General features: G+C 39.2%; 1 protein-coding gene and 1 long non-coding RNA gene across 2 annotated transcripts; one reads left to right on the forward strand and one right to left on the reverse strand.

The window, feature by feature from the left end:
* Positions 1-371: 371 nt before the first annotated feature.
* LOC127451666 (cdc42 effector protein 4-like) lies at positions 372-34,146 on the forward strand. Its single transcript, XM_051716517.1, has 2 exons — positions 372-590; positions 31,881-34,146. The coding sequence occupies exon 2, from the start codon at positions 32,067-32,069 to the stop codon at positions 33,075-33,077; it is 1,011 nt and encodes a 336-aa protein (XP_051572477.1). The 5' UTR covers positions 372-590; positions 31,881-32,066; the 3' UTR covers positions 33,078-34,146.
* A 1,331-nt stretch (positions 34,147-35,477) lies between these two features.
* Positions 35,478-37,685, reverse strand: LOC127451668 (uncharacterized). Its single transcript, XR_007899125.1, has 3 exons — positions 37,609-37,685; positions 36,969-37,073; positions 35,478-36,197 (listed from the first exon to the last, which is right to left on the reverse strand). It is a non-coding gene; the product is annotated as an uncharacterized LOC127451668 (long non-coding RNA).
* Between the last annotated feature and the right edge of the window lie 34,404 nt (positions 37,686-72,089).

The raw sequence follows: 72,089 nt of genomic DNA on the forward strand, positions 1-72,089 counted from the left end.
GCGTGGTTACTTCAAAAGGGGGCGTCACTTCTACGGTTAGGGAAGGGGTTAGTTAGGGTTCCCGCCTTTGATGAGAAGGATATAGTTGCAGGCAGAGCTCCAAAAAGGGGTGGGAGCTCCAAAGCACCAGCAAAGATATAGGGAGCCCCTTACCCTTTCCCTAATCGTGAGTGAAACTGACGTTGGCTCAACCTCCTTTTGGAGTAACCCCGCCCTCTTTTGGAGATTCCGCCCCCATTTGGAAGTCTCCGGCCTGAAGCTACTTGTAATAAGTGTACTGTCTCTTTAAGCGCAGCGTGCAGAGGGCGTGTTTAACAAACAAATGAGGCGGAGTTGAATGAATGATTGCACTGAGCGGCCGGTGCGTTTGCAGCAGAGCTAGAAACAGGAAGGATGCGAATGGCTGTCTATGGACTCGTTTGCCGTGTGCATTGTCGCAACTGAGAAATATACGTCTTTTTTAAAGAACCATCACAGAGGAGCACGGGAAAAATGTTTACATGTAAGAGCACAAACTGCAAGCCTTTTTAAAACCACCCGGGAGATACACTCACCAGCTTCCCAGTGCATGGATCACAGGATTTAATACAGTAAGTTTTAAATTCACTCTACGGAGACAGGAATATTATAATAGTACTAGTACTTCATAAAACCAGTATGAATGCTACTCATTTAAGTGCTTTTGTTACATATGTGGGATGTAAATCCATTTGATCCTTCATGATGCATTGCTAGTATTGGGTTAGGTAGGTAACCCAGCAATCTTTTGTTTAACTCGCTGAGGATAACATATTAGATGGTAGTACTACACCTTCACCAGACTTCCATCAGTCTTCAAACACATGGTATAAAAGGGAGTGTCACTGTCTCTCCATGGAAAGCTGCTCATCATCTTGAAAATATATGTTTCTGTTCCCAACAATGAATCAAATAATGCAAAACTGTCATAACCCTGCATTATACATGCATATGCATTCAGATGTGTCCATTCAGCTAACAAAAGTGCTTCCATGCAGTGCATTAATTGTTTATTTATATGAAGATCCATCGTGAAGCTCCACATGCTCCGCTGGATCATTGTTCTTTCTCTGTTTATCTGTCGCGCGTTCCGCTTTTACGTTTTGAAGTAAAATGGTTTTAAATTTTTATATGCACCCTCTTGTTCCCGATGAAGAGGTCAGATTTGTAGCCACAGCCCATTATAACTGTAATGAAATATTGTCGTAGTAAGTGTCGCAACCATCATTTACATCATACGAAGTCTTTGTTATGGCTTTAGAATGCATTGTGTTTGTGAATTGGTTTGAGAGACTAGGAATGTCAGATTCATCACAAAGTGAATGGGAATAGTGCTCATGGCAATGGATGAGTGAGGTGAACTTGAATGCCCAGACCTTCTTTGTAAGACCAAAGTGAGTCTCAGGAGGCTTCAACATATGAAATATGCATTAAGGGGTTGAAACTTGTGAACAATTGTCAACAAAACCATAAGATAATGATAGCATTACTTTTGAACTGAAGTTTGGGGTCATATTTATGACACAATGTGAATTTGTATCCTTTACTTACCATGCCTCTTACAAAAATGTTCCAAGGAAACCATAATTTCTGCCCAAATACAATAGTTAGGCCTACTACAACCGTGGTACAATGAAACTTGTCGTAAGATCCCATAATAACAACTATGGTATTTTAATGGAAACTGTGTTTACTGTTGTAAAAGTTTTGTAGGGGATCTAATCACCATATAAAATCATCATATGGAGCTCCTTGTGTGTGTCCACATGTGTATCAGTTGACAGATGCTCTCCTGTTTGTTTAGTTCAGCACCTGCTGGTCATCCTGGTACTCAGTTGAATGTGTTTTCCCATTTTCCACTTCATTACTCCCCCCACAGTAAACAGACCACCAGGAGCAGATGTGGAAGTTTATGTACTTACTACTCTGAAATGTTTTCTTTCTGGTTTTGTTTTACTTGATTTATTTCCACGTACCCTAAATTTGATGATGATAAGACAGCACGTCATTCAGTTAACTAAACTGTTAGGAGAAAGTTATCCCTCTTTGACTAGCATTTTTTAAATTGATGTAATTGTTTTGATGTTAAAATACATTTTCCTATGAGAGTTTGTGCACAGAAAACTACAAGTTAGCCTTTCGGTGGTTGAGGTTTCCCAAGAAGTGTAAACTCTGTGGCTTTGTGGTAGTTTTAACACTGCCGTTTGTTTGAGCAGCCTGACAAGCTTGATATAGCAACATTGGCTTAACCAATGGCATCAGTTTTGGGCGTGACTACCTATTTATTCAACCAATGGTAGATAGATGGATTGTTTGGGTAACCTGTTTGAAAATAATAATAATTTTTACAATTACATTTGGCGACGCTAGTGGTGTAGAAAATTACCCACTTCACCAATAAGGACCGTGTCAAAATTATCTGTAGTGTGTGACCGCCAGTTTTTGCCTATGAAAGACAGCGTTATTGTCTGTAATGTGTATTAGTTTTCAAATTTGCACTAGGGCTGTCAGCAGGGCTTTTTTAAATATAAAAAAATCAAAAAATTGGATTAAATTCTCATTTTAAAGACGTAATTCAGGGGGCCTGGGTAGCTCAGCGAGTAAAGACGCTGACTACCACCCCTGGAGTCGTGAGTTCGAATCCAGGGCATGCTGAGTGACTCCAGCCAGGTCTCCTAAGTAATCAAATTGGCCCGGTTGCTAGGGAGGGTACAGTCACTTGGGGTAACCTCCTCGCGGTCGCTCTAATGTGATTTGCACTCAGTGGGGTGCGTGGTGAGTCGTGTGTGGATGCCACGGAGAATATAGTGAAGCCTCCACACTCGCTATGTCTCTGTGGTAATGCGCTCAACAAGCCGGATGCACGGATTGAGGCGAGTCACTACGCCACCACGAGGACTTGGAGCACATTGTGAATTGGGCATTCCAAATTGAGGAAAAAAAAAAGATGTAATTTCAGGCAGGTGAAAAGTTAGCTGCAAGACATCTGATTTTTAAATCCAATGTTTTCTCTTCCACAAGATGGTGCATTGAATCAAAATGAACCAAATGGCACCGTGTTATAGCTTTTAGCTATTATTTATTGCAAAGAACATACCTGGCTTTAAACTAAAATGCCTGAAATGATAAAGTCAAAAGATTTATCCAGTTCATATTTTCAAATCTTATGTAAAAAAGTAAAATGAGGTAAGAATATGTCAACTTAATGTTGCACTGTAGCCTATACCGGTGCCATAGTAGCAGCACTGACACAAGCTTCATAATACCAGCGGTACCACAGTGTTTTTATTAGATAGAGTTGTATGTAGGTACCTAATGCTTATACAGCAAGACGCTAATTAGAGAGAGAGACACAATGGCCGAAGACCTCCACCCAAGAGGCGGTTCACTCCGAACATGTATGCTAGACGGACGCCTTTGACCGTTGCGCTGCCTCTCTCTATTTTTCCAGTCTTTCGTGCAGGAGTGCTGCGTTTTATTAGATACTGTGTCAGGTAAGGAAATTCAACCTTTTAAACGCTTCTCTAAACACCCGCGTTCTGTTTTATTTGTTGCACTGCATCTGTTTTAGCCCAAGAATGTGATTGGCCTGAAAGGCCTGTAAGTCATTGTCAGTGCTTGGCACACATCTAAAATTTAAATTTTAGCATTTGAATGTGCATTTTTATCTTAAATTTGACGAATATTCGAGTTTTAATTTGACAGCCTAATTTGCACTCTGTGGAATGGTATGCCAAGAACCTCTTTACAACAGCTGCCATTACAACATTTCAACAGCTGCCTTGGGCCTTTTTCAAAAGTGTCTTAATTAGGAGATTTTTTTAATGTATTTTTTTTATCAGCCTCTAGAGCTTTTACTGCATGTATATTGTTGCTTCAGTGTAGGACATGCCTTATTAACAAGTATATTTTAATAAATTCATAGATAAAATGTATAGAACTATATTTTCCTTGTTCACAGCTCTCTGTTATGGGATTATTTTTAATGGATTGATGTCTAGAGCAGTGGTTCTGAATTGGTTTTGGCTTCAGGACCCAGATTTGACATTGGACGTCAAGTTGAGACCCAACTCCAAAATTGTTTTGGGACCCAAGTACCAAAATTGTTTAACTTACAAAATTGAATTTTAATGGTTTCTTGCTCTTGACAGCCAATAATTCACTGCACAGAACACATTGTGGTTGGCACAAACCATGACTTGTTGCATGTGAATCTGTATTTAATGTAGTCTGGGTCGTATTTTCCTTTAACTTGCATAGTTTTTAAGGATGAGGACATGTCGCACAACTGGTCCATGTTGGCATCTTATTGATTTTGCCAGCCTCTACCAAGACAGATGAGTTTGGCCAAAACACCATAGAGTTTGATTTAATGCACATACTTTGAAGCCAACAGTATGGGAAGCAAATTATCCTCCTTTTTTAATAGTTGATACTTTGGTATCCTAACATAGCACAGTTATATGGTTAGTTGCATTTTATTATTTTTATTTAGCATTGTTTTGTTCTGCTGTTATCACTTGTCTTATCAGAACAGATCATGACCCATCAGTTAAGAACCCCTGCTCTAGAAGAGTATTTTTTGTTAGGATGTAATTAATTTCTGTTTATTTCATTGTGGGAAAATAAGAACAGCTGGTGTTAAATGGTTGATAATAGCTCAAGTAATAGCACAGAAGACCACACTGTTTTGTTTTTTTTTACAGTGGTATGAATTTATTTATTTTTTAGAGAGTGCTTTGCTAAAGCATGTCACCAGCCTCAACCTCAGAGGTTATGCATGTGTGTGGCTAAATGTGTGTCCAGCCTTTTTATGTTCCAGGAAATAACACATAAACAGCATTTTACCCCAGAACAGAGCACAGGAAGTAATTGTCAAGCGCTATAGTCTAAAAAATGGCTGAAAGAGAGTCAGTGTGTAGCATCAGACAAATACAAATGCTAACAAAATAGGATTAGTCAGAAATATTGCACATTGAGGTCTCAACTAAGATTTATTTAACATTAAACATTAAGCAGGGTAAAAGCAATGGGAATTCAACCTTGTACAAACCCAAACACCTTTGATCCACTGCCAATTTACCAACCACCTTAAACTCTATGTAACCTCTGTCAGAACAAACACTGAAACATTTGACTCCTACTTACGGTATAAACAGTTGTGCATGCTAATGCAAGTGCCACAATTAATGCAGCTTATACTTGTGGTTTAGGGATTTGAACAAACCCCTAAATCCATGGAATATCATTCAGTTTGATGGTAGAACAAGGTACATAGTGTGTCTGTTGCGAAAACTGTATGGCTACTTGCTATCAAGAGGCAATTAAATTATTTTTATTCTTATTTCCAAGGAAAACTTCAAATTTAGTTTCTTTGTATAAGACATTGTTAGCATATCTTTGTCTGTTTTGGTCACACATAGTCTTCTTTTGTTCCATGACGCATCAACACTAAGGCAAAAAAAGCTCAGATAACCTTCATGAGTGTCAACTTGGCATTTCAGCAATTTAGCATGATGCCTTTCGTGGATCTCATCACTGGCAACATTCCGGACATGTTTGTGACTGCGGACTGTGTTTTTTAAAGAAACTTTGTGGTCCATCTTTTTCATGGCCCTGCAGGTACATCACACACCTTGTGAAGTTGAGAGTCTGAAAGTGGTTGTAATGTTCACAGTGGGGTAATTGTGAGGCAGGTTATTGTCAAACCTGTATTTAGATGGAATAGACTCTTAAAGGTGGTGTAATGTGATTTCGATGCTAAAATATTTGATTTTCACAGCTTAATAATACTGAGAGAAACCATAAGACATTACTTAGTTGATTTATTCGAAAAGTGAAGCTCTGTGGTGCTATCAAAAAACTGCTCTGTTTGTTTGAATTCGTTAAATTTTCTTCCAAACAGATGAGTTTTTTAGTTTTTTTTCTCCCCAATTTGGAATGGCCAATTCCCAGTGCGCTCTAAGTGCTCGTGGTGGCGTAGTGACTTGCCTCAATCCGGGTGGCGGATGACGAATCTCAGTTGCCTCCGTGTCTGAGACGTCAACCTGCGCATCTTATCACTACGACAGCGCGTGTGGAGGCTTCATGCTATTCCCCGCGGCATCCATGCACAACTGACCACATGCCCCACCGAGAGCAAACCACATTATAGTGACCACCAGGAGGTTACCCCATGTGACCCTACCCTCCCTAGCAACCAGGCCAATTTGGTTGCTTAGGAGACCTGACTGGAGTCACTCAGCATGCCCTGGATTCAAACTCATGACTCTAGGGGTGGTAGTCGGCATCAATACTCACTGAGCTACCCAGGCCCCCACAGATGAGGGTTTTAAGTTTAAAGCTCTTGAGTTTTAAATGAATAAAACTGACCACCCTACCCTTAAACCTAACTGATGATAGTGTCATTAAAAGCAAATGTTGGATGAAAAACACAATTGCTGAAGCAACCACATTATTTTGTGAAGTATAGGTCTCTGCGGAACAATCATTTGCATATCCCAATCTATGGGCATTTTCAAACCAGGATGCGTGTTTTTCAACTATCCAATGAAAGTAGGCAATCTCAATGTAGTAATCAGTGTACATTCCATACCAGGATGATCATTTCTTTACTAGGTAGGAAATCTCAAAAGTTGTGTAAAGCAGTTGAAAAACACCCATCCAGGTTTGAAAACGCTCACTGATTGGGAATCGTCCATTTTTGTTCTGCAGAGACACTTGTCAACTCGCATAGTCTTTAGGACTCGTCCTTTGCATCGCAAGTGCAACACTCCATCAACAATAGGATCGGGCTTGGACAAGCTTATAAATGTAGTTGGTTATTTAATGAAAACATTAAATATATCACCTTACAAGTCATGCACTAGTAAAAGTGTTTAGATGTCATAAGATAGCTTTATGTGAGGAACAGGGTAAAAAGTAAGTGTTTTATAAAGTGATAATCTGACATTTTACTCGTGGTTTGTGTCAAAGGAAGTAGAAGTCATAGCTGTTTTAGACCATCTCGTGTTCATTTCACCAGGAAACAAGATGTAGAAACGTGATTCAACCATCTGCTATATACAGACCACTTTACAATCCAATCAATTTCTGAAGGACAAAATCAAGTCCTTTCCTACATTTTTTTTTTTCTCGATGAACATCCTGTTTCACTTGGAAATGAATAACTTTATGGAAATAAAATGGTTTGCGAATGCTGTGTGATGTTGACTTTAATTCTAGATTTACAGTTGTTTTAAAAGTTGTGTTGATGCAACTTGGTTGATAATTGATAATGCTAACAGTTGCAAAGAACCTAAACAGGCAGGTTTATTTTGATGAATTATAGACATGAAGTTCTAGTAGCTCATCATGAGTGTCACTTGAAAAGCAGTAACAGTCATGGTCACAGTGGCAGACTGCTGTTTATTTGTTTAGTGTGCTGGGGAATTGAGTTTGTGGTGTGTTTATGCTCCTACGGAAGGGCAGGGAGTTGATTTCTGTTGGGATGGGAGGGTGTGGACGCTCTACACTTCCTGTCCAAAACCCTCATCTACAAACTCTCTTTCACTGTGTCTTTGAACCAGGAATTAATGTGTCATTCTTCTAGACCAATTAATGCACTGTTTTTAAAAGAATGGTTTATGGTAGGTCAAGACCTATACATTTTCCACTAACTGCTCCTAGGGAAATTCAAATGGGATCCTCCTTAACATTTTGCAACTTAACTGAATAGTAAGTGACTATTAAAGATCACCCAAGCTTAACAGATCTGTGTATATAGAAACACACCTATTCTCTCTAAATACAAACACACCCTGGCTTTAATGGCAATTAAAACAAATCAAGTTAAATTTTCTGCCTGTGACTCCTGTTATTCTTTGCCACTAGAATAAGCCTTGGGCGGCATGCCAACAGTCCGTTCATTGACTGTCAGATGTATATTTAAAGTTGCACTCAGTCATTTTTTCCTCATTAAAAATTTTTAACTCCTAAAGACATGAATTGTAATTTTGCAGTGTGTAGGAAATCATGAGCACTTACATGAAATGAAGACTCCAGTCATATCAGTAACCTTATAAAAGCTGTTTTAGTCTACATGGAGAGGGTCAGCACATGGGGACTGCCATGTTAGAATAACATGACTAGCCGAATACTACTCGCTTAATCTCAGTAACCGTCCTATTATTTGACACTTTTACTCATTGATTAAAGTAATCATGGCTGACTGTGAATAGTACATTTCTACATTGGCATCTGTAACTGAAAACTATTGATTTTCAATGATGCTGCATCCAAGCCGCTAGGTGTCAGTGTAAGTCCAAAGCCCCTTTCACACAGAGATCCCAGTATTAATCCTGGGAAAAGTTGTTCTGGCAACTGTTCTGGGACTGCAAAATTTGTTCATTCACACTGCATGAGCTTTCCCGTCATCTGTGCTCACATTCACACACATCCCGGGACAATCGTAAAGTCCAAAGTGACATCACAATGTGATGTCTAATGTAAAGCGTTTACGGATGACCGCGTCTTTTCTCTCGAAAAGCCTGCATATTTTATCAACTTATAAACAAATAAATTGCATACGGTACAACTAAAGTGATGGTTAATTTAATCATCTATGTGGATGGCGAGTATCTCCCTGGTCCCTGTATGAGATTTGCCAATTTTATTGATTTTATTCCAACAATTAGGCCATCTTTTATAAATGGCTCATAAGATCATTTTTGTTTTGTTCGATGTTAATTGTTTTTGTGTTATTGGCTGCTGTCTACCAACTGAAATGCCTCCCAAGGACAATAAAGATTGAAAGTGAAAGTGATAGGCTAACTGACAAAAAATCACATAAGTGAGGTGCATTGCAGTATTATTAATATTAAATAATAGACTCATAATTTTTTCAAAAAACGAATCATTTTCAGTGACACTGCCCTTCAACAGTTAAGTTGTGCATTCGATTCAGTAATCGCGTTTGTAATTTATTTTGATTCTCAACAGGCCTACCTTCCTAGCTTAAACCGACAAGGTAAAACTATACTTTTTTTTCTTCAGACATTAGCATATATTACAATCAATAATGATTATTAACTTGCCGTTTATTTGTTGTTTTTCTTTTTTCTTTTAGACTAAAACTGCCATTTTTTTTCTGTATGGCTTAAGCACTTTTTAAACTTTACAAATAAAGCGTATTAGTAATATACACATTGTATGATAACTGTTGCACTGTGATTAAGCATTGAGACAAATGTATCGCGGCAAATGTCATCTTTTCGATCATGATAACACTTATTACATTTAGGTCTTGTGGCTATATTTTTGAAACAATGTGTTAACATTTACAGATTGGCCCCATTCACTTCCATTGCAATTGCCTCACTGTAACTGCAATTTTTGCTTTTTTTAAATTAACTAGGGACAAGTTAAAATATTTGTTGCGAAAATAAACAGTATGCCACAAATGCTGACAATTGAGCTTAACTTGCAACCCGATCTCACGTAAATACGTACATATTTTTACGAGTAGGCTATTTCGTATGATTTAATATGATTTTGTTTGTATGAATTCGTATGATTTCATCACGTGCAAATGCCCGGATGTGTAATGCGGAAGAAAGCGTGAGTTCCGCGTGCAAGGTGTCACGGACATACTTATTAATATTATGCTCTTACACAAACCCCTTATCTAAACTTATCCAATCAGTAGAGTGTGTAAACATGATTGGAAGCTGTTGTGTTTGACAGAAGCAAGTAACTGTCGCGTATTAGATGAAAACGATGTCCAGCGACGTCACTGGCTGTAGTGAAAGTTGTACAAATTTATACAAGTGCAGTCGCACGATATCATACGAATTAGCCAAATGTAAAAAAAAAAAAAAAAAAAAATACGAATCCTTACGATTTCATTGTGAGTGTGTGGTGCAACATGTATTGAACCCAGAATATTCATTTACACTTTGTGCACTTGAAAACGGCTCGCCCAACCACACAATTGCCCCAAACCAATGTTACAGTTGTCCCTGTCTACTCCACAGAGTAGCGATTTCTTACATATTAAATTGCAAGCAAAAACCAAGTACTTGATTCAAAGGTACCAGTACTGGGATCCTAAATGCTATACTAAAAAAAGCTATGCAACAACTGCATAATTACAGCAAAACTATGTATTTTGGGGCCGATTTTCATTGTACTACATTGCTTACTTTTCTGGACATTGTATTTTTTGTTTCTTGTACAAAGAAAAATAAACCCATCTACAGGATTATTCACACACTTGTTTAACACACAATTCACTGTTATCAGAGGGGAATAATCAGGTCAGCATATCTATATTCATTTGGCTCCAAAGCAAAATATTTTAAAAGTTGCATGTTTACGGAGGACAACCCACTGACAGTGCTACCAAAACACCAGTTACAAGACAGACACAGGGCTCACAAAAAATGGAAAATGGTAAAATACCTGCACTGAAAAAAATGTATTAAAATAAAACAACAAGAATGAACAGTTTACAACAACCATGATTAATTAACAGAAATACAGATTAGTTCATGCTTTTCTAAATCTGTTGACTGAACATCCAACCAACATGAAAAATATTTCAGTGAACATTATTCTCTTTTGACTGGTCTTGTCCACACTGCAACTTATTCTAGCGAAGACCCACCCACTTAGACAGGAAGTGCCATCTGATGGACATGTGAAGTGACCAACCACAGATTATACCACAATTACAGACAGAAAAAAAAAAATAATAATTGTACGACTGTCCCTGTAAACGGTTATACAGAAAACACGCAAGTGATCGGATTTTCTGTCTGTTCAAAAGTAATAAGTACTGATCATTTAACAGGTATGATTCTGTAAAAACAAAGTGGAATATAAAAGTTCTGCTCGTGAATATCTAGTTAACTTGCTACTAAGTGGCTTAAACAAACATTTGAAGATCTGATGCACGTAAACTGGCAAACTTTTTCAAATCTGATGATTAGTTCTCTCAAAAGTGCTCACTGTATCAATCTGGTAAACACAACAGACTTACTGACGGTTTTTAAAAAAAAAAGCCAATCAGAATTGAGCTTGCCAGATCATGAAAGTGCTCTAGTTTTCTGTTAAAGATGCACTCAGTAACTGGGCTTTGATCCCGGGATATCAGTGGGATCAATGCCAGGGAGCCTTCTGTGTGAACGCAAGCCGGTGCCGGAAAGCCCGAAAATTTGATCCCAGGATCAGACCCTAATAACATTGCCGGGGTCAATCCTGGGACGTGTCTGTGTGAACAAAAGCAGAGCCGATACCCTGAAGGGTGTGTGTTGTAGTGATGATGTATTTATCATGCGAAGGAGAACGTTTGTGTGCACAATAAAGATTAAACAGTTTCATGGTGTATCGCAGTTTGAAAAACATACGGCTGTCATAAACTGTTGCCATTTATTTTTCATTCACGGCATTGTGTGACTCAGGATTTATTTTCTGATTACTAATATTTTTTTTTTTTAATATACAAGAAATTAACATTTCCATTGTAAATATTAGTTAAATAAAAAAAAACAATCAGATACATTTACAGCTTCACCAACCTGACGTGATAAAATAAATTAATTTTTCATTCAGAGCGCAGCACACTGAATGTCAGAACTTTATTTCCCCCTCATATATAGTGCGGTTTAAGTCCATGGAGTAGGACTATTTTGGGTATTTAAAAAATTATAATGATGTTTGCCCAGTTTGTAAATTGTGACTGACAAAAAAGTGCTGTCTAAAGCAGGGAACACTCCAAACCTGAAGTGTATTCATTGTCAAGCGTCAAAATTACTGCTATATTATACATAACTAGTTAATAAATGACTTTTATAGGGGTCTGGGTAGCTCAGCGAGTACTGACGCTGACTACCACCCCTAGAGTCACGAGTTCGAATCCAGGGCGTGCTGAGTGACTCCAGCCAGGTCTCCTAAGCAACCAAATTGGCCCGGTTGCAAGGGAGGGTAGAGTCGCATGGGGTAACCTCCTCGTGGTCGTGATTAGTGGTTCTCGCTCTCAATGGGGCGTGTGGTAAGTTGTGCGTGGATTGCGGAGAGTAGCATGAGCCTCCTCATGCTGTGAGTGTCTGCGGTGTCATGCACAGTGAGCCACGTGATAAGATGCGCGGATTGACTGTCTCAGAAGCGGAGGCAACTGAGACTTGTCCTCCACCACCCGGACTGAGGTGAGTAACTGCGCCACCACGAGGACCACTAAGTAGTGGGAATTGGGCATTCCAAATTGGGAGAAAAAAGAATATTTTAGATTATCTTATATTTATTTATCAGATACAGTTGTTAGAGGGAGATTTTACACTGTTACAATGTGCCCCACACCTGTTAGTGTGCCACGCAAGGCAAGTTGTAATATTTCACTTTCCTTTTTTCCAGGCAGACGGGGAAAAAAGTACACGGTGTATTCATAAAACAAGACCACAGACCAAGATTTGTCCCAGACAATGTGAAAAAATAAAAAATACTTTGAACCCCAAATGTATTTACACAAACTTAAGAAAACCAAAAAGAGTTAGTTAGTTTGTGCCCCGCTCTCCCCTACAACCTCCGTGAACATCATTCCACAGAATTTGAGAAGATGAAAATCTGTAGTGAAAATACGGTAGGTATAGTCTAAAGACCCCCTTACATAAGCAACACAACCAGATATAGTTTATTCCAGTTTTAAAAGACTCAATTGCTTTTTAGGTGACTAACTCGCCATAGTGCTTGCAACCTTCTGACAGGCCAACTGTTTGTTCTTACACTTATATTTTTTTTAACCCTATAAAGGGCAAGAACATAACGATACAGAAAATGTATTTATTGCTATTTACCAACACATTAGGTTCAAAATAATACATTTCAGTTTTTCTCCAAAAACAGAATTTCTTTTCAATTTTACAGCTTGTATAAATCATGATCAAAAAGATGACATTTGCCGCGATACATTTGTCTCAATGCTTAATCACAGTGCAACAGTTATCATACAATGTGTATATTACTAATACATTTTATTTGTAAAGTTTAAAAAGTGCTTAAGCCATACAGAAAAAAAATGGCAGTTTTAGTCTAAAAGAAAAAAAGAAAAACAACAAATAAACGGCAAGTTAATAATCATTATTGATTGTAATATATGCTAATGTCTGAAGAAAAAAAAAAAGTATAGTTTTACCTTGTCGGTGTAAGCTAGGAAGGTAGGCCTGTTGAGAATCAAAATAAATTACAAACGTGATTACTGAATCGAATGCACAACTTAACTGTTGCAAAAAAAAACAAAAGTTCAGTTTCCCGCTGCAGATGATGTTTGGACCACTCAACATGTTTGGCAGACATGGGACAATGGTAATCCATATATAGATTCAGAATTTATAATGTATAATTTTATTTTAACATGGTTGACAGTGATTGGATGATGCTGGCTATCACTTTGAATCAGAATGAATTATACTAATTTCTGATGTAATATCGGTAACGTCTCAAAAACATGAATTACCAACACTCCTAAAAACATAAACAATTTGATGGAAAAACAATCTGACTTTCTGTAGCTTGGTATTTAAAATTTCACAACTTAGTCCTGCTGTCCACATACTGTATGTGGACATCGATTTAAAAAAAACAACAACTGTTTGCTCTAGAACTATTTACTTGTTTATTAGGTGCTACTAGTTACAAATCAAAATGGGAACTGGAAAATGCACGCAGCAGTCACGCTTGGGTCTCCGGAGGTTAACATTATGCAACAAATGCTGTTGATAGAGCTTAACTTCTATTGAACCTGGAACATTCCTTTAAATACTGGTACATGTATAAACACGGTTTAAAACTATTTGTGCTACAGTAACTAAAACACAGTCAGAGGTAGTCAAAAATGCATGTGACCACAGTTGCATTTGAGTGTAAATGCTAATGTGTTCTGATGCATCCCAGATAACAGCAAAGGACCACCTACTCGCCAAACACCCTGTCAAACAAGAGTATTAAACTAAGCTAAAGCTATACTTAAAAAAAAAAAAAAAAAAAAAAAAAAAAAAAGGAAGAGCCCATAAATTGGCTGTATGTGCAAAAAACATTACAGAACATCTTTAGTATTAAAGATATCAACATACAGTACATTAAAAAAGAACATTTGCTATGGTTAAGTGTCTGCTAAATGAATAAATGTTTGAAAGCCTCATCCTTACTATTGTTATGCTTGTTAAGCTCTGTGTAAGAGGCGTAACATTTCAGCCAGTGGCCTTTTGTAAGCAAATGCTGATAACACCTTGGAGTGGGGGTTGTCATTCTGAGGTGTTGCGTAATGTGTGAGGGAAGGAAGAGAGGTTAAGGAGGGACCGCGTTGTGAAGATAATCTTATCTCAGGTGAATTATATTTACCTGACCATCCCCTTATTCTTTCTGCACACAATTTAAAATCTCCACAAACAATGGCAAGTTTAGCATTATCTCAGGTCAGTTTGAGCAGCAGTACTAGATTAGCTGGCTTTCCAGAGCATGGTTAATTTGGTTTGTGGGGTTATCAGCTTCTATGAGAAAGAATGGGCTGAGAAGATGCTGTAGGTGCTTAATCACTCTGCCTTGGTGAGGGAGCATTATGGATAATTGAATGTCAATGTCTCAATGTCCGCTCTCCAAATCAAATGTTACGCCTATTTCTAGAAACACAAATGTATAGTTTTTCCTGAGTGGTTGGCCCTTATCAATATCCGTACCAACGCCCGCCACCCCACTTGTGAAATGTGTTTTCATCCAGGCCACTATAAGCCATTAAGACTGCACAACCTTTTGATAGGATTGTATGTCTATCCTTCACAACCTTTGCATTTTTGTCAAATTCAATTTTGTCTACCCTAAGGTCCATTGTCAGTTGGATTGTATCTTGCATAAAAACATATGACATTTCTATATTGCATTATAGCACTCGAGCGCTTCTTTCGTTTCGCTTTTGGTGTGAATGGACCTTTCGACAGCAATTAGTTTTGCTTTTTTGTTTCGTCCTTCATGGGAATAGACACTACAGTGCACAAAAACAGGCATTTAAAAAAATTCAGGTTGTGATGTTACATCCAATCTAGCGTAAGTGATGACGTTTGACTCTTACCGATAATTCTATATGACTGTCCTTTTTATGTCATTGTATTTTTTATGCATGACAACATAAATTTAACATGTCTAATGAAAGTGGTGATGCACCATGTTCGCACCAAGTACCATAATCTTCTATTGTAATGGACAAATATGTAACCCTCTCATAATACGTCATTTTGGGAAAAAAAATTGGTATGAATATATTCTTGTTTCAAAGTAAAAAGAGACATTGTTTTGATTTAATAGTTCTTGCATTAAAGGGATAAAGGGTTTAAGTACAATTAGCTACTTTACAAGCGCTTAAAAACTGTCTTAATGTCCCCTGCTGTTTAAAGAGCTCTAGTAATGTAACCTGGTTTTCACCATATGGGTCTCCCTTTGTGTTGCCCTGAGGTCATTGAGACCCCCATTCAGGTCAGTGGTTCCTAACAGACCCAGCCAGATGGATCTGTCTCAGCTGGGAACACACACTTCATCACATCACATCACATTGCTGGTTTGAGTGCTGACCACTGACTGATTTATTTCCAATAGGAACCACTTATCAAGAGTAGAAATCTATTCACTCAATAACTGAACAATGTGCGTGTGACTTACAGTTAATTCCATTTGCCACTGCAAGGTGATGCGAGGTAATGACTCTTTCAAGTTCCTGCCTTTTCCCAGTGTAATAACATCATAATTTAATTAAAGCAAGACTTTTTTGTTTAGTTTTTGCTGCCAGTAGTGCTGTTCTTTTTTTAAGCCAGATTTAAGGGCTCTGGGATTGAATAGAATGCATGTGATTATTATTTATGGTCGAGACATATAATTCAAGAGCACGGCTCACATGGTTCTGGGGGCCTCTGCTTGGCTTAGCAAAGAAAAACTTCCACAGATCAACAGTAGATCATTCACTGTCTGAGTGCTAGGATGCACTCAGCACTTTTGTGTGATTCACAGAGAGATGCTTGTTCACAAAGAGCGAGCTTTCTGTTGATCCGCCGCAAGGACCAAATATTTTTGAAGTGCATGTGACATGCGAGTGTGCTTCAGCCTTAAACGTCTTGTTTTAATGTCATGATGGCGTCATTAACTGACAATAATTCACCCATTCTTCATGTCTAACATGTTATTTCTGTGCAACTAGTGGCACCAAATAATATTACAATATTTTGGCTGACTGGGCTGGACATTAAGAACATTGGCTCAACCTAAGTGGTCATGTTTTACCGTATACTATAATGTTTGGGGGACAAAAAGCATCTTTCCCCAGTGACAGCCATCTAAAAGTAGCTGCGTATGCTGATGAAATTCATATTTGTTGCAAGCGACATATAAATCACAAATATTTAATTATTACAGTAGATGTTTTGAAAGACACAGATTTTTCGGAGGACTCTTAAAAGTGTGAAATGGATTTATATTTTCCCGTGTCTACTGCCTTTGACATCACAGCTCAGGAATAGGCCCTTGTGAAGGGCTTGGGACTGTACACATTCTTGTTTTGCTGTTACCCAATCAGCATTGTCCAGAAGAATGGGAATGCTAATGGATATAGCTTTCTCTCTGTACTATCACAGACCTCCTTGGTGAAACCATTGGGTGAGTTTGGGGTAGGACTACATTTTTGAAAGAACAATGTACGAAACTTCTTTGAAAAAGAAATTTTTTGTTATTCTGTTTAGTGGCGCAGAAATAAACCCTTTCGCTTACGGTGTATGCAACAACATTTCTGAGATGCACTATTTCCAAGCAGTCTCTGGCTTATGACTTGTTGAAGTCAAAATCAGGATTTTCGAGTCCCATCAGACATTGTTGTTGAAACTGGAGCCACCCCAAGAGCATTGTGTGTGCGACTGTTGTGCGTATATTTTTCTATGAGATTTGCTAAGCCTCTTAAACTCACACAGGGTTCAAAGGTTAGTATGTATAGGGTCATAGGGCTGTAGAAGTGGAACAGGGGATAGCGGGAGAGAGGGAGGTGTGTTTAGTCTGTAAAGTGTGCTTCGTGCATGCAAACTGGGGCAGAGGAAGTCTAGCTGCTCTCCATGAACTGTGTCGCTAACATTGATGTTGTGAGAGGGTATTTGGAAAGTCGCTAACCCCCTCTGAGGCCTTTAGTTTCCCACACTGCCTTCCCATGCTTCATAGTTGTACATGGCTATAAATAAAGCTACACTCCTTCAGGCACATTGGATAAACGGGTCCAGAGATGCACATGGACCGTTATTAACCAAGGTCATTAACCTTTGCCAAAAATGCTTTAATGGAGCATAGTAGAGTGCTTGAGAGGCTGATTTAGATAACGATGTCTGAGATATTACATTTTGTCTCTGCAGAGGGGTTAGGCCAACACTTTACACAAGTATGCAAACGCAGACTCAAAACCTTGGGCATCATTTGCATTCTTGCATTACTGTAATGGTAGGTTGATGTTCTTCAAGCCCCTAATTCCAGACCTAGTTTAACATGAAAAAAAATCTGATTGGTTTAGAGGAATAGAAATATAGGAAGGTTGTTCCAGGACCAATACAAATGGTAATTCAGGAAAACGTTCTACTTGGCAAAATTTCATTGACCATTTAGAAGATCTAAGTTGCTGTGCAAGATTCTCTGAAACTGTTGCTCTGTCATGACCTGATAGAGAAAACTGAGCATAGACACAGACCGTTTACACCCAGGCCAGAAAAATACTTTACGCCAGTACGTGCACTATTGTATGCAGATGCGAGCACTTGGCCAACGCATTGTCAACGCACGGTTTGGTTGAACGTACTTGATGTACATTTTGTGGTACTGTGGCAGTAACAAAACCTCAATACTCAATGGGGCGATAGAGTTACCTTCAAATGTCTTAGCCATTAAACTGTATGTGTTTATTCAGGTAAGTTGCTGTAAATATGTTGACTTGAACTTACTTGCTCAACATTATTCTCTTCAATCTGTTGCTTTGCCATGGCACTAGTTGACTTCAAAGAGAAAACTCACTATAGAAGTGGACAGTTCACACTATTGTCTGCTATATAGACCCTTGCGGCAGTGTTGAGAATGCAACGCATCCCTGCATTGTGTTATGAATTGCGTTCTGACACATTATGGACTGCAGCAATGCATGAAATTGAGCTTGCGTAGCTCGAAGCATCTGCATTTACATACATGCGTTGAGTATTTTTCAGGCTAAATGCCTGCTACAGTGCCCTTTGCGGCAATGATGTGAATGCAATGCGTACCTACGTTGCGTTATGAATTGCGTTCTGACATTCCAGAGTGCAGCTGCACGTGAAATCAAGCTTGCATTGAGGAGTCTGCTTCAACACACTTGTGTAGAGTATGTTTCAGGCCTCAGAGTGTGGGAAAGATCATAAGTGGAGTGACTTGGGGATTCAGGGTTTTACATGTTTCATCTACTGCTTGTTTTTCATTCTGCTTATGCCACCCAGTAGCAACACCACATGTACAGACTGCTGTCTTTGTCCAGACAGCTGTGAACCGTTGTTCAGCATTGTAATTTGTCAATTTTTTTCACATTTTGCACAAACCTCTTGGGCCAAGAGACAAATATGCCTACCGCATTTCGTTCTGATCGCCTTTTCTAACCTTATCTAATAGCTGCTAAAATTTTAGATAGAAGATATGCAGTCTCATAGACCTTGATAGCACCTTGGACTGTATGCAAAATTTTAAGTCGATCGGACCAACGGTTCCATAGAGCCATTATTAGATTTTTAATTATTATAGTGCCAACAGGTAAAGACATGCACATTTTAGGGGGTGTCTTCAGAAGGACCCCATACATATGTGTACCAAATTTGGTGATAATATCTCATTCCATTCATGAGTTATAACCATTTAGTAAAAGTGGCCACACCTACTATGTACGTTTTGGCTTACCGTTTGATGATAAAACAAAAGTTCAAAATTCCTTTAACTTTTCATATTGAGACTCTGCTGAATCTTTCTCCACTCGTTTGGTTCCGATCGGGTGAACGGTGTAGGACTAGTTCATTTTGATATTTTTTTTTCTTTTTTCTTTTTTTTTTTTTCAGACAATCCAAAATAGCGGGAAAACGAAAGGGTGGAGCAAAAATTTAACAGGAGACAAAACTATTCATCATGACGCAAGGAATCACAGGAAAGGATAATTTTGTTTCTAGCACTTGCAGTTGAAGAGTTATGGCCCAAAAAGTTAATTTTCTTTGTTTTCTTCACTATAGCACCACCTATGTGCCGATCGGGCTGATTCCATGCATATGGCTAGCCAGCTGGAGTACTACCATTCCCCAAAGTTTCAAGTCTCTAGGCCTTACACCTCGTCCTAACCAGATGCAACGTGATTAGATTCCAGCGACAAGCCGTCTGTCTGTCCACACCAGGCACGACATAACACCACAATATTCATACACTAAAATTAGGATAATTGACAATAAAATGCAGAAAATAGAGCAATCTCAGAAAAAACAGTCTGTTTATTGAACGCAACTCATTTTCTCACTAAAGTTCTGGATGGGTATTCGCTTTCTACGGCAAGCCCCGATGGATAAATACACAATCACACACATACACAGGGCAAAGTTACTTTATGAATCGCATCCTTATTCAGTCTGTTACGATTGTTTATGTTCACGCAGTACTCCTGTTATTTTGCCGATCTCCACGTGAGCCTGTATGTCTCATGTCCAAAATCAAGTTGTTCTGAACCGACTAGTGAGATGCCGACTTTAATATACTGCAAAAAGAATAATTACAGACCCATTTGGTGAATGCGCTGGCCGGCACGACGTTGCAGAAATATAAACCATTTAAAAAATAGAAAGCCCTATCGCTGTCGCTCGTTGTGTGTCATGGCTGGTTAGGACAAAATCTCTGATTAACATGAAAAAGTTACCTTTTATCTCGTGTTGTGGCATCGCGTCTGGTTAGGACACGGTGTTCAACAAGCCCTTCGGGCTTGAACCCCTAAAAAAGGACTGCAAGCGGTAATCCTGATGTAGCTAGCGACCCCTTACCTGCCTTTCAGCAAATCAGATAAAATGTTATCACCTCATTAATATTCATAAGCCAAGTCATGAACCGTTCCTATGCCCCTACTGATAAACAGTTATTTTTGTTGTGGCTAAAAAATTATATTACATATCTACAATTTATTGTCGATTTTTAGCATGTGAGAGTGTTCACACTAAAGATCCAGTCTAGGTGTTTACATGCATGTAAGGTAAAACCAGGCATCAAACCATGATAAATGTTCAGGAGAAAATATGTATAATTGTTTTGAAACCTAGCATAGAAAATGTTCTGATCTACAGTCAATATTGGCCTACTTAGATTCTGATGATAATAATAATAATAATAATAAACACTAATATTGGTGAATATCGATATGGTCATTAGAGGTAGACTGATATATCGGTTTTATCAATTAATTAGTTCCGATTGCTGCTTTTTGAGGCTATTGGTTATCGGCAAAATCTAGGCCGATAGTTGCCGATAGTTTTTCATCATTTTGTCATTTCAAAATAAGAGTCCCTGTTTATGAACTAAATCTTCACTTTTTTTTTTTCTGGTTGTTACTGGGATTTTGGTTCTTTTTGCTCGGCATAGTGACATTTTATAAAAAGATTTTTAAAACTATCAGCCAATTTATCTGTTATCGGCCTTTCCCAACACCTTAGTTATCATTATCAGTAAAATCCGCTTTCGGTCGACCTCTAATTGTCACTAATATATTGGTGATAATATATTGATAATATATAATGCATCCCTAAGCATCATTTTGGAGGATGCACTTTCTTTTCAGGTGGGCTTGTTTTCCCCTGCTAAGAGCATCCATGAAATGAAATGGAAACGGGTGTGTGCAGAGTAGAGCCCCAAGACTCTTTCAGTCATTGGCTGAGCCTTATCCACACACTCTCTTGCCTTTTGGGGGCTGTGCTGGCTGCAAATATTCAGTCAGTCTCTAACAGAAGAGACAATAGAAGGTGTCCATTTATCTTTTCCAAACACTGAGTTCTAATATCCAGTGGTTCTGAGACATGGTATGTAATTTTTGATTTATGAATTCATCTTCAATGCCTGATAGTGCTATTCTAAGTGATTTATACTATTCTAGTCATTCAATGGATATTTACATTCAAGTCATGGAGTCATTGTGAATATTTTAGTTTCTTAATTTAGTCATTAAGCATGTGGATATGGTTGTAGTTATCTGTATGTACTGTTATCGGTTAGGGATGCACCGATATGGAATTTATGAGCCAATACGATAATCAATCTTTTTTTTATTTATTAAGTTTACATTTTTTATTTTTAAACCTGGAACTGCTAACTAATTAATTAAAAGCTACTCATTTGAAAAAACAGGTGTTTTTTAAAAGCTTGGAAACTCTTAACTGCTTCTATTTAAGGTTTGGCGGATGTACATGAACCAGAAATGTGCTTTTATTACGGATGTATGCCGATTTGAATGAGAAATAAATGACAATACACTTTCATAAATTGGCTGAAATGGTGCCCATTTAGATGAGTATTTACGGTAATCCTGATGAATCGGTCACGGAGAGCCAATATTGAACTTCTAATCACTGTAATAATCCATTAAACCAAAATGAGGTGATAAATTAACAGCATGTTACGAACAACAACAAAACACACTATACGAACCCTAATCTCTGTATACATAGTGTAATATTTATGCCAGTAGCCAGACTGTGAGTGCAACGGTGGTTTGTGTGTATATGTGTGTGCATTGTGTACATGTGCATCTCATTCACAGATGCTTGTTACAGTGCTCATCTGTGACAGTTCCACTGTATAACTTATATCATAATGGGAATAGGCAAAAACATAACACAGATCAAATAGTCATGAGTCATGACGTTAGAAAAGTCTCAAGTATTAAATAGGGCTGCAGCTATTATTTTGATAATTGATTAATCAAACGATTATTCGACTATTCTTCGATTATTGCAATGATTAATCATTAGCTCTTAACCGATTTTTCAGCTTGTACACCAACTTAAAAGGTTGTATTAAATGTGTACTAACAATAAAGAGGACAAAATCATCTAAATGACAAATACCTCTAAATGACATTCACTGAATTAAAGGGAAAAAATACTTTTTAAGTTTAATTCAGTCAAGAAATTCACTGCAAAAAATCCTATTGATATCAAGTGTTTTTGACTTGTTTTTCATTGAAAATGGTCTAAAAATCCTTAAAACAAGATACATTTACTTGAGAAGCAACATATAAGATATTTAGACTTGCTTTAAGAGAATGTATCTTAAGTATATTCTGTATATAAGTGTATTTTTTCACTTGGTTATACTTCTGCGAGTGCAGTAAAGACAAAATTTACTTATATTCAAGATCTATTCTCTAAAAGCAAGTCTAAATATCTTATATGCTGCTTCTCATGTGAATGCATCTTTTTAAAAAGGTTTTTTAGATATTTTAAAATATTTGTATTTTTAATATTATATTCAACATTCTCAGATAACAGTTTTTTCTTCTGCAGTACAGCTGCTAAAGAAAATGTATGTTGTTTTAAAGGAGTTTTACATATTTATATTGGAAAATAAAAATCAAAAACGTATTTTGTTGCAGTGTATAATAGGGCGAAAACCACCCTCTCTCACCTTTCTGTTCATTTCAATCCATCTTTAACTCACAAAAAAACAAACTCTCTCATATTAATAAAGCTGCGTATTTCCAATTTTCTTCACGATAAGAAATGCACAGTGACACACTGTATTATGATACAATAAGTCACGAGTCATCACGTTATAATCTAGCTGCAGCAAGCATGCGCGCTCGAGGGACGAGCGTCCCCGTGACAGAGGGTGTGTCAGCCGGGTGCAGTTTCAATCTCTCCCCCTTAGATCGGGACACTTCACGCAACTCTTAGACGAGGCGCTGACTGCACAGAAAAATGGCAGTTTCGGCCACCATCATTAGAGTTTAATGTGATCTCATGTTACGTTAAATGAGATCAAACGACTATTCGACAACGTCAATTTTTTATTGTCAACGTTGTCGATAACGTCGACTAATTGTCTAATGACCTCAAAATATTATCAATGAACTGTTTGGTTTGAGAGAAAGGTCTTAGCTAGTGTCATAAGGGAAAAAAATGCATGCTGACAGGAAACGCTTACATCTGTGTGCAGAGCTGTTGGTGTTGCCATAGAGACCCAGGCAGGTAAGGACCTAATCAGGAAGTGCAGATGAAGCTGGTGGTGGAAGAAGGAGCCAGAAAGAGGTCATGAGTTTCAGGCTTCTCACTTGAATTAACTGCTGCAGTTGTTCTTTACCAAAGCAAATATTTAATCTCTGATATCAGATCAGAGCCAGGAAAAACCTGTTGCCTTCCAAGCATTTGGCCTGTTTCACTGCTTGATATTCAGTCAAAGTGAGCTTTTTTGTAAAGCCACAGTTTTCAAACTGGGAGGCATGGAGAATGATGATAAATTCACCAAGTAATATAAAAAGATAAATTATAACTATTCTGCCCCTGTAGACATGGTATATTGTGGGAGAAACAATATTGGAGTTTAAGACTTTGAAACCCCCTATTTTAAAGGATTTTAAAGGGTTTTAAATGGTTTACCAAAAGATTACAGTTCTGTCATTTACTCGTGTCATTACAAATCCATATGACTTGCTTTCTTCTGAGGAAATTTTGAAGAATATACTGGCCACTCTTTTCCATACAATGAATGTGAATCGGGACTGGGGCTGTCAAAAAAAAAAAAAAAAAAAAAAAAAAAGCACCATAGAAGTAGTCTATTTTGACTTGTGCTATTTTGTGTCTGAGGCTTGTGCTTGCTCGTCTATGTGTAAATGGGTTTGTGCTTAATTTGATCTTAATTGTGGTTGTAGAGCCTTGTGAAAAAATGTGTTAGTCTCGAGCCATTAAACAGGGTTTTGACTTGCTCTGTTCAACTGTCTCTCCCATTTATACAGTCGTGGCTGATTGCAGAGGATGTAGCTGTCACTTGCAAATAAAGTCTTATCTCTACTGCAGTGTAATGCTGTTTGATGAGATGATATTGAACAGAGTAGTATCAGTAGCAGTTGATCACAATCTTCGATGTTGTTCCGCTATTGTTTTTTTGACCATTTAAGATTTTTTTATATTGTGACATTTGTTTCATGAAAATAGAGTAACTGCCCACTTTTGTGTTTTTTTTTTTTTTTTTTTTTTTTTTTTTTTTTTTGCACCATCTTGATTCCGGAAGTATTTTTCCCATAGGTATCTCATAAAGTACTTAAAACATATAAGAATACTAAGAGTACTAAGCCATGAACCAAACCAACCAGCTCTGAGGTGAATCACAAAATTAGGGCTGGGTATTGATACAGATTTCCCAATTCGATTCCAATTCACATGCTCTCAATTTGATTCCGATCTTGAATCAACCTCGATCCATATGGGTACATTTCTTTTACAATATACATTTTGCTTACATATGAAAGAAATTCTTTCTCAGCTAATGCTCTTAATTATAAAGGAACCTTCTAGGCAACTCTTCTAGGTACAATTCAGTTTTTTTTTGTTTTTTTTACCAATTATATTTTATCATTAGTTTTTCATCAAATTGGTCACATTTTAGCTTTTGAAAAATGTTCTAATTTAGTCTATTCCATCAATTAATGTCTTGAAATTGCATAAATTTTGTTGCATATACGTTTTTTGGTACATGTTTATTGTTAACTTAACGTATAATTTGTACATTTGATATGTAGACAATGTGCAAAATCAGTACTGTCTCTTTAAGACTACCGGCATCAGCCAGTGAGCGCATACTGTATAACGAGAGGACATGCATGGTTTTCTTTAACGCATCAGTGTGTGATTAGAATTAATTGTATTTTGGGGGGGGGGGGTGGTATTAACAACTGACTGTAAAAACAAAGGGTATTAAAAGAGATTATTCAATCATAGGCATTTTTATCTAATCATAGACATTTTTAGTCACATAGCACGAGATTTGGTCGCACATGTGAACACTTTACTTGCATTATAGAGGGTTGCCACATAAAGTGAAAGATCAATCTTGGTATTTAAGAATCAATATCAATATTGTTCAAATGAAGATCGCAATGCATCGGAAAATCAAAATTTTTACCCAGCCCTAAACAAAATTACAAACTTTGATTTGAAGCAAAAAATATTTGACAAAAGTACAAGACTGTGTACTTAACGCATTTAATGAGGGAATTAACTACAATCTCATGCGAATTGTGTAATCAAATTAAAAATAATGGAAAAATATAACTCCATTGATTTAGAGTTATAAGTATAGAATCAATATATGTAAAGTTTATTACAAAAAATTCTGATATCTATAATAATGTATAAGCAGTTTGAGTGTTGGGAGACTAACTTGATTGCATCAAATTATCATGGGAGTGGGTGGTTTCTGCAGAGCTCTTTTGCCACGGTTTGTTTGGCGCAATGCTCAGATTGGTGGATTTTTATCTGTAAGATCATGGATTGTGTAGTTAATCAACAAATTCCTTAAATTTTTTTTTTTTTTTTTTTTTTATTAAGTTAAAATTCACTATAAAAAAATATTACCAAGATGTATACAAACTTTACAGTTAAAATTATATATAATTATTTTTTCAGATTACGGTAATGAGAACATGATTTTCCCACACTACAATACTGAGAATTTGTGGGGGGAAATTAGTTTAATTTTCGTGAAAATAATAGTATTAAAAGAAGCTTCATTTAGGACTGCACAATTAATTGAAATAAAATCGAAATTGTGATATGGGCTTGTGCAATTATTAAATCTCAAAGGGCTGCAATTTTATTAAATAAAAAGCCTGCTTGCGCTGTTCACTTCAAAATAGCTGTCCTGTCTGTAATGTGTTAGTGCAGTATTACAGTTTTCAGTGATTTCAGAGCAGTTCATTACTCCACAACTCCATCTCGTGTTCAGAATAACAGATGTGCTCTGAGTTTGATTCCCTTTGTTTGTGTGCGCTGAGTTACTTTATATTTAAAGTGCTCTACATTAACTTTAATTTCGTTTAACTTTCATTCCATGTTTGGCCACTGCAATTAATAAGCAAATACAAATAATACACCCCATGGCACTGGGTATTTTTGGATAGAGAAGATGTTAAAATGAGGAGCACATTAGATTAGATCATACTTTATTTGTTCCATCACTGGGAAATTCTTATTGGACCCTCGTGTAACAAAAAACACACACAAACATCACAGGTAAAATAGTTTGCACCGGAGGACTCTAAATCATCTCCCCGATGGAAGTAACTGAAATTCATTATGGAGAACATAAGAAGGATCAGCTACTGTCTTATGTGCCTTTCTAAGAAGACACTGTTCATTTATCAACTGGAGAGATGGATAGTTGTTAACACCGATTATACAGCTGTTGCAAATGTGAACACACAAACTCTTCACACGATGTCACCAAAATAAAAGCTTGACGGTTTAGAACTTATTGGTTTACCTGAACTGCAAAGCAATGCAAGTTACAATTTTATTACAGTAATACTACATAATATTAGAAATATATGACTGTTGTATAATAATAAGAAGAATACGATTAATAATTAAAATACTATTATAATATTACAATTATATAATACTCAAGTTGACTGGGTTCCAAAAATAATGATGATGAATGGTGTGCTGAGACCCCACAACAAAGTGGACATAACACTGTAAATACGAGTAAGACACAAGTAAGACAGTGTCCCCCCCCCCCCCCCCTCTCTCTCTCTCTCTCTCTCTTTGTTTCACTGTTTTAAAAGGTTGTTCGTTTGTGGTCTAAGTGAAAGATCCAAGTTTAGTTCTTTTTAAGATGACTGAAGTGTGCACCCCCAAAGATTAGCCTTTTTATTGGCATTAGAACATGGGCAAAACATTACCAAACTTTGTTTGCCGTATCGCAGTTTAAATCGCAGTATTTTTGAAAATAATCTCAATATTAATTTGTCCAAATCAGGCAGCCCTAGCCTTATTTTCATTATTCTTATTTTTATTTTTGATTCTGAGAAATATGACCCTGACATGTCCTTGAAGGGTTTTGTTTGATTCACCCCATATATTACTAATAACACCATAAACGAATCAATCACTTTAAACATTAAACCCCCACCCTGAACCCCCCATGAACACCCCTGTGTTCAATAGAATATAGAGACACACACACACACACACACAAAAAAGAAAATACAATAATCAAGTATAATAAAACAAAAACTCTAAATTACTCCCTCCACCGCCCCTCCTCAAGATTCCCTCAAAAATGCTAGGTAATTGCCCCATTTCTTATTATAAAAATCCCTAACTCCCATCCTTCTTCTCGACCCCTCCTCGAAAGCAGCCACCCTCCGGGAACGAGGGTGCTCCATCCGACTTCCAACTCCTCAAAATAACCTGCCTATCAATCATCACACTGGTCAAAACCCAATCCTTCATGTACTTATCCTCCAAATCCATGATCTTCCCATCTCCCAAAATACAGAGTCTGAGGCAGAATGAGACCTGAGTGCCCAACACATTACACACAAAACTTTGCACCTTCAGCCAAAATTCTTGAATATTACGACACCCCCAAAAAACCTGGGTTGTGTCTCCATTGACATCGCCAGCAGGTGGATGTGTCTTTAAGACCAAGCCTATACAATCTAGAGGGGGTCCAACAGACTCTATGTAAAATCTTGAATTGCATAAGGTGAACCCTTGCATCTCTAGATGCAAATTTGACATTTTTTAGAATCCTAGCCCACACTCCCTCCTCCAATACCAAGCCCAGATCCTTCTCCCACAGTCTCTTAAGAGAAGCTGAAGCTCCATCCCCCAGACTCTGAATTAACAGGGAGTAATACACCGATGCCTCATGACCTTTTCTGAAAGCAGTAATCACCACTCCCAGAGTATCTGCCACTTTAGTGGGGTGTAAACCACTCCCAAAAACAGTACAAATCAGGTGGCTCAACTGTAAATACTTATAGAACTGAGATCTGGGAATCCCAAAAAGTTGAACCAAATTTTGAAAGGATCTCAGCACTCCACTCTCATATAGGTCACCAAGTATAGTAACCCCCCTCCCAATCCATTCTGACCAGCAAAAAGGGGACTTGTTGATGCATAATTTGGGGTTCAATCATATGCTCGAGGCAACATCTAAATAAATGTCTGAATTAAACACACTGGACACTTTTGTCCATACCGAGTTCAAATGCGAGATAACGGGATGTAACTTCTCCGATTAATTTGATAGAAAGGCTCTGCAATGATGATATAGGGGCAATAAATTCCTGTTCTATACAGAACCAGGGAGGGGCTCTCTCAGGTGGGAGCGACCAGTGAGCCAAATGTCTGAGACCAAATGCATAATAATAAAATAAAATCATGGGTAGGCCTAGCCCACCTTTGTCAATCGACCTATGTATCTTATTGAAATGTAATTTGGGATGCTTACCATTCCAAATGAAGGACTTCTATGTTTTTTGCTATGTTCAAATTGCTTGAAAGTGGGACATCTATAGGGAGAGACTGTAGCAGGTAGTTGAATTTTGGAATACAATTCATTTTAATAACATTAACTTTCCCGATCATAGATAAATGCAATGAAGCCCACCTGCCCACATCACTCGAAAACCATTTTATTAAGGGGTAAAAATTAACTCTAACTAAATCACACAATTTTGCTGGGAATAAAATGCCCAAATACTTAATGCCCTGTTTGGGCCACTGGAAAGCGCCCGGCTGGAAAGCAGTCGCTGGGTAGTATGGTGTCAAAGCCAAAGCTTCAGATTTAGACCAATTGACTTTGTATCCTGAAAACTTAGAAAAGGAATTAATAATTCTGTGGAGGCAAGGCATAGATCTAGTAGGGTCAGAGACGAATAATAAAATATCATCTGCGTAAAGCAAAAGCTTATGCGCCACACCTCCCGCCACCACCCCTGGAAAGCCCTCCTCCTTTCTTATCGCAGCTGCTAATGGTTCCAAGGCAAGACAGAACAATAATGGGGAAAGAGGGCAACCCTGACGAGTGCCCCTATTCAAAGTAAAATAATCTGAAATTAATCAATTTGTTTGTACCGCCGCTACAGGGTATCTATAAAGTAACTTAATCCAACCAATAAATGTACTCCCGAACCCGTATATTTCCAAAATCTTAAAAAGATAATCCCATTCTACCATATCAAACGCCTTTTTCACGTCAAGTGAGATGGCAGTGACCAGAGTCTGATCATTCGCCACTGACCACATGATATTGATGAAACGCCTAATGTTGTCAGAAGAGCTGCAGCCCCTATTAAACCCCACCTGATCTATATGTATAAGAGATGTCATAACTTAATCGATTAGCCAAAATTTTTGACAATATTTATATATCTAGCTGGATCAGGGAAATTGGACGGTGACTCTTACACTCGCTTGGATCTTTATCCTTTTTTAAGGATCAGACTGATCTGAGCTTGTGTCATGGTTGGAGTGGTGGTGGTGGTGTGGAATAAAGCACTGAACTGGTAAGTGGAAGGTTGTTGGTTCAATCCCCACAGCCACCACCATTGTGTCCTTGAGCAAGGCACTTAACTCCAGGTTGCTCCAGGGGGATTGTCCCTGTAATCAGGGCACTGTAAATCGCTTTGGATAAAAGCGTCAGCCAAATGCATAAATGTTATAAATGTTATGTTATAATGTCATAGTTGGGGGAAGCTTTCCATTCTTTAATGAAACTGTATAAAGTGGAGCCAATTCTGTAGCATAAGATCTAAAAAATTCAGCGGCAAAACCATCTGGCCCTGGAGATTTGCCTGAAGGCAAGGCCTTAATTACCTCGTTAAGCTCCTCCAAGGTTATCTCAGATTCAAGATAATTTTTTTGCTCAGTCATCAATTGAGGAAGTTCTTATGGTTCCACAAATTTTCTAATATATTCATCAGTAGACGAAAATGTGGAACTAGAGATCAAGATAGAACACTTTAAAAGCATTATTAATATCAATGGCTGAGGTAAACATTTCACCACCAGCGGATTTCACTGAGGGAATGGTAGAAAAAGACTCTCTCTGTTTTATATATCTAGCCAAAAGCTTCCCTGCTTTGTCCCCCGACTCAAAGTATGACTGTCTTGCTCTGAACAACCAAAACTCCACTTTCTGTGACAAAATAGTATTATATCTATATTTCAGTCGGGTCAATTCTCTGAGGCCATCAGACGACATTCGGCGCTTCAGCTCTGCCTTGGAACTTTTAATATTCTCTTCCAACTCCATGAGTTCTCGTGCTTTGGATTTTTTGATGAATGAGGCATACTGTATGATCTGACCCCTAAGAACCGCCTTAAGTGCCTCCCAAGCCATGCCCACAGAGGATACTGAGGACCAGTTGGTCTCCATATAAACATTGATTTCAGTCTTTAACATTTGTTGGAAATCAGGATTTTGCAAAAGGGATACATTAAAACGGCAACTATATGATTTATTTTTCTCTGTATGTGGCAACATCTCTAAAATCACCAGGGCGTGATCCGAGACTAAGATGTTTCCAATTGAGCAGTCAACAACAGATGGAATGAGGAATTTAGATATAAAAAAAAAATCTATTCTAGAATAAATCTTATGAACTGATGAAAAAAATGTATAATCCTTAACAGATCAATGCGTCAGTGTTGCTCTAGGAGGCTTGCACACTTTTGCTTCACTATGATCAAGGATTGAGTCCATCGACAAATTAAAGTCTCCTCCCAATATTATATCATGAGGGGTGCTAGCAGTTTGTAACATCCCTTCAAGATCTATAAAAAAGCCCTGATCATCAGCGTTAGGTGTGTAAATATTAGCCAAAATCAACCTTTGCCCCTGAATGTCTGCTAAAACAATAATGACTCTTCCTATTTTATCTTTAATCTGTTTGAGAAATTTGAATTGTAGATGTTTATTTATCAATATAATGATCCCCCTGCTCTTACTTGAGCCAGCACTAAAGAAAACATGTCCACCCCATATCTTCCCAATTTTTTCAGCTTCCTGTGGGGAATGATGCGTTTCTTGAAGAAACACTATATCATATTTCTTACGCTTAAGAAAAGAAATAACCTTCCTTCTTTTTATGGGGTGCTCCATTGCATTGACATTCCATGTGGAAAGAGACAGTCCACTCATATTAACAACTGACATATTGATTTCATCTCCCGACGTGCCGTCCAAATCGAGTCCCCGGCTTGCAGTCCCATCAGAGGCCTCAGCTTGAACACGTAAGTGTCTTTTAATGTCTCCAGAGTCTGAGGATTTTGACTTCTTTGCCATGTTTACCTCAAAGAATAAATATGTGACGGGGTGTATCGAATCTCACCGAATTATAACATGAAAATACTTTTTTTTTTTTTTTTTAACTAGCAAAGTGTGCAGAGCTAGTCGCTCACACGTCTGCTCCTCGCATGGCGTCACGTGACCTCCTATCTTATTAATGGTTTAAATTCAACCACCTGACTGAAAAAACCCTGAACCTTACCTCAGCTGAATGACAAAAAACTTGTGCAGTCTAGTTCAGAGAAAAGAATGACACTGCAGCCTCTGGTGGTATTCTGGACAGACGCATTGATGAGATGTCTTGGAATTGCCTATTCTGCCAGTTTCTTTCTGCCTCTATTGATGCAGCCAGAAAGTCAAACAACACAGCACTATAATAACCTTAATTGAGTTAGTTTGGGCTTTGCACTCTGGTTTTGCTTTGTGCCATGATGGCAACTCCAGTAAAGTATACAATCTGATCTTGTTTTTGTTTTCCCTAATTACAGATTGACATTCTTCTGTCTGAACGCTGAAGTAACAGCAATCAAGATTGCATCAAACTGGGCAGAGGAGAATCTAAATGAACCAGAAAGCTTTTTGGACTTGTTAAAAGAAAGCACCTTGCTTATTAAAACACATCACCATCACTCAAGCAGATTATACAACTGGGTTTGCAAGTTGTAGAGACCAAGATGCCCATCTTAAAGCAGTTGGTATCAGGCTCGTCTCAGACTAAACGGCGCTCTCATATGGACCTCACTACTGAGATGATCAGCGCTCCCTTGGGGGACTTCCGGCACACCATGCATGTAGGACGCAGTGGGGAAGCTTTTGGGGACACCTCTTTCCTCAGCACTCGATCTGGAGAGCCATCGCAAGAGGGTCACACCTATCCTCGCTCTCCAAAACCGGGACTGCTGTCTCGTACCTTCCGGAGCAGCAAGCGCTCGCAGTCCATCACCAGAGTAGACCAGCATGAGAATACCCTCCTTCCTCCTAGTGGGTCACCTACCTATGTAAAAAATGCCATGTCCCTGCCCTTCCTCAACAATGAAGAGGGACAAGATGGAGATGGCAGGGTGCTCAAGAGCTTGACTTCCAGCCCTTCCAGTGGAGCTTCTGCTAATGCATTGGACCTGGAGCTCCATGAGAAGCACTTTGGGGTGTTGACAGAACTACAACCTTCCCCATCTTACAATGGGGGAGGTATGAAGAAGGCTGAATCTGTGATGTCATTCCATATTGACCTTGGGCCCTCTATGCTAGGGGACATCCTAGGGGTTATGGAGAAGGAAGACGATGACCAAGGGTTCGAGGAAGGAAAGAGCAGTGAAGGACATGCTTCACCCCTTCCCAGCAACCACGGAGGAGTGGAAGAGGATGAGGAGATGAAGGAGGATGTAGTGAAAGAAGAGAAACAAGAGGAGTTTGTGGCTCATGATGAGGAACACATGAGGGCTCCCAGTTCCGTTGACCTTGAGATCCAGAGTGAAGGCACCAGCACTCCAGAACCACAGCAAAAACACCTGCATCACGCTGACAGCTGCTCGGTCTCCAGCTCAGGTTCTGCTGCCATGGAGGAGAAACCAACCTGTCAGCCTTACGAAGAAGACATGGGTAGTACCGACAACGCCGGCCACCTGGACAATGAACCAGCCTTCTCTTCCTTCATAGAGGATGAGGACGATGAGATCAGAGTATGAAACCCTACAATCAGGGAACATTTATGGGGATGGAGAGACCGAATTTGAGTCTTCTGACATTGTATAAAAGAGACTATTAGAATTCCTACTGGGTTCTAATTGTGAAGTCTGGGTGTAGGCGTAAGCACGACAAAGCTGGACAGATGCCTCAGACTCCTTTGTCACTGTAGAGAGAAGTTGGGCAGACTGCTTCAGCTCAGACACCAAAGCCATCTGTCACACTACTTACCAACTGCAAGAAGCACAGCTAGATGTGTTTACATTCAGACAGAAGATCAGTCCAAAAGGGACGCTTTGTGTGTTCCACTGATAGCTCTGTTTAAAGAAAGGTGGTCAGGGATACATATGTCACTGAAACTGTAAACTTTACTTGCTCAAGCATATGCATTTATAAGCCATTCTCCCGTTCTCTACAGTCCCATGAAATGGTGCCTAAAGATATTGGTTCTTTTTGTATTTGGAGCACTAGTGCATTAAAGTAAAACATATAATTTGCTCTGTGGCCCTGTGTATGTTAACCCTGTGCATGAAAGTGCTGTATATTGTCAAGTAAAAACCAGCACTCTGCCATTGCCAGTGTGGAAAGGCTGTGCATGCAGGTAATTCTTGATGTTACAAGCAAGCTGAACTGGCAAGGGATGGTCGAAAATGCTGAGTTCTGTTTTGTCATACACATGCTGGGGTTTGGCTTTTTTTTAAGCCCTACAAATAATGTATCTCTAGTTTGCATATGATTTAGTCATACATCCAGTAAGATGTTGTCATTATAAGAGCTACTGTGATTCTGAAATGTTCTTGTGATGGAGGTCAGAAACTGCAGCAGTCAGAGCTGGAATGGAGATGATTTGAAAGTGCCAGATGTTGGAGAACCTTCTTCATCCTCCATAGGCTGGTCATGATCAACTATTGGCAAGAATGGCAACAGGTGTCCTTTCATCAGATCTAATTTTTCAGTCCGTACGTGTTTTGCATTGTAGCTGTCTGCGCAGTATTTTGCATATCTCACCACTTCCTTCCTGCTCTTCATGGCACGCAAGGGAAGGCACCTAGCTCTGTTTCTCACTGGAGTTTTGATCAGTTTGGCTGTGTCACTGACACTGAATCGTTTAAACTATTAGGTTCAACAAAATGTGTCTTGTCAAATTAAACTAAGAAACCAGTTATGGTTGGTCATATGTTCTAGTAAACATGTAAATGTCAGTTCTAGTAATTTTGGCATTAACAAATTACACTGCCATTGCTCCTCATGAAGTTCAATGGGGTGGTGTGATACACTGTTGCGCAAAGACACTAATCTACATTGATTCTGTTTGCATATTTTGTACAGTACATATAGGTCTATATATGTTGCAGATGACCATGCGTAAACTAAAATGAGGCCTTTATTACAGAACACTTTTTTGCTTTTTGTGTTACCACTCAGTATATGATTTAACTGCAGCAGTCTGCAAGCTTTTTGTTTCTGAATTAACTTAAGGGTCAGGCATCGTGAAGACAAGTTTTTTGTTGTCCACCTCAGGACTGTAATGTTACATCTGACAAGATTTATAGGGAATTCTCAACTGCTTCACACTAAGTGTCACTCCAGCCTTAAGCAGACAAGATATAAGTGCCAAATAGCATGTACTGCCTAGCCTGACTTCTGAGTATCATTTAACACAAGGTGACAGAATTTGCCTTAATTTTCTGTTTCAGATGTAGGGCCAAAAGGTCCATCATAATTTGATTACTGTGGGCAAAAATGCTTAGCAAAAATGTATCTAATTTGTTTTCATATGATCCACACAGAGAGAGAAAGAGAAAAACATGCTGTTAGCAGTTCACATAAATTTGCATAGCCTTGTGCTTGCAGTCATTTTTAAATGTGGGAAGATAAAAATAAGCAAAAAATATGTCGGAAATCTGTTCCTGAAACTGTATGGCTTTATGTGTGAGGTGGATTTAGCTATGTTTATCTTCGCCTTTTCCCCGTTTGTAAAACTTGTCTCACTTATCTTTGCTAAAAAGGCTATAACCGCTTTATTTTTAAATAAAAGAAAAAGTTGTCAGCAAATGTGTTTCTCATTTTACAGTGTTTTCTCCTTTAATCAATAGAGATTGTGTTTATTATGGTCTAAGTTAATTTATCAAGGTGATGACACAAAACAAGGCCATTTTACTTTGGTGAGATTGATGATGAATAGATTTTCTAATATATTTTAGAGCAGGGGTTGGCAACCTTTTTGAAATGGAGTGGCATTTTTTATTTTCCTAGTTAATGGCTGTGCCGACGTCCACCCCAACCCCTCCCTCCCCCTCCCCCCACCCCACCCCCTGCCAAAAAAATATGGGCGAATTCAAATCAAAAGTAATCGTCCCTATGCCCTACTCACTACAAAGGGCAAAACTCTTGATGTGGGCTCTCTAAAGAAAGCATGGCATTACAATTTGATTGTAGCCATCACAAAAAATATTTTTGTAAAAGGGCCTTTTGTGAAAAAATAAACTTACTTTCTTTTGTTTGAAATGACTCTTCGAGTGACGTGCCCTTTTGGAAAACGCCCCATATATGCAGCTCTGGAAAAAATTTGGACCACTCCAAATGTTCAGTTTCTCTGGATTTACTATTTATAGGTATGTGTGTTGAGTAAAATGAAAATTTTTGTTTCATTCTATAAAGTACTGACAACATTTCTCCCAAATTCCAAATAGAAATGTCATTTAGAGCATTTATTTGCAGAAAATGACAACTGGTCAAAATAACAAAAAAGATGCAGTGTTTTCAGACCTTGAATAATGCAAAAAAAGAAGTTCATATTCATTTTTAAACAACACAATACTAATGTTTTAACTTAGGAAGAGTTCAGAAATCAATATTTGGTGGAATAACCCTGATTTTCAATCCCAGCTTTCGTGTGTCTTTGCCCTCTTTCTACCAGTCTTTCACATTGCTGACTTTATGCCACTCCTGGTACAAAGATTAAAGCAGGAATTCATCAGACACTGGAATGGAATATCGCACAGCATTTTGCGGCTCACTTCAGCTTGTCATGACCCGTTCAGCTTATCGTGGTCCGTTCGCCCCATTTCTCGGCCGGCCCACCGGGAAAAGTTCCGGTTCTCCCTATGGACAGTCCACCCCTGTGAAGAGATAATGATTTAAGAAGCATTTGGAGTGGTCTCTTATTTTTTTCCAGAGCTGTGTGTGTGTGTGTGTGTATATATATATATATATATATATATGTGCATGTATGTGATTTTTCTGAAGTTTGAGTCCACTTGTGAAAATGTTTCTATTTTGCATTTTTCTAATTTAATCATTTGTTTTTTTTATTACAAATGATATTATCAGCATAACAGTTTGAGTGAAAACCTGATGATTATGATATAATCATGATCCTGCATGTGAATTTTCACAGAGCATCTTAAATGCTTTAATGAAAGCAGGGGCGGGTTTACTATTTCTGAGGCCCCAAGCAACCGACCAAGCCGGGGCCCCATTTAGAATTTTTGCTTAAAAACTTACATAAATGTATTTTAAATCATAATTTTAAATTCTATCAACCACTGTAGCCAAGTACATTCAGAATGTTTAATTAAATACAAATGTTGTTAAAGATAATGAATGCATGTTTTCCAGTTTTTCCACAATACAGTGATAAAAAAAGCAATATTTACCTACATAAATTTATACAAAACAATTTGTGTGTGTGTGTGTGTGTGTGTGTGTGTAAAACCTACTACTTCACCCTGTAACATTTTGGAATTCAGTTGTTATTTATTAATTTTATAATCCAACAATTATTTATTGTTGTCCAGTTTTCATTATAACATGATACAGTATTTGTATTACTTTGAGGATTTGTTGTACACAATAGTAATATATTCCTGTCTTATTTACTTTACTGTCACCTTGAGTTTATATTCTGATGCTGAGGCTGTATTTAATGTCATCATCGTAGTCAACATTCGTAACTGTAACAGTAAACATACAAGGCACGGTGTCCCCTCAGCACACTAGAGCAGAAGGGAAAAAAAACATTGCCATTTATCAAGCACTGAAACTTTGCTTGTTGCAGAACAATCTGGAATAATGTTAAACATTGTAACAGTCCCCTCTATGCAACTTGAACTTGTTCAGAACATTAAATCTTTGTGACACCTGCACTAAAAAACAATCTAGACACAGTGCAACGACTGAAACAGAACGCAGGTGTCTCGGCATGCATTTCTGAAACCTGAGGCTCTTATTAACCTGACAGTGTCTAAAAATGTGCTAGTCCTCCGTGAGACACTGAAGAAACAGCGAGACATGGTGCAGCAGGTATGGACCTTCGTCCAGCACGTTTACACAGGAAAACAATGGCAAAACAGAGCAGATGCAGGCAAAAACACGTCCCCTAGCTCATCCGTTCGTGTGTATCTGTGAGTGAGAGCACGTGCGCGAAACAAGTTCGGACAGCCTATATAGGCGTATACATATATATTTATTTTTTATTTTATTTTTTTTATTCATAAATTACAAACCCGAACCCTACTTAAAAAAACTCACCTGTCCCAACCCAGCAGCTTCTAACGTGAACCGCTGTAAGAGCACTGACAGAACATCATGTCACCCCTCAAGCCTTTTTTTGCAGAACTTTCCTACCGGGGTGGGGGCCCCCCCGACGTCCGGGGCCCCACGCTATTGCATGGTTTGCGTGGTGGTTAAAACCGCTACTGAATGAAAGAAAACCTGTCCTTTTGTAGGCTACTAAATGAGTTACAGTTAATGTCTCAAATGTGCTTATTTGATTACTGATCACGAAATTTTGTGCAATCTTAAATATTTCTTATATTATGTCATACTACATTTTCAAAATCACACAGAGGGGTAATTACTAGCATGCAATCAACAGCAAGAGTGGAGCAGACTATTTTACTTGTTTGTAGTTTTTCACACCTGCATTCCAATCTATATCTTCATGTAATTCTTCCTCGTGATCATGCAGCATGTTTTCATCAGATGAATAGGAGACTAAACACTATTAAAGTCTGACGAAACTCGCGCTGCACGTGCAAGCCATTCACGTATCACAAGCCGATCAACTATTTAGCCTTTTTCAGTGAATCACACCTACAAAATCCTAAAACGTTATTTTCCAGGTTTAATTTATATTTTGAATGGACTTTTACGTTTTCTCTTTTAATCGTTTAATGTCATTTTGAATGTGACCATGGTTTAAGGAGGGTGTACCTGTTGCGGGGTTGGAAATCTCAAGGATTAATCGTGGTGTTTTACTTATTACATCACGTGTTGTTCTGAAAGCATTAAGAAACAAATGAAACACGGAATGTAGGCTGTCATCCGCGCAGCCTGACCGAAGCAAATCGGGCGCGTTTAAGCGAACGTGAAGCGCTGTCGGCTCGTGATGTGCGAATGACTTGCACGCGCTGCACCAGTCTGTTGGGTATACTGCAGTCTTGTCACATTTTAACTTGTTTAGCCTCCCATTCAGCTCATGAAAACATTTTGTGTGATCATGAGGAAGGATTACATCAAGATGTAGATTGGAATGCAGGTGCGGAATTTATATAAATAAAATAGTCTACTCCTCTCTCGCTGTTGCTGGCGTGCCAGTGATTACCCCTCCGCGTGCCAATGCTGGCACGTGAGCCATAGGTTGCTGACCGTTTTAGAGGATTACTTGCTGTACACTGTAAAAGACTGCTGTAAATTTACGGCCAAATTCCTACAGCAATCTTCTGTGATTCTTAAATACCGTAGTTTGCTATTAAAAATGTTGCATTCTGGGAGATCAAGAGCAGTCTCGCTATGAAGCTACTAGTTTTACGGTAAATAGCTGTTCTATGCAAGGCATTAGGAGAAAATTAACATTTAAAATCATGATATCATCTTGGTGAAAGCTAGTGACATTTTAAAACGTATATTTTAACACCCCCCCCCATGAAAATTTTAGTTTGTGGCACGTGGTTAGTGTTCATGATGTTTCTGACCAACACCTCTGTTCTTTATCATCTCATATCAGCCTTCACTTGTCTAATGAGAGGTCAAAAAAAAAAAAAATCAACCTTAGAAGCAATGTACATATTAAATGTACAATTTTGCCAGGACTGAAGTGTATTTTTATGAAAAAAAAAAAACAAAAACAAAAAAACACAACAACAACCTGTACACAGTATAGCACTGCATTGTGGGTTATAATGGTGAAATACCCATAAGCCTTTGCACTTTAATAAGTATGTATGCTTTGGCAATGCATTGGGGCTACAAAAAAAAAAAAAAAAAGAAAACATGTACAAATGTTTTTATTCAGACTTAACAGAAGTCTTAGTTTAATTAGTGTTGTTGTTTTGTTATCAATAGTTGTGTTTTGTTTGAAGTCACCATTATGGTGATTAGTGATCTCTTGAGCTGGCACCTTGGGCCTTCTTTATTATTATATTATGTTCTTTCAGCCAGTCAATTTATGTTTAAGTAAAACACAAGTTGCTGCACTGTATTACTTGGAAGACAAAACCTAAGGTCAGACTGAATATCTGATCAAACCTTGCAAATAGCACTATATGTGGCAATAGTGGTGCATTACACATAAAAGCAAAAACAGTAAAGAATTTTTAAACAAAATTATATCAGCAAATTGAATGTTTGAATGAACTCGAGTTGTTATTAAGACACACACAGAAATCAAATCTCGGCATACAAAACACAACAATGGTGACAATTAACAAACATACTTTTACGTAAATAAGAACTGAGCATTCAAATACAAGTAAATTAGACTACAACAAAAACAACATCAAAAACCAGTAAATAGTAAAAAATCGAAGTAAATTCTTAATGCCGCAGTGCATCCTGGGAACATAGCTGTTAATTTCAAAAACAGTTAATCGTATGTAATTTGATTTTTGATTTGATTCTGAGACAGTCAATCTGCGCATCTTATCACGTGGCTCGTTGTGCATGACCCTGCGGAGACTCACAGCATGTGGAGGCTCATGCTACTCTCCGCGATCCACACACAACTTACCACGTGCCCCATTGAGAGTGAGAACCACTAATCGTGACCACGAGGAGGTTACCCCATGTGACTCTACCCTCCCTAGCAACCGGGCCAATTTGGTTGCTTAGGAGACCTGGCTGGAGTCACTCAGCACACCCTGGATTCAAACTCATGACTCCAGGGGTGATAGTCAGCGTCAATACTTGCTGAGCTACCCAGGCCCCCTGTAGCGTGCTTCTTGAGATTGCTGAACCCGGTTTGGCTCTATCTGGTTTTGTCAACCTGAAACTTACTCTGAAACTCTGAGTTTGTTCAACTAGCTTCGTGCAACAGGCCACAGATTGCTGTTGACTCGAGAACTGTTGACCGGGACCGTTCAGTCCATTTCTGAACTGGTCCGAGCGGTTAATTGCAAAAAAAAGAAAAAAAAAAAAAAGGAAAACGTCTGTAGTTCTTGTAGTAGTTCTATCCAAAATGTGCAGTGCTGGGCACCAGGAACAGTTTAAAAACTCCTTGGTAGTGGCTGAATGACTAAAGACAGGCTCAAGGGAGCTCAATATTTGTCAACGCTCAACTGAACCCATGCTGTTAATGGAAATAGACCTCCTCCTCCGTGACTGACAGACCACATGCAGCTCTCTCAATCTGTCTGTATTCCAACTGCATACTTATTAAAGTTTCATGTGAGCATAAGGGACTCACACACACCCTCATTTAAACTGGTCTCAGCTCTATAAATTAATAAATCTGTTCTTACATCGTGTGCAGTCTACAGGTGACTCTATCTAAAACCCCACTATTCCACAGCTCAATGAATATGGGATCGATTTGGGTTTTAAACTCAGTGGTTCGATTCATCTCTGTGTTGCCCTCCAAACTACTTTAAAGTATTAGTGGAACTTCAGTGCTGATAAAAGAAAATTTCACAAATCTTCCCTTTGAAAAAAAAAAAAAATCAATTATTTAATCTACTCCTATTCAAGCCGCTTGTGTTTAAAATGTGGCTATTTACCTCCACCTAGTGGCCAGTTACATGCATAGCGTCAACTGCCATCACACAACTAGCAATAAAATAACGCAAGTACTGTGGCACGTACCATGGTATTGACATGATAGACTACTATATCTCAATGAATACCACGGTATTACCATGGTATTTGCCAAACATGTCTACTAAAACCTGCTAGACTGTCAAACCGCTCAGCATACATAGGAACACAATACTGTTTTAACAGCATCCAGGGTACCCTATGAAGTTGGTTGTCAGTGCCTACTTGAGAGTGCACAGCTATAATCTAGACAACGATTGGCTACAAATGGCGAGAAGCTTAAATATAAGATAGTTTTGATTGGTTTAACATATTTTGACTCTACATAATTCCCATACTTCCATTTGTGTTCAATCATTGGACGACTTGGCTGTTATTCTTAAATGTGGAAAATAGTAATAATAAAAAATTAGTAGGCCTATGTGTGTACACATTGGTGTGTACTTTTTGTTGTCATATTTAGATAATTCACTCGCAATGTATATGATAATAATTAGTGCTGTTCCTGCGTAAAATCATGATCTAGTCCATTCCTGCAAATAGTATCCTGCTGTTCCACTATTTGGCCAGATGAGGTCGCTGCTGGCCAACATATTATGCGTAACTGTTGTGAGCTTCCAGGACTGCGAGCTCTGCTGCTGTTGAATCTCATGACAGGACTCAAGGCTTCCAGGAGGAAACAAGCATGAAGAAATCTGGAAACCATTAAGCAACCTGCTAGAGCACAAATCTGAAAGAGAGAAAGAGGAAGGGAGGGGGAGAAGGGGGATGGGTTAAAGTTGGGAGTGGAACAGAATGCATGATCAACTTCTTTTTCCTTAACTTTTCCCCTTCTCCCTGCACGCACGCACGCACGCACGCACACACACACACACACACACACACACACACACTTCAGCCTTCTTTGGATTCCAGTATGACCCCTCTCATAATTGTTTCCTATATCTCCTAACAGCACATGAAGGGGTTTTCCTTTGATTGTGCAAAACTAGTTTGTCACAGGATTCATCACGTGCTAGCACGCTAGAAGGGAGGGACATGGCTGCAAAAGGACTGGTGAGAAACACGCCCATGCACTACAGATGTGGTCCACCCTAATGTCATTATCATAGATGGGCAGTACCATACACACTTAAAGAAAAGAATTGACAGACAGTTTGTCCTTTCAGCCTGAAACAAAATAATGCCCACATTCATAGTGCAACACATGTCTGGAGCAATAAAACATTTGGGATGAAGTGGATGGTTGTATTTTCTTCTCTGGTCCTATACAATACCATACTGTTAAAAACCTGGGTAGCTCAGCGAGTAAAGACACTGACTGCCACCCCTGGAGTCGCGAGTTCGAATCCAGGGCGTGCTGAGTGACTCCAGCCAGGTCTCCTAAGCAACAAAATTGGCCCAGTTGCTAGGGAGGGTAAAGTCACATGGGGTAACCTCCTGGTGGTTGCTATAATGTGGTTCGCTCTCAGTGGAGCATGTAGTGAGTTGTGCGTGGATGCTGTGGAGAATAGCGTGAGCTATGTCTCCGTGGTAATGCACTCAAAAAGCCACGTGACAAGATGGACGGGCTGATGGTCTCAGACGCGGAGGAAACTGAGATCGTCCTCCGCCACCTGGATTGAGTCACTATGCCACCACAAGGACTTAGAGTGCATTGGGAATTAGGCATTCCAAATTGGGGGTTAAAAAAACAAAACAAAACAATGACCACCTTCACACCAGATTAATTTAGCCCAGTGGTTCTCATCAAGTAGGTTGCAACCAAAAAAATGTGTTGCATATCTGTTTTGATTGTGTCATGGTGAGAAGAAAAAAAACAATGCTAACTGCAAACCATGCAATGCATGCAATTTTATAACTGCATCTAGTTAGAAAAATAAATAGACTTATAAACTTTTAAAAGGGAGGAGACCTACTATGGTCTATGGAAACAGCACAGTATACAGTATTTTGGTGCAAATTCATCTGTCAAATGGTACAATATTTGGCCTAGTGTTCGTTTGTGTTAGAATCACACTTCTGCTGTAGTTTATGCATTTACAAAATTCTACATTTTTCTATTCAGGCTAGATTTGAATAATTTTGCATATTGTTGTTCTTTGCAGTTCATGGTAATGTTAATACTTTTCGATGTTTGATCGACAGGACATTTTTTTGACAATTTGACTATGTTGGGTCGATAATTGATGTCCCATGAAAAAGTCCACGTCATGAAGCAAAACTAGGTTGAGAACCACTGCTCCACCTTTAATAAGATATAGTATAAATAAAAAAATATATAATATAAAAGGTAAAACCTTAGAATCAGTATTCACTGGTCCACTCCCTCGCCAAATCTAGGGTTGCAAACTGTCCCATATTTTAGCTGCGAGACACTCGAGTGTGGGTGTCCCAAATGCCCACCCCAGTCGGACAGCAAAACATCTGTCTTAAAATTATTGTATCCTGCATTGAAGCGGTGAAATGCTCGAGCATCCCATACTCGTGTGGTGAAAAGTTGGCAATCTTAACCAAAACACTGTTCAACATTTATTATATGTAGATGCACTATAAAACAGATATCAGTCTAACCTTTTTGACTCCTGTCTATAAAACATTATGTTCCTGGTGAAATATACTGGGCTGAATGTACACATTTTATTCAATAATGTCTAAGCAGGAGGGCTAGCTCATGATAACCACCACTGCAGACACTATTTTATTCTTGTTCTTTATTTGTTTTGGTCTCCATTTGCAGATTTAACCACTATGAGCAAAGGGCCTTGAATTTTACAGCCTTTCGGAAAGTGTATTTGAAAAAACAAAAAAGATAATAAAACTCAAATGGAAAAAATACTTCTGCACTGGCTATGCTTGAAACTCATTTAACAGCAACAACTGCTTTTTCCATCAAGCATTTTCCAAAAGTATTTTAGCTGAGAGTGCAGCCACTCTCAACGATGGAGAACTCAAGCTTGTGGTCTGCGAAGGATTGGGAAATGTAAACACAGGGCAGTTTGGCAGTGACCTCTGACCCTGGGCCCATGGGACCACACACATGGGGGATAAGTGGTTTAGTAGAGATGAATGTTTCGGGTGCCGTTTGAGGATTTCAAAATCACAGTGGATCAGAGTGAAAAGGAGAAGGCATTCCGATCTCCCCACTTTAAACCTTGTTTTATGTTTTTAATAGTCACATTGCAATTCTCTGTCTCTTTTTCTCAAGAGTCTTTGTCTGATGCAATAAGTAGTTTCCTGTATAAATCACAGCCCACTGGAGTCTGCTCAAAAACTCCACCACTCGCCCAAGGAGCATTTGTCCCTTTAGCAGGACTGTAAACTGCCAAAATTATTAAATGAAAATATATTTAATATCATTTAATCACCGCAGACACTCTCAGTCAGCAAGCATCATCATTGCGTGACAGACTAGCTTGCATAAAGCATATTTCAATCTATCCATACTCAACGTTCACTGTTTTTACACTTGACATGATTGCTTTTCCAAATCTGAGTTTGATTCCACCAACAATAAAACATCTGGTTTAATGGACCGCACATTTGAAGGTAAATCTATCGCCCCCTTGAGTACTGAGGTTTGTTTCAGCCAGCCAACCAATGCAATAGTGCATGCTGGGGACAGCACGCTTGCAAGCAACATGTTTCTAGCATTAGGCTGAATTGTGTTCATAGACTGCGTTGCAAACTGAATCAGAGCTCACATGAACCGTATCAAAACTAGCTTTTCTCGCTGGTATGCAAAAACGTTTTTACATTAAACAAATGAACCAAACTCTGTGAAACTCAGTTCCACACCAGAATGTGAAAGCAACTTTAAATCTTTAAAGACAACTGAATCAAAACTGGCTTTCAAATCATTTCCAGACTCTGCACATGTGCTTGACAGTCTGGATATTGATATCAGTCCCCTCCCAGAGATTTTGCTGATAGGGCCCAGTAAATACTTCCCCTTTGCCTTTCATTCATTCCTCCTTTCCCCACACACACCTTAACTGTGAGCTCAATGCATTTAGCATTGCATTAACCCAAATTAAGATGCACATCCATCCATCCATCTATTCCACTACCATCGTTTTCACAGTTTTTCTCATTCATTTATTATTATTTTCTGCTGCCTACTTTATGATTTGTGAGAGTTCCCTCATGAATTTTAAGTTTCCCCCAATAAAAAGACAACACCCTAATACATGTATGCTTTCCTATTTACAACACCCATGCTGGCTTTGTTCAGCACTGGGCTTGTGGTATGAACTCCAACGTAGTAAAAGCATGTAAGGTGATGAGGGGATCAGATCTGGCCAGGAAGTGGGGGATCACGGGGGGTCACATGCTTTTGGCATGAATTAAAATCTAACCCCTGCAGGCTTCCACCTACTTTTAAACACATTTCCAGCACCATCTGTTTTATTTCTTCTTGGGTATGAACGCAGTTGAAGAGCATGCATAAAATGCATCAAAAATGTGTTGACCAATAAGATCCGACCATACATTGTGAGCAGCATCCTATTCATGTTATGACGTTTGATGGGATCTAATTGGTCAAAGCATTTACAGAAACTTTTTATTTTTATTTTTTGACAGTTAAACACTTATTACAAAATACTGCACAGTATATGCTGTACAGTCCTGTCTACTATTTTTTTAAATGGTATGTGAAGTAGGGTGCATTACGTAAGGGATAATGTACAGTCAACCGTCACTATCGCAAAATAAACCCTGACAAGGTGGTCTTGTATTAACCTGAAGTGATTTATTTTTGCGATTTTGACCAGCTGACTGTAGATTATCCTGCTTATTACATGACTGCCTACCAAATAAATAAATAAATGGACATGTAATAGTGATTTGCATTTAAAATATATTATTTTGTGAGAAGAAAGTGAAAGCAGAGTCTCCAGAAACAGCTGAATTCCATCTTAGGTTTGCATCAGAATTCTGATGAACCTGTTGGTGTCTATTTTGCAAAAATTACTGTCTGACTGCTTGTTATCCCACTTATTACATGAAATGGTGCCCACCTGGTGAGTTGGTGCCCTACGCAGACTGTGTAATATGTGAATAGGGAGCAGCGGTACTGATAGCTACATTCAGCCTCCTTCATCACACTTTTTGATTGAGGACTGCGGTTCAAACAAATAAGGCTGGACATTATAATACATCTATTTTTCCACTACAAACTCTTCAGACATGTTTGTAAGATCTGTTCTCTGGTTTGTTTGTAGCTATGTTATATTTTCTGTTGTTAATATCACTGGTGGTCCTGTTGAAGTGGAAAAAACAAAATCTAACGAGTTTTCGCTTGAAAATCCCATCTCGCGCGTGCTGCATAACTACAGTTGCTCTCGTGCAAAGAGCTCCAAAGCTCGTGTGCTGACTCATGAATGTGCACAGAAGACCAACGGTCAGTGAATATTTTCACTGAATAATACATTATATTTTGGTTTGTTTCTCACCAAATCTTATCATATGCTTTCATAACAATCATGAGTCTCATGAAATAATTTATTAGACTTCTGAATTATACTTTTGTGTCCTTTTGAAGCTTGAAGAGATGGTCACCATAAACTGCCATTGAACAAAACATTTTCACAATTTCTTCCTTTATGTTAAGAAAAAGAAAGAAAGTCATATGGGGTTATAACAACTCAGGGGTGAGTAAACAATGGCTGAATTTTCATTTTTGGGTGAACTAATCCTTTACATTCTAATCAAGAAACTATGGCCATTTTTCTTAATTTCAGTGTTGCAGTAGTTACTGAATTTTGGCTTTGTGGGGCAAAGTAGCATGCTACATTGTTGACATATGACCGCATTACAACTTTACAATAAGGTTCCATTTGTTAACATTAGTTAATGCATTAGGTATCATGAACTAACAATGAATTTACAAATTTTACAGCGCTTGTTAATCTTTCTTAATGTTAGTTAATAAAACTAAAATTGTTAATTGTTAGTTTATGTTAGTTCATAGTGCGTTAACTAATGTTAACATATACAATGTTTGATTTTAAAAATGTATTAGTATTTGTTGAAATTAACATTAACCAAGATTAATAAATGCTGGAAAAGCATTGTTAGTTCATGTTAACCAATGTTGTTAATTAATGTTAACAAATGGAACCTTATTGTAAAGTGTTACCACTTTGATTTAGTTAGTGACATCATCTTGCCAATAAATATGATTATTTTGTATTTTTAATCCAGTTTTGTGTAAACATTTCTTAACTCTTGGCTATCTGGTCAAATAATGAGTCAAGTTAAAATTGAGGCTGATATTACTTCCAGTTCATTTGTCACACTGAAAATGCAAGGTCAAGTCAAGTGCACCGCATTGTGCAATCTAGTCTGTTGAGTACTGCTAATTTTTGCAAATGTAGTAGGCCATCTAAGTATCCCATGTATACAGAAAGTGCATTAAAATGCATTAAATGCATGGTATATGGGATACAATATTCTGTGCAGTGTGGATTGGGTGCATACTAAACCTTTTTGGCAAATGTAGTACAGAAGGTCATCCGGGTATTGCATGCAAACAGAAAATGTACAGAATATACATACAGCATAGTGTGCACAATATACATACTGCATAAATAATTCAAGAAGTATGTTAGTATGCTATTTCGAACATAACCATACTTGTCTACAGATATGGCCTGTCTTGGTTTTCTACTTGATATCAAACTTGACAGTCATAGTCTGGGATTAAAGAGTGTTCAAAGCAATACTGAATATAAATCTACTTTCTATTTCTTTTCTAACAGAAGTATTCCTGCCTGACTCTGTCTTTGATCTATGTGACATTTCTCAGGCTTGTGTATGGGTGGATGGCTAGCTTATATTTACACTTTCCATAACTCTCCTCCCATTGGGCAAATCAAAGGATGTTTTTTTTATATCTGAGACTCCTCTTACGTGCAAAAGCACGAGAGGCTCTAAAGCAGGCAGGGCCAGGCTCTGAACTCGAGCATTCCTTCAATGGTTTTAAAAGGCACATATTGTTAGCTCTGTGCTTAAGTGTACCAGTCTTACAGGGTTATTAAAAGGATAGTTAACAATAGAAAGCTTCAGTCATTATTCACTTTCATTGTATTTTTATTCCATTCAATGAAAGTGAATGGTGACTGAGGCTCTCATTCTGCCTAACATCTCTTTTTGTGTTCTACGGAAGAAAGTTGTAGGGGTTTGGCACAAAATGAGGGTGAGTAAATGATGACAGATTTTTTCTTCTCCTATTTCATTCATGTCAACTCTCTAAGCTCTGAACAGTATGGACTTTTCCATTATTGCACACATCCTGTTTTTTCTGCTTCTCATGTCCTTGCTCCAAGATTTCACACAAAAAGATGGATTGTCTTTTAGATTCCTTATTCTATCAGTTTCAGCCCTAGATGCAAAATAATTGCCCTCATCTCTGTCTGTACTGTTCCAAAGGCTGACGTCTTCCCAAACCTGGGATGTACGACAAAGGAGATGAAATACTGCTGTGTTTGACGTTTCACTGAGTGCTCCATAGCAACTCACTTCAGCCTAGCCCATAGTTAAGGGTTCAAGGGTTCATAAAACACATACCAGATAAAATGAACAGTCACAAGAATGTAATCCAAAATTCTCCCCCACAAAAATAACATACGACTGTATGCTCTATAAGTCGACTGTATATTTTTATGTTTTTTTTTTTTTTTTCTGAAAATAGTCCCCATCCACCATAGTTCTCAAAATTAAACATTTAAAAGCAAAATGAATAGTTTTTTTAAATGTAGTGCTGTCAGTCGATTATATATATATTTTTAATCGCGATTAATCGAATACTTTTTTCGTCGTTAATTGCGATTAATCACATTTTGGAAGTGCTGAAATTTGACTTAATATAATTATTTTCCTGTCAAAATGCATTTTTTCCTTCTTAGGAAAGAAAACAAAACAACATGTAACAATATAATGCTTTATTAACATTTTCCAAACAAAGCCTTCCACAGTATAAAAATAGAAATACACTAAAATAGCACCAATTAACATTAAATGTTTCCCAAAGTCTAATTGGGAAGTTGACTAATTGAAAGAACTAGTCCCCACATAGCTTGCATTTTCATTGCAATGCGCATTAAATCTCTTAAACTTTCATCCTCCACAATATTATTAAATCCGCTTTGTTACAGTAATCATGAAGTTCATGATTCGCTTCAGAGTGTCAACGCCAGCATCAAGCGCCGCATTGAACTCCACATGAAAAGTGTTTACAGACAAAACCATCTCATTCTGCGTTTTGGTGATAGTTAAGACTTGGCGTGCTTCTGTGGTAATTAAAATGTGCCTTATTTAGGCTGAAAAATACTTGATTTCTGTCACAAATTCCACCTAGGCTCATTTTGTACAACAAATAGCATTGAGAGCTCCTTTCCATGGCCTCTTTAATATTTCGGCTGTGTATATTTACATGCATCAGTGATGAAGAGCTTTCTCTGCCTGTCTGAAATACAAACATTTTGTGAACTCTTGACTCTTGATTATCTCTCATGTGATGCAAATCATTGGCCAGTTAATCGGTTTTCAACTTAATTTAACCATGAAGGGACGCAAGTTCAATCAAGAAACCTTCCTTTAAGTATAAACACAAAGTAGAGGGGGGAAAAGTTTAAACAGGCATATTTATTTTCATATGTGGAGGTTGTTCTCGGGTGTGTCACAGAAACAGTTTACCTCATTTTGACCTTGAAAAATATGTGGTGATGAAAAATACATTCTCCAGTACATACTTTACCCACATTTAACCTCCACAGAAATGCTTAACGAAATCAACATTAAAATATTTTATCAGCGCAGCTTGAGAACAAATGCATTTTCAGAGACAAAAGGATAAAACTTTATCTGACTAAATTGTCTCCTGCTCTCTCTCTCACCTTTATGTGTTTATGGGGGTGGGTTGCCAAGATCTGTGTGTATATTCTATAAAAGTGGGTGTGTTTTTAATCACTACTTAATGATTCTCCAGCAGCAGAGTATGTGTCAGAGAGGATTTTGTGGAGGGGGACGGGGTGGAGGCAGGTGATGTCACTGCTCTCTTTGCCCCTGGGATTGAAGGAAAGACTACAGGAAGACACTGAGCACTGAATGTTTCACCCCATTACTACATTACTGACAAAAGTTTTCCCTGTTTAAGAGCACACCCTGCAGAAAAGACCACTATTGCTGGTCATCAGCATATGTTGTGTTTCAAATGCTAGTCACGTGTGGTTTCCCTGTTAGGCTTCTAAACCTGCTTATATTTAACAGGAAATAAGTATTTCATTTTTATGAAACCCATTTAACATTTCAAATATTTACTTTATTATACTTTCTTAATTATATTTAACCCCCTTAGACCTGAGCGTGACTGCTGTGTGCATTTTCCATTTCCCTTTCTGATTTGTAAATAGTAAATTTTTAGTATTTTTTAATAAATAATAAACATGCAAAAAAAAAAAAAAAAAAAAAAAAAAAGAGCGAATTTAGAGCAAATAGTTTTCATAATCATTTTTGTCCACATATGTGGACAGTGGGACTAAGTTGTGAATTTTTTTTATAATACTAAGCTATAGTAAGTCAGATTTTTTTAATCAAATAATTTGTTTATGTTTCTAGGAGTGTTGATTATTCATGTTTTTGAGACGTAACAGACATCACAGCTGATTTTCTGTAAAGCTGCTTTGGAACAATGTGAACTGGGAAAAGCACAAATAAAACATTATACACATAATACACATTTGTTTGGCAACAAACAAGTGATAGCCAGTGCTGAAGCATTTTAGTAATCAGAAATTATACTAATTAATTCTGATTCAAAGTAATAGCCAGCATCATCCAATTACTGCCAACCATGTTAAAATAAAATCATACATTATAAATTCTGAATCTATGTACTGCTTACCATTGCCCCATTTCTGCCAAACATGTTGAGTGGTACAAACATCATCTGCAGCCTGAAGCTGGACTTTTGATGGACAGCTTTAATAACAATAAATGTAGTAATACAGACAGGCAGGGGTCAATCACCAGCAATAGTAATATCCAAGGCAGTCCAGAGAAGTAGTAAATAAACAGGCAAGAGGTCAGGGCAGGTGGCAGACAATCACAGGTTATATCCAGGTAAACAAAGCAGTAACAGTAGGCAGGCAGCAACAGGTCAAAACAGGGTAAATAGTCCAGGATCATACACAGGTAAGGCAGTAAACTTAGATAATGCTCAGAAATGTCAGCCAGGGCAAAACAAGACTTCACAATGACAGAGAGTGAGAGTGAGTCTTAAATAGCTGAGTAAATGGGGAACAGGTGAGCAGGTAATCAGTGCCAGGTATGGGGATTATGGGGAATGGAGTTCAGAGAGTTAAAGTCAATACTCAGGTGATGGCGCCCTCTGGTGGTGAGTGAAAGGAACTACAGAGGTGGGATTCGTGACAGAGCCCACCCAACCCCCCCACCCCCCGCAAGCGGCTCCTGATGTGAGGAGGCAGGTGATGCCGGGGTCTTCCTCAGGGTCGAGGGGCCGGTCTAAGTGGGTGAGTCCTATGAAATTCTGCAATGAGTGTGGGGCCAAGAATATCCTCAGAATTAACCCAGGACCATTCCTCCACACCATACCCCTCCCAGTCAACAAGGTATTGCAGTGTCCTGCCCTGGTGCCTGGAATCCAAGAGATCTGGTACCTGATAAGCCTCCTCGCTGTCCACGATGATGGGTGGAGGGCCCTGGTCCCCGACCTCCTCCTCCTCCTCTCTTGGACGAACAGAGCAATGAGACATGGAAAGTGGGAGAGATGCAATAAGTGGGAGGCAAGGCAAGGCGGTATGATACAGGAGTTATTTGTCTGAGTATTTTGAAAGGACCAACATACCTGGGACTGAGCTTTTTGCAGGGTAGATGAAGTCTTAGATCAGGGGTAGAGAGCCAGACCCATTGACCGGGGTTGTATTCAGAATTAAGGCGACAATGACGATTGGCTTGCTCCTCTTGCCTCCTGACGGCCCGTTGAAGATGGACATGAGCTTGATCCCAGGTGGCCTCACTTCTGAGGAGCCAGTCATTGACAGCAGGAAGGTCCGTAGGCTCCCCTGACCAGGGAAATAAGGGAGGCTGAAAACCAAGAACATACTGGAAGGGAGTCAGGCTAGTTGATGGTTTGCGGAGGGAATTCTGGGCATATTCAGCCCAGAGTAGATAGTGGCTCCAGTCAGATTGATTCTGGCTGCAGTAGGTTCTGAGGAAGCGGGTCAACTCTTGATTCATGCGTTCCGTCTGGCCATTGGATTGTGGATGGTAGCTAGAGGTTAGGCTGATATTAATGTTGAATTGACGGAAGAAAGCTGTCCATAAGCGGGAGGTGAACTAAGGCCCTCAGTCAGAAACTATGTCCTCAGGTAGACCATAAAATCTGAATACATAATTGCATAGATGCGCTGCAGTTTCAAAGGCAGTATGTAACTTGGGTAATGGGATTAAGCGGCAAGCCTTAGAGAAGTGATCTACTACCATGAGAATGGTGGTGTGGCCTTGAGAGAGAGGAAGATCTGTGACGAAATCAATGGCAATATGGGACCAAGGACATTGAGGTATGGGTAGAGACTACATTAACCCAGCTGGGAGTTGTTTAGAAGACTTGTTGATGTTACAGGTGGAACAGTTCTGGACCTCACGAATGGCATCTGCCTGCAAGGAGGACCACCAGAACTGGTTGCTTACCAACTGAAGAGTGGCAGTGATACCCGGATGACCAGAGCTGAGCGAGGAGTGGACCCTCTGGATAACCTGCTCACTAAGTGGGAGTGGGACATAGGTTCTGTCAGGTGGACAGTCGGGAGGTGGTGGATTGTTGGAATGAGCGTTAGTTACCTCTGTCATAATGTCCCATTGTACCGGAGCAATGATCAGTGTGGGTGGTAAGATGGGTTCTTTGGTAGGAGTTTGAAGCAAGTATTCAAATTGGCGAGAGAGGGTGTCGGCCTTAATGTTCTTAGGGCCTGGATGATACGTGACTGTGAAGTAAAGAACAGCACCCATCTTGCCTGTCTTGGGTTGAGTCTCTTGGCTGTACGAAAGTACTCGAGGTTCCGATGATCCGTTAGGACGAGGAAAGGGTGCTTGGCTCCCTCCAACCATTGACGCCATTAATCGAGTGCTGCTTTCATGGCCAGTAACTCTCGATTCCCGACATCATAGTTCTGTTCAGCGGAGCAGAGTTTGCGTGAGTAAAAGGCACAAGGGAAGAGTTTATGAGGTGTACAGAACCGTTGAGAGAGGATAGCTCCGATACCAGTGTTAGATGCATCTACTTCGACAATGAATAGGTGATCAGAGTCTGGATGGTGAAGAATAGGAGCAGTGGTGAAACGAGCTTTGGGAGCAGCTGGAGACCATAAGAGCTGTGAGCTTTTCTTCTTAAGCATAGACGTCAAAGGCGCGGCCACAGTACTGAAACCTCTTATGAAGCACCTGTAGAAATTGGCAAAACCCAGTAAATGTTGCAATTCTTTTATCGTAGTAGGTTGTGGCCATTTTAAACTGCTCTCACCTTGTTATCATCCATTGCTACGCCCTCTGGGCTGATGACAACGCTACTGATGTCTGATGGAACGCACATTTCTCAGCCTTAGCGTACAGTTGATGGGTGATGAGGCATTGTAGAACAGCTCGAACGTGCTTGACATGCTCCTCGTAAGTATTAGAGTAGATGAGGATGTCTTCGATGTAAACGATTACCCCTTGATTCAGCAGGTCTCGGAAGACATCATTGATGAATGCCTGGAACACTGATGGACTGTTGGTCAATCTGAAAGGCATGACCCGGTATTCATAGTGCCATGTGCTAGTTGAGAAAGCTATCTTCCACTCGTCCCCCTCACGAGTGCGGATGAGATTGTAGGCACTGCGAAGATTGAGTTTGGTTAAATATTTGGCAGTGCGGAGTTGTTCAAGGGCAGCTGGAACCTGAGGCATGAGGTAGCGACATTTTACAGTGATTTCATTGAGACCATGATAATCAATGCATGGACGAAGCCCTCCCTCATTTTTACTCACAAAGAAGAATCGGGCTGATGCTGGTGAGCTTGAGGGTCTGATAAATCCCTTGGAAAGTTCCTCTTCAATGTATGACTTCATGGCCTCGGACTCAGGTTTGTACAAGGTGAAAATTCTGCCTCGTGGAGGTGAGGAACCAGGTAGTAGTTCTATGGCACAGTCACTGGAGCAGTTTGGAGGTAGTTGCGAGGCTTTGGTTTTGCTGAAGGCTTCAACTAAGTCGGAATACTCAGGGGGTAGATTAGGAACTGTAGTAGATTCGGACAGGAAATCCGTTGATGTCCAGCTTAACCACAGTACAGACACAGGTGCTGCTTAACGCGATGATCTCTCTTCACAGAGGTAAGGTGGGTGTGTCCAATGTGCATGGGTTCAGATTCACATGGGTTAAATGCAGCGGTAGGATGCTTTACAAGAGTGTTGGAGGGTCTACATCCTCGGAGGAGGTTATCGATGCGTATGGTTAACTCAATGAACTGATTCAAAGTCTTACCCTTGTTACACAGGTAAGGCAGTAAACTTAGATAACACTCAGAAATGTCAGCCAGGGCAAAACAAGACTTCGCAATGACAGAGAGTGAGAGTGAGTCTTAAATAGCTGAGTAAATGGGAAACAGGTGAGCAGGTAATCAGTGCCAGGTATGGGGATTATGGGAAATTGAGTTTAGAGAGTTGTCAATACTCAGGTGATGGCGCCCTCTGGTGGTGAGTGGAAGGAACTACAGAGGCGGGATTCGTAACAACTGGGATATGCGAAAAAAAAGAATTTCACTGTATATGTGCAAATGTATAATGTGTGACAAAAATAAAGGCTTCTATAAAGGCTTCTATTGTACACATTAATGTATATAGTGTTTAGCAGCGTGGCGTTTTGTGATAAATCGCTCAAATTTTAAAAATGGCATATCGGATGAAATTAGAGACTCCGCTCTTTTGACTCAAACAGGTTTCAGTGTAAAAACTGAATTAGGTCTCTTACTATATGTAGTTTTGTTGGCGTTTCTCCCTCCACTGTGATCGGCGCCATGTTGTTTTGTCACTCGTTTAAAGTTTAACTCTTTTCTGACAGCACAGAGTCTCCTGAACTGAGATAAGTCGGTTTAAATGAAATTATGTTATTCGTTGCGTAAAGCGAAGCCACAATACAACATCCACGCATGTGGACGTGGGGTCGCACAGGGATATATATACAGTATATATATATATATATATATATATATATATATATATATATATATAGTTTGTTTTTTTGTTTTTTTTTACTTATAAAAACTGTTTCAATATATATATTTATAAAGTTTTTAAAAGTAAAAAATATTTGTTCTTTACATATACAATTTATATATTTTATATATTTAACTTTATATAGTTTATTTTTAAGCAGTTTTTAAAAGTAAAACATTTCATTTTGAAAGCTTCTCTGATATTCTCTGGTAACGCTAGTATTTCATGAACCAATCAATTCCAGACAGTTAAAATCAAGTCCCCTCTTACATTTTTTCTTGTAAAATATTCTTGCTAAATATTTGTTTCTTCCTGTTAAATAAAAAACCCTGAAAAGTTTTTATGGTTCACTTTAACCATGCAAATTCATACTGTCACCTTAATCACTTATTTTTGTGGGTTTTTTTAACACTCAATCTATGATGAAATGACTGTATAAAGCTAAAGTTGATGATGGAGAGAGAACACATATTTGCAGATTTCTGCTGGGGGGCTGAGGCTATTGCAGATTTGAGTGCTGACAGTTTATCACAGAATTTTTTTTAGGGGGGGCTGTGATGAAAGACAGAGGGACTGAAGGCCCCCTAAATTTGTTCACCAGAAAGACCTGGCAAACCAACTTAATCAGTTAAGTTTAGCTAGTGAAATGAATGGCGATACTAGTCCACCAGATAGACAAGAGCTAACTACTAAACACCAGCCTAGGCTAGCATAGAAATTCACTCTAAACTGGTGTTGTTAGTAGGATTACCAGTCGACAGCTAGTTTAGAGACACTTAATAAAATGACAATGCCCTGTTTTCTTTCTCTTTTGCCTTGTATCCTGTGTTCTAATAAGTGTTTGTTAAAAAATATTTTTTAAAGGCCTAAAAACCCAGGATTTTACAAGAGCCATCTTTGCATATGTGCTGGTAAACAGCTGGCTTAACGGATGAACTAAAATGTCCTGTTAGCACTCTACTGAAAGCAAGATCTGAATCATCCTGTTGTTCACAAACAATGGCTCACACATTCCATCTCGGAAGATGCAGACAAAGATAAAAATGGGAGAGAATCTGCTTGAACAGTAAGAGAAACACAACACGCTTAGTCTTCTTTTCATTGTCCAAGCCGAGCTCACTGTGTGACTAAGACTATACCAGAAACATACACCATGTAAAAGTGTCTGCAATAACGTGAAGACAGTAATGATTTCATCTCCATTTTCTTCAGCACATTCACATTTCATGCACTGGACTGACATTTTTTATACAAAACAACTCACATTACATTCAAGTTATTGATTTTATCAGTATGTGCATTCCTTGGGAAAATTCTACTCTTTATTTTCCTCTTATTCTGTTGCTGTTCTAAGGGCAAGAAGCATTTTGGGTCAACGCATTTAACATACCAAGGCAACACCCTGGGAAGAGATAACTGCAAACCCTGACCTCTCGGTATTCAGAGACAACACAGACTAGATATGCAGGAAATGCTTCCCACTGAGGTCTCTCGTCTGACCTGTCCTGACCCCATTCCTCTTGAACCCAAGAGAGCATTAGTGCTAACAGCTGCCGTAGCCTCTCTTAATGGCTTGGCTCTCATCTCCAAGGTGAAATTGGCTCTGTGCAACAGGGTGGAATTTACAAGGTAGTTCACTGCTCCCTACACACTAAGTCGAGGATTTCTGTAAAAGTTCACTATGCTAGACAAAAGTAATTAAGTTGGAATGTCCTGCAATGTCATCAAACACAAACAATACTTCAGTACTCAATAATAAACGTTTGGGGTGTTGAGTATGATAACATAATATACTTGAGTAAGTAAATATAAATATAATAGAAATGACCTTCCTAGTTTATGTATTATATAAATTATATAGTTATATCTATTTAAATGAATAAAAATAGTATAAGTAGCCATTTTGGAAATCCCCATATTTATTGAAAATACATGTGATTTGGTTCATTTACATGCATCTCCTTAACTATTATGTAACCCATGATGTGATTATGATATTGGCATTGTAACCAGACTGATCTCACTGTGAATTCTGCAACACTAGGTTGAAAGTTCTTCATCATCTTTTTACCAAAATTCGAACCACTGCTCCTAGTGGCCAGAGTAGGAAGTGTTGTTAAATATATGGGCAAGTGGGAGCTTCAGTTTAGTTGTTGATGACATAATACAGTTAAAAGGAATGCATATTTTGTTTACCATACACTCCAACCCTAAACCTAACCGTCAGGGGAGTAAAATGTAATCTTAGAGTGAAAATGCAACCTGCGAATCACACTTATCATTAAATAGGTGAATGCAATTTCCTGATGACTTCCTGGTTTCCATGTGGGACCAGAACTTGTGTCTCTGAGGCTAATGATACAACACGCTATCAGTAGCGCCACAGGAAAAGGTAAATACATTTCAATTGATGCAAAGATGTCTGCCGGGAGAATGCCAATAAAAATAAAATAAGTATTTATTTTAGGCAAACTTTGTGTAGTACTGAGGTGATGAGCAATAAATGATGCGTAAAATAATCCACTTCTTATGATGTAATATATCAATGTCCATTTGTTCCCTGTGCCATTTGGAGTGCCCTTCAGACTTAGCCTATACACTCCCTACAATTTAGAAACTCAAATGAATTGTTTACCCATAAATTTAAATTCTATCATAATATAATTTATATCATAATACAAAATTTAAATTAAATGTTTTAATGAATATCACTGTCTTTCTTTTTTAATTCAACATCAGTTGACTGTGACTCACTTTAAAGCTTAAAAAGTAAAAAGTATAGCTGCAACTAACAGATATTACTGCAGATTTCTGGGTGAATTATTCCTTTTTGAAGTGGCTGAATTCTTACATGCACACCAATACGCTTATAACTACCAAAAATCAGCTTATTCAAAAACGCCGACAACTCAAGAAAACCACATTTGCACTAGACTTGAAATCATTGGATTATTCTCTGCTTTTGACGTCAAAACATAAACAGACATGTGCATAACACTTGCTCACACTCAGGGTTGGGAGGGTTACTATTAATATGTACAGTATTCTACTACAGATTACAGAATACATGCTGTAAAATGTAATTTGTAACATATTCTGTTAAATTACTCATCATCAGTAACGTAATCTAAATACTTCAGATTACTTCTTTAGCACTGGCAGATTTTTCACTTGTTTTTGATCATAAACAAGTGAATAACGTGCAAAAAATCTGCAAGGAAAACAAGAAAAAATACACTTACATTAAAAAAACATTCTCTGAAAAAGCCTAAATACCTTATGCAGTTTAGCTCTCAAATAAATGTATCTGAAGGATTTATTAGCTATTTTAGAGGAAAACAAAACAAAAACTCTCATTAAGAATAAGATTTTTGCTGTACATATTTGCCCTAATATCAAAGGTTTTACTAGAGAGAAAAAACAAAAACAAAAAAATGTGGAATTTCTTGATAGAATTTTTTAGAAAATAATATCGCACCTGGTAACAGGTGCATGTAAGGGCTAGAAATACCATTTTAGCTTAGCATAAAGTAAAATTTTCACATGACACATTTACACAAGTTTAACTATTTTTGCTGCATCAAATTTACGCCGAAACCCTGATCTTATGTTAATTCTGTTCATAGAATGAGGCAGAGAATCTTTTTTCTGAACATTATTTGTAGCACTCTATATGATGCTATAGGCTACAGTGGTTAGAATTTCTCATATAAACATACCTTATTCTTGTAAAAAATACCCAAACCACATAAAAAAATAAATAAATAAATAAATAAAAAACATATATCCTTATAATTGTAAATCATTGGATTTATATTTAATCTGTCAGAGTGCTTCTAACTCTTTTCTGTTAAGATGCAGAAACATGCTGTATTTCCTCTATTAAGCTCCCAAGGGAAAGTTGTTCAATGACCTCATATCCACCTTTTCACTCATAACAGTGTGAAAGCACCCACTGTCTGCTGGTATGAATGTTGCACATCATAAGACAGTGTTTCACAGCTGTTAAAACACTCCTCGGATCGCAAAATGTATATGGATAAATGTTCTCCAACTGAATAGACTAAATATTAAATTAAACAAATGACAATAAAATGCGAAGTAATTCCTTCAGTTCTCAAAATACTTTCTGAATATAACTATATTCTGATTACCAACGATTTAAATTGTAACTGTAGTGGAATATAATTACTAATATTAAGTATTTTAAATACCTAACACCATTACATGTATTCCGTTACTCCCCAACCCTGCTCACACTGTATAAGCCAGTAAGAACACCCGTAAAGGTGTTTACATGCAGAGCAAAGTCAGGGCAATGGGCAAAACAATTCCAGAGTTGTTGCTGTTTGTTTCCTTAATTTTGCATTGCAACCTGCAGCGGAATTGCACTGCAATAGTGGGGTTTACCTCTTACGTAAAACTCTGGGATTCCCCCAATGTATGAGCGCATATACTCAAAAGTGAGGGGCCGTCGATATTTTACATTGGTGTGCATAAATGGGTACAGTTTATAGTGTATGAGCTTTTCCCACTGTACTCCCAGGACTGTTGAATTATTTATGCTGTGTTGACTTGTTGTTGGGCTCCATCCTATGTCATTAGTTATTGCAGACATGCGCACTCTTCAAACACCAATCAGAACATATCTTATGTGTTAACATGACCATTAAGCCACATTCTTGAGGAGAAACTTGGATGTGTTAAACTGCTTTCCCTTAATCGGTTAAATCTGCGTTATTGTTTACCTGACTTTTCAGAATGCTGCTTACTGCAAAAACTCTGGAAAAAAAAAAACGTTTGTCAATGTGATCTCTGAGTCAACGTGGTCTCTGAGTAATTGGAACATACTCAATTTGATGGCAAAACATTCTCAGATCAGCTTTCTATGCTGCATCACCTCCCTAAAATGAGATGAAATAAATTCCATAGGATTTCTAGAAAGAGATAGCAATGTTTATATTACTGTCAAATCAGCTGGAATGTGTTATTGGGGTATGGGAGGGAACAATTTGTGTAATCCGAGTGGACTTCAGCCCAGACCTTGTCTCAATTGACACCATTTGAGCCAGCATTTCACTGAGCCCAGATGAGTCTGGGAGAATCTGACCCCTTCCAAACATTTCATTGGTTCACCGTTACTTCCTAAGGCACTATCATACCAATTTCTGCAGCCGCATGACAGCCTGAAGCAGTGATAGGTTTGTGTGTGCTGAAGACATAGTCTCAAACAGGAAGCCAGGGCTAATGATTCGCAGATGGTTGGGATGGCTGGAGCGCTGAGGTCTGGGCTTCGTCATGCTGCATGTTTGTGATTTATATGCCTGTTACTCTGGAAGGGGGCCGTGGCAGAGGGGCCGAGTTTAGGATTGGATGGGGTGGGCAGTCGAGTTAAGCCATCTCCCCTTTGGTCATGGTGTGATTTGGAGGGTCTCAAGTTTACTCTCAAAGACTGTGGTAAGCCTGTAGGAAAGAAAAATCATAAAAAAGAGATCTCTTTAATATATCAATCGTTGCTCCTAAACAGAAAGGAGATTACATGGAGATTTAATGGAGATTAAGTCTCCTGCTTCTCAGGTTTGTCTCCTGCGAAAAATACCCTAGTAATCTCATGTATTCTCTGGAGTTTCAGTAGTGATCGCAACAATCAGTATGTTTATATGCGCTGGTGCAATTGAGCTATAGTGGGTTTTTGCATAGTCAAGCTACAGTTTTCATCTGTTCTTCCAAATATACATGACACAATGCGCAATCAAATATTTAAAGGAAGGACGTCAGCTGAGGAAGTGACGTAGACGTTTTCTGGTTGACCATTGTTGCGCTCCAAAAAAAGCAAAAGTCAGCTATCTAGCTTCTAAAATGTGAGACCCAAACAACCGACACAAAATGAAAGACTTTACATCTTTGTGAATTTCTTGTGTTCTGTACAGTTTCCTTCAGCTGCAACAACATGAATGCTGACTCTCCTCATTTGTCCAAAAATATACTTTCCTAACTTGTTTGTGTTGCGTTTGACTTTCGGTGTCATGCAGTCGTGCATCACTTCTTTCTTTTGAAGCATGGTAGCCTGACTTCGCAATTTCAGTCAGATTAAAGTATATACATGACATTTTAAAAAGACAAATTATTGTTTTATCCCTTACATGCATGGTAATTTTCCCAAACACTCTTACATATTTGGGTCTTTAGAGACCCGGCACTTATAACAAAATGCCCAGATAGTGTAACATTTTACAAATATTTTCAAGACAATTAAAAAACAATAAAATAAACTATATTTTGATGTTTTAGTTTTCATAAATTAAAGAGATAATGCAACAAATCAGGACAAATCAAGAACAGGATTCATTATTTTTACACAGAAATTTCATGAGATGCAAATGTCAAACACATATTGAGCTACACATTACACATAATCTACACATGTGTAATTTAAGTGTAATTTACATGTTGCTTATGTATATCTTATGTGTATTTTCTGAGGCACGTGTTGAGTCTAAATAGATGCACAACTTACTGTACATTATTTAATTAGTACACCCAAATGACAATAGTCATATCATACTTTTCATGTGTTGTACTTGCTATAAGTTTACTTCGATGTTGTTTCTTCATCAAATAGCAATGTCAAATGAAAACCAAATCAATCACTGAAACATCATGAATATTATGTGTATATGCATATAAAATACTGATAATTCACTATTGTTGATAATTCATTGTTGCACAGAAAGTCAACGTGATATAGTATTTATTTGTATTGTGAATATAGTACTCATTTCTCTTGTAATAAAAATAGAAATAGATATCCTGTGACAGTAAACTTAAATAGATATGAAAGAATTATAAAAAATATAATTTATGGAAGTGCAACCCCACCACCCCCCTCTCTTACATACCTCGGGTCTCTAGAGACCCTATACACTTTTGGTACTTAAACCATTAGAAAAAAAAAAAAAAATTTTTTATATATATATATATATATTGCTATTTTGGCATTTTTTGTGTCACACAATTTAGAAGAGATAGATTGAGGAATACTAAAGAGGTCACAACTCCAAAAAATGGATAAGGTACAGGGGGTGGAATGAGGTCACGGGTCTCTAAAGACCCGAGGTACGCATTTAAGGGTTAAGGCTCCAACTTACTTCGAAAGAAATTGAAGAAAGAATGGTTGAGACATCATTTTGAACAAAATCTGGCCAAAAAGTAGCTTAATTTCTTCACTCAGTCGAGATCAGTCAGCATGAACACACTGGAGTGTAGAGTTGCCATCCTTTTAAACACCCATCTTTGCATTATTATGGATGTCTTTCTTTACTAAAGAAGTATAAAAAACCTTATTCATGATATACTATAATGGATTCTTTTCACAAAATGCATCATAAAATACAATAACAGAGAGTAACCGTTGCATATTATGACCACATATAGCATTCTAGTGTTAGTGCCATGAATGCAGAATGTAAATATGACAAAGTACACGTAATAAATGGTTAAAACAGCTTCTTTTAATAATCTCATGTGGATTGTTTTCATAGAATGAGGCATATATACATTGATAACGCATTTTAATGTCATATTGTTACATATTTACATATAGTGTTTTCGGCATGCGTCTCATATTTTACCGTTGCTTAGCAGTTTCGACCTCCTTTCTAGCTCTGAGAGAAGAATAAAGAAGAACTTTGTGTCACTGTGAGTGTATCAGAGCCTTTAGTTGGGCAGAAATCAAACTTTTAAAGTGCATGTCTCAAACTGTGCTCAGATTTTCCAGTTCCCAAAGTCTGCAATCAAAAGTCATACATTTAAAAATAAAGTACCAAAATACTTGTTATATACTATCCACATTCATTTTATAGCAATATACTCTTACTGTACAGTATGTCAACAATTAATTCATTTGTAACTATTTGTATTTCTCCTAAGGAATTTAGAAGAAACATCTGAGACAAAGTTGATACTTTAACCTAACATAACTGAAAACTCCATTAAGTCTTCCAAAGAGCAACTTCTAAACAATAAAATTTGCCTCTGGGAGTGCTCTTTGAATTTTGACTCACACTTGGCTCAGGCTTTAGAGATCATATCTTTCCCAAACAACATCTGGCCTCAGTCAAATGTACATGGCTGGATCTAGATATGACACTTGCATGGGTGTTTAAGCACTGCCATTGTAAGTGTGCCAATGCTTTTATGCAGGCTGACTCATGGCCCCTCTAACCTGATATCTGATTGTCATTGAGCGAAACATAAACATTCGGCGCAGTTCTATCAGAAAGAATCGCAGACTTGGTAAATTTGACATGACATTTATTTGATGAAATTATATGGAACCACAAAATATATTTTCTCTTTTGGCATAAGCCCGTCTGGCGATCCGATGAGATTGCTACTCGAACCATAAGATCCTGCCGGAGATAGGAGGCAGGGGGCGAGGAGCCTACCCCTGTGCAGGACGGGACTCGACTGCTGGTGGTGGGGAGGTGGAGGTTGCCATGTTGGCTTATTACAAATAGCAAAGAGGTAGACTGAAAGCAGGCTTTAAAGCAATGGCTGATGTGTGATTGGCTAGGAGCTAACTAGATAATGGCATGATGATGTACAGCTGTGAGTCTCCCACTAGAACTATGCTTACGCTTACATTTCTCAGAGCCGAGCCCTTCACAACAGAGCAACTTATGTAGGAACCATAAAAATCTTGGACGGTGGTCTGAAAGAATGGGAAAGTAAATCATAATAATTGTGGCCCTCCCACTACAGACAAAGCCTTATCTTTCATTATGCCACAATACAGCTGTGAACTTTTGTCCAAGCTACAAGTAGCCTTGAGGGACATGTTATGCTAAACCTGGTGGTGAACCAACAACATTTCTCATATTTTTATCTTGTTGCATGGAAAATTAAGGGGAAAAGGGAACGCTGCTGAAAGATTTTAGAGCTACGTTCTCAACAAACCCACAGCATGATTTGTTGAATTTTTGCTTTTGTGACATTTGTGAATTAATGCTCCTCCACCCTTTGCATGCAACATCTGTTCAGGGTGTCCTCCTTCAGATTTAAAGCAGAGTGCTCTGGCGACATAATACTAATTTCGATCCACACCCAAGAAGCTTTTTTTCTTCTTCCTTTCACTGTCTACGGCGCGAGTCAATGAATTCCATTTGCTCCATATTCCGCAGGCTTCACTCCAGCATGATGGTGGCTCTGCCCTCTCTCCACACACATGCGAAATTCCCTAGGTTGATCTGCATCCAAAACTAATAATGAAACCTCCCTGATTACTGTCACGATTTCCTATGTGGCATGGCTTGCTGTGAGTTGTCACTCCCACTAAACACCCTCCTTTTGAGCCAGTAAGTACACATATTGTGGAAAATATAAAAATGCTTTTCTGAAAGTTACCAGAATTTAACACTTTGCTGTTGTTTTGCAAACGAATTCTCCAGGGAGTGCATGCCACAGACCCCATAGACAATAAGGGTACATCTAGTCAGGTTTCTGTGCATACCCAGAGATGAAATCCTGTAGGCTCCCCTGAACATCTATATGCAACAGATTTAAGTAAGAGACAGTAAATTCATAAAAAAATATACTTAATTTAGTCAACTTATTTTAAGCTAATTTTTTTACCATGTTACGTAAAACATGTTAAAAATTCTGCCGTAGGTTTGGCAACTCATATAACCTCCTGAGACACGAGTGTGAATGCTGTGTGCATTTTCCATTACCCTTTTTGATTTGTAACAAGTAGCACCTAATAAACATGCAAACATTTATTTTTTATTTTTATTTTTCCTAGAGCAAATAGTTTTTCAAAAAACTGAATTCCACATATGTGGACAGCAGGACTCGGGTGTGAAATTTTAAATAATACCAAGCTAAAGAAAGTCTGAATGTTTTTTTTTGTTTTTTTTTAATTAAATTGTTTATTATGTTTCTAGGAGTGTTGATTATTCATGTTTTTGAGATGTTACAGACATTACAGCTGATTTTCTGTAAAGCTGCTTTGAAACAATGTGTATTGAGGAAAGCACAAATAAAAAACGATATAAATAAAAATTATATGACTTTTGTGTTGCAATCTGTTTTTCTACTTCAGCAACAAAATCTCAATGTACTGTCTTTGCACTGTCAAACAAACAAGTGATAGCCAGTGCTGAAGCATTTTAGTAATCAGAAATTAGACTAATTAATTCTGATTCAAAGTATTGGCCAGCATTGTCCAATCACTGCCAACCATGTTCAAATAAAATTAGACATTATAAATTCTGAATCTAAGTACTGATTACCATTGTCCCAAGTCTCCCAACCATGTTGAGTGGTCGAAACATCATCTGCAGCCTGAAACTGAACTTTTGATAGGAATTTTCAATTGAGTGCACTTGGCTTCCTTTATAGGAAAGCCATAGGATGCTCCCTTGCTCCCTATTTGGTGAATGACTTCACCTCCAGTGTACTGTCGGTATGCACTGGTCTCAGAACAGTTTGAAATGCACAGTATTTTCATCCTAACTTCATATAAAGCCTCTATAAGCAAAAATGTTTTCTTAATGTGATAATGCACAGTAAATATAGGATTTCTAATGAAAACCTTGTGCTTTTATACACATTAGTGTACATTGTGTTTAGCAGCGTGGCATTTCACTATAAATCGCTCTAATTTTTAAAATGGCATATCGGATGAAATTAGAGACTCAATGTAAATGTAAAACTGAATTAGGTTTCTTACCAGATGTAGTTTTGTTGCTGTCTCTCCCAAAGGCAAACTCTGCTGTGATCAGCGGCATGTTGTTTGGTCACACGTTGAAAGTTTAACTCTTTACTGACAGCACAGAGTCTCCCGAACTGAGATCAGTCGGTTTAAATTAAATTAAATAATGCATTGGGTATAGCGCAGCCAAAATACAACGTCGCATGTATACGCGGCGTCGCACAAGGATAATATTTAGGTTGACCTCCTAAATTTGACGATCAGCATTTTCTGAAGGTTAAGCACCTCCTTTCACTCACTATTTGTTGAAAAATTTCGAAGAGTTTTGTTGAAGAGTTTCAGGCCCTTTTATGTACCCTATTCATTGAAAGAGCCATATGGTTTGAGACATTAAAGTGTTAAACATCAGGCATTTGGCTTATGATAAAATGTAAACACATTTGAGATTAAAGGAATATGAACTCAGAACTTGTCTGTCATTCTTGGGCTGATTGATGTGGAGCAGAAATTGGATGTAATCTAATACTCAAGCCAAGTGGTTTCTAGCAAACAAACAAACTCTGATACCATGCTTGAAGAGAACACAATATTTGTTACATCACTTCAATTGATGTTTGCTATTCAAAGTTTATTTCTCAGACATTAATTTTAAGCCTGTGGACTTTGTTGAAATGTTGAGTAACAGCTGATTGTCCATTAAATACAGGTCTTGACACTGGGACGATCCATTCTGGTGCATTAGTGGTCAAGAAACTAACTGAAGCCAGACCAAGACTTTTCTGACTCAAACATAGCCTGTTGATTTAAACCATACACTCTCATCTCAATCATGAGCCACTTTGGCATCACTGACTGCTTCAACACATGGAAATGTTTAAGCCAGAATATTGCATTTCAGTAAATATGTTTTTTTAATAAGATGGAGTCACATGGCCTGCGGCTCTTCCTGTCAAGTTATATTACAAACAGTCTCATTAAATTGCTGTTGCATCATTCAGTGTTAATTCTGTGTATAATGGGAGCACATGTTGGATATGTTAACCTTCACAGGAAAGAAACTCTCTTATTTGTACGCCTTATCTATCAACTTATTTGTTCATTCAGCCTTGTTACTTATGCATTGACTGACTTATCACTGATGCTGAGTCATCATCTTGATTTCAATTCAGATACAGTGTCTCCCAAAAGTATTTCGTACTTTGGACACACTTTTTTAAAATTGATAAATTTAATTGCATTAAATAATGGTATATATATACTTTATAAAAAAAGTGACATCTGCAGACAAATTATGCTAACTTTCTCAAAACCATTCTGAGCCATTTTTGCCATCAAATTTTACTGACCTGGTCCCAAAGTAATTTTTAATGGATGTCTGAGTATATACCCCTCAACACTGGTGTACTGCAGAGTAACCACAAGTCTTGCTCATCACATTGAATATGGACATGTTCCACTAAGGTTACACCCAGGGGTGGATTATGACTAGCAAGGGCCCTGGGGTCCATTTTCTTTTAGCCTCCATTGTGAGAGCTTCGAAGAGCTGAAAGGTGTGGGGCTCAAAAATAGTGGTCATTTGACAATTTTTTGGGAAATTCTGTTTGGAATGACCCTACAGCTTGGCTTCCATTATTATTCTTCCATTGAAAAGCCCTGCTAAGGCATTACCTAAGCCTCCAAAAATCCAAAAACCTTTGGAGGCCAAAAATCCCGTAGACTACAGTACATAACATTGACAGAATGTTAAAATGAGCTACGAGTCTGTTTTGGAATGTTCGTAATTTCAAACTTCAGCTGTTAAAATTTACAAGCCCTTTAATCTGCTTTAAGATGCTCTCTTCTTTCTTTCTTTCTTTCTTTCTTACTGTTAAACCTGTAAAAAAATTCTAACTTCAAGCATTTAAAACTATTTTAAGCTTTCAGACAAGGTTTTGTCAGACCAACATTATAGTTCCCTATCTGTCACTCACTCGACGTTGTGTCGATGTAGTGACACTAGGAGTCACTCTTTGGAGCCTGAGACACCTCTGGTCTTTGATAAAAGGCCACTGAAAATTGGCGAGTGGTATTTGCATGCCACTCCCCCGGACATACGGGTATAAAAGGAGCTGGTATGCAACCACTCATTCAGATTTTCTCTTCGGAGCCGAACGGTCATGCTCTCTGAGCTGAATTTCCACGACTGTTCATTCACCTCTGCTGGATCTGATGCCGCATTTCAGCGGCTTCTCCCTCCTTTGCGCTGGTGCACTGCAGAGAATGCCCCTGGGCGCTTCGGCAGAAATAAGAGTATATTTCTCTAAAAGAGTATATTTCTCTAAAAGAGTGGCACACAAGGAACGTCTTTTTAAAGACACATCTTTTTAAAGATGCCTTTCCTTGTGCATTATTCCTGGTTGCGCTCGTTATCTCTCGCCTTCTGATGGTCACGATCACTGTCTTTCGTGTCTGAGCACTGCTCACGCAGAGACAGTGTTCGTGGATGGGTCATTTACTCATTGTGAGGACATTCCCATGGCAATGGTGCGGTCGCGGCTTGCTTTCGTAAGCCACCCCAGAGGCTCCCCGCCTCGGTCCTTTTACCCACGGGTATGAGGCCAGCGCGGCTAGCACTGGGGGCGATTTGGGGACCCCATGGGACTGCCTCCGCTGGGTATCCCCCTGTGGACCTCCCATTCCCTAGCACACTCGTCTGCCCTGATCGGGCTTCCGGATGAGTCCGCCGGCTTGTCTCACGGCGAGTTCAACCTCTTATTCGGAGCCAGCGAAAGTGATGAGCTCTGGAGTGCAGCATCGGCGAGCAGGTTCGTCCAGTCGGATGCGGAAGCCTCAGCTGGGCTCCTCCCTTCGGGTGCAGTTGCCCAGTCACAAGCTGACGCGGAGATGACAACATGCTTTCCCGGGCAGCCGCGAGCGTCAGGCTAGAGTGGAACCCTCCACTCTTCCCTGAACCCTTGCGGCTCGATGATTGGTTCCTGGGTTTGCGGCGCCGCTCAAAGCCACGCCCTGCCCCCGTTCCTTTCTTCCCTGAAGTGCATGAAGAGCTGACAAGGTCGTGGGAGGCACTTTTTTCTGCCCGGTCCCGATCTTTTCAGCTTCCCCGCCCTCACTACCATCGATGGTGGGGCGGCCAAGGGCTATTCGGCAAACCACCGGTGGATAAAGGCGCTCGCGGTGCACCTATGCCCGCAGAGTGCCGCCACCTGGCACAGGTTCCCAAAGCCCCCATCCAAGGCCTGTAGGTTTACATCGTCTCTGACGGCCAAGGCCTAAGGTGCTGCTGGACAAGCCGCCTCTGCCCTGCACGCCCGGTTGAAGGCCGGGAGCAGAATCTTTTTGTTACCTTTGCATTTAATTGCGCTGCATGCCCAAGTGGCTGCAGTACCCAAGAGTTCAGCAAGAGTGGTTTCCTTGTTCCCGGGGTCATGTATCCAGTGTGCACGGCCATCATCCCAACCTCCGTCCACCACTCTATTTGGTAGGTTTGGCGCTCCAGCGGCGGTTCTCCGCCCCTGAGCACCCAGCTGTGGCCCAAATTTGCCCCCGATGTGACAGTCTGCATGGGTCACGAGGACAGGCCTCTTCCTCCCCCGTCCCAGGCTGTTCCGGGGGTGGTCACAAGGAGCCAGGTAAGTGCTTCAATGTCCCTAGACTCAGCATGGCCACGACATGGTGTGGCACCTCGACCTTCGCCCCGCCGCGAGGCCCAACCTGCCAGTACGTCCGACGATGTTGTCCCTTTGGTCCCCCTTGCGCGGAAGTTGGACGGAGATGGCTACCCTCCTATGGAAGGGTGCGGTAGAACCTGTCCCTACGGCCGAGATGAAGAAGGGGTTTTACAGCCCCTACTTCATCGTACCGAAAAAAGGTGGTGGGTTGCGGCTAATCTTGGACCTGCGAGTACTGAACCGGGCTTTACACAGACTCCCGTTCAAGATGCTGATGCAAAAACGCATTCTGGCGAGCGTCCAGCATCAAGATTGGTTCGCGGCGGTAGACCTGAAGGACGCATATTTCTACATCTCGATTCTACCTCTACACAGACCCTTCCTGTGGTTTGCATTTGAGGGTCAGGCGTATCAGTACAAGGTCCTCCCTTTTGGCCTGTCCTTATCTCCTCGCGTCTTCATGAAAGTCGCAGAGGCAGCCCTTGCCCCGTTAAGGGAAGTGGGCATTCACATTCTCAACTATCTTGACAATTGGCTAATCCTAGCTTACTCTTGGGACATGTTGTGTGCACACAGGGACTTGGTGCTCTCACACCTCAGCCAACTAGGGCTTTGGGTCAACTGAGAAAAGAGCAAGCTCCTCCCATTTCAGAGCATCTCTTTCCTCAGTTTGGAGTTGGACTCAGTCTTTTTGACAGCGCGCCTCACAAACGAGCATGCACAGTCGGTGATGGCCTGTTTGAAGGCGTTCAAACAGAAAACAGCAGTTCCACTGAAACTCTTTCAGAGGCTCCTGGGGCATATGGCATCCTCAGCAGTGGCCACCTCGCTCGGGTTGATGCATATGAGACCGCTTCAGCACTAGCTTCAGACTCGAGTCCCGAGATGGGCATGGCGTCGCGGGACACACCGCGTGGTCATCACCCCGGTCTGTCACAGTCTTTTCAGCCCTTAGACCGACCTCGTTTCTATGGGCAGGTGTTCGGATCAGTGCTTTCTTTCCTGCAGGAGAGGTTGGAAGGGCGGCTGTCCCCTTCCACCTTGAAGGTGTATGTTGCAGCCATAGCAGCATACCACGACGCAGTCAACGGTAAGTCCTTAGGGAAGCACGACCTGATCATCAGGTTCCTGAGAGGTGCCAGGAGGCTGAATCCCTCCAGACCATGCCTCGTTCCCTCATGGGACCTCTCTGTAGTTCTTCAGGGTCTACAGAGAGCCCCCTTGAGCCTTTGCAGTCAGCGGAGTTTAAGGCACTCTCTTTGAAGACTGCCCTCCTGACTGTGCTCACTTCCATCAAGAGGGTAGGAGACCTGCAAACGTTTTCTGTCAGTGAAATGTCAACAGCCCCGGCCGGGCTATGTGCCCAAGGTTCCCACAACCCCTTTTAGGGATCAGGTTGTGAACCTGCAAGCGCTGCTCCAGGAGGAGGCAGACCCAGCCCTGTCGTTGCTGTGTCCAGTGTGCGCTTTACGCATCTATTTGGATCGCACGCAGAGCTTTAGAATCTCTGAGCAGCTCTTTATCTGATTTGGTGCACAGCGGAAAGGAAGCGCTGTCTCCAAGCAGAGGATCACCCACTGGGTCATTGACGCCATAGCTATGGCATATCACGGCCAGGACGTTCCGCCCCCGGTAGGGATACGAGCCCATTCTACCAGGGGTATAGCGGCCTCCTGAGCCCTGGCCAGGGGTGCCTCTCTAACAGACATTTGCAGAGCAGCGGGCTGGGCAACACCAAACACCTTTGCAAGGTTCTACAACCTCCCGGTGGAACCGGTTTCGTCCCAGGTAGTGGCACGCAATACAAGCGGATAAGCCCGGGATAGCCGGCCGAGTGTATCGCTTTCACATAGCGCCTTCCACCTCTTTTGAGCTGAAGACATGCGCCATTAATTCCCAGTAGTGTTCACAAACTATGTTCCCTGATTGACTTCCTCTGAGCCCTGTGGCAGTCAAGTTTTCGGAGAGACTCGCTGCCGGCCCAGTACATGTGCTAACTAAGAGCCCTGTTCTGGGGTAGGTGCTCCGCATGTGGCGGTTCCCTGTAAGATAAAACAGGGATGCGATTTATGCGATGTATATCTTCCGCTAATTCGTTTCCCTGTTGTCAAACTGCGTCTTCCTTGGGCAGAGCCCCTCTGTCCCAGTCTCCATGTTTGTAGTAAGTCCTCCCCCGTTGGGTAGGATCTACCTTGAAACTCTCCACTTGGTCGTCAAGACCATGTGACGTATTTTTCCACTTAATTATCCCCCCTCTCTTTGGGCGAGGTGTGGTCTCCGCGGTGTCCTCCCCCCGACTAGACCTTGCGGCCCAGTCGGATAAT

This window comes from Myxocyprinus asiaticus, chromosome 14, assembly GCF_019703515.2.
Source record: "Myxocyprinus asiaticus isolate MX2 ecotype Aquarium Trade chromosome 14, UBuf_Myxa_2, whole genome shotgun sequence".
In the NCBI taxonomy this organism is placed as follows: domain Eukaryota; kingdom Metazoa; phylum Chordata; class Actinopteri; order Cypriniformes; family Catostomidae; genus Myxocyprinus; species Myxocyprinus asiaticus.

Coding starts and splice junctions, on each gene's coding strand:
- LOC127451666 (XM_051716517.1), top strand. CDS start 32,067: ATGCCCATCTTAAAGCAGTTGGTATCAGGCTCGTCTCAGACTAAACGG.